General features: G+C 46.4%; 1 protein-coding gene and 1 long non-coding RNA gene across 2 annotated transcripts; both read left to right on the top strand.

The window, feature by feature from the left end:
• Window positions 1–454: 454 nt before the first annotated feature.
• LOC142465833 (uncharacterized) lies at window positions 455–15,628 on the top strand. Its single transcript, XR_012787990.1, has 3 exons — window positions 455–798; window positions 11,260–11,416; window positions 14,781–15,628. It is a non-coding gene; the product is annotated as an uncharacterized LOC142465833 (long non-coding RNA).
• Window positions 15,629–36,453: 20,825 nt separating this feature from the next.
• Window positions 36,454–70,258, top strand: RBP1 (retinol binding protein 1). The gene is made up of 4 exons (XM_075570161.1): window positions 36,454–36,641; window positions 39,811–39,989; window positions 65,964–66,065; window positions 69,998–70,258. The coding sequence occupies exons 1-4, from the start codon at window positions 36,569–36,571 to the stop codon at window positions 70,052–70,054; spliced, it is 411 nt and encodes a 136-aa protein (XP_075426276.1). The 5' UTR covers window positions 36,454–36,568; the 3' UTR covers window positions 70,055–70,258.
• Window positions 70,259–70,981: the final 723 nt, after the last annotated feature.

The following is a 70,981-nucleotide window of genomic DNA, read 5'->3' as shown; positions in this document are numbered from 1 at the left end:
TCTCCCCCCCCCCCCATGCCCCATCATCCTCTCCCCCCCCCCCCATGCCCCATCATCCTCTCCCCCCCCCCATGCCCCATCATCCTCTCGGCCTCTCCCCCCCCCCTTGTCCTTACCTTATTCCAGGCAGGAGGCAGTCTCACAGACATCTTTTGCAGCTATCTCAGCTGTTGGCTCCGCCCCTGCTGTCCTCCCACACAAGGCATGTGTGCAGGATGACTGCCGTCCGACTGCAGTCCCAGCAGGCCAGACACACACACACACACACACACACACACACACACACACACACACACACACACACACACACACACACACACACACACACACACACACACACACACACACACACACACACACACACACACACACACACACACACACACACACACACACACACACACACACACACACACACACACACACTCATTCATCCCCCCCCCCCATTCAAGGAGAATGCAGTCTCTCCGCCGGGGTTTTGACTCCGCCCCCGTGTCCTCCCACACACGGCACGTGTGCAGATTGACTGCACCCGGCCACCGTACGCCTCCAGCCCCTGCAGGACAGATTTTACTTCCGCCCGTGCTGCTCGCTTCCCCCACACCCGCGCTCGCTTCTCCCACAGCCAAAACTTTTAACCGCCGCCCACGCGCTCGCCGACACACACGACCACCGCGCTGGTTGTGAGCGGGCCGCAAAAATATCCGTTGAGGGCCGCGTGCGGCCCGCGGGCCCCATGTTTGACATGCCTGCTGTAGAAGGTAGGCTCCTGGGAGTGACAATTGGAGGAGCCTCACGGTAATGTAAATAAGTTACTGTGTATAGTTAATTTATAGTGGTAATGTCCTGTCCCTGTTTCTTGTTTTGTAGTTACATAGTTACATAGCAGATGAGGTTGAAAAAGACACACAGTACGTCCATCAAGTTCAACCTATGCTAAATTTAGACGACAGATACATATCATATATTTTGTATTAAGGTCTATTGATCCAGAGGAAGGCAAACAGAAAACCCAACTGAAATATCATCTAATGACATCTGATAAGGGGAAAAATTCCTTCCTGACTCCAAATATTGGCAATTGGATTACTCCCTGAATCAACATTCTTCTCATGTTTACTTATTTGGTATATCACTGTATACTTTTCCTTTCTAAAAAGATGCCCAACATTGTAGCTAGGGAAAGTGTCCTAACCAGTTAACGTCCGTAGCCATGGAAGTGCAGAAGCTTACAGGTTCCTACAGAGGAAGCCTATGTCCTATTGGGGTTATGAAAGTAGTAGAATTGGGACCTTATCGGAGTGGCCGGCTGAAAGGCCCCCTGTTGTCTCTGAAACAGAGTGCTTAAGATAGGCATGAGGTACTTGGCACTGGGACTGTGATCCCACAGTTCATGATTGTATTGTATGTTATTATTTATATTGCGCCAAAAGTGTACTCAGCGCTTCACAAAGAATACAGTACAGGGAATTATAATAATACAATAAGCGCAGCAAAATCAGACAATAGGAAAGGAAGTCCCTGCCCCGAAGAGCTTACAATCTAAGTGGTATGATGGGAGAGTTACAGAGACAGCAGGTGGGGGAATAAGTGCTGTAGATGGCAGTGCTTGGCCACAATGGGTGGTAGGAGTGACTGAGTGTGGAACAGTAGCCATGAGTGCAAGCTATTGGGATGCTTGATTTGTTGGGCACGTTTTAAAGTTAATCAGTATTAAATCAGAATGTTAACACCATTTACAGTGGAAGAGATGGTAGGGAGTCATGGGTGACATCAGGTGTGTATCTCTGGGTTCAGGATTAGGCTGCGTCCCCCGTGGTGCTGACCGTGCTCATGCTTGAGAGCGGTGACGTCACCAACTCTCCAAGCATGAGTGCCGGTTGTCCTGCCTATTTTGCAAGCAAGAGCGGGGGGGGGGGGGGGGGCATTGCGTGCTTCAAATTCAGTTTTTGAAGTTGAGCGTGCTTCAAATTCAGTTTTTGAAGTTGAGCGTGCTTCAAATTTAGTTTTTTTTGTCTGCTCAAGCACCAAGCTTGGGTGAGTGTGAGCAGGGACTTCCACATAAAGACTGCAATAAGTAAAAGCGCCGAGCGCACAGCACGCTCAGCGCCAGCGGGGGACGCAGCCTTTGGGGAGATCCCCAGCAGCAGGAAGGAGTGAGGGTAACCTAAGATGGTGCCCAATTGATATGAAGAGTTTTGGACGCCACACAGAAGATGGCCACTTAAGATGACAGTAACAGATACAAGCCTAAGCTCCTCCCTAGAATGAGACCGTAAGAATTACCTAGGGAACAATTAAAGAGTACAAACATGGTTGTTAACCAGTTAAAGTGTATATAGTAATGAATGTCTTGATGTGAAGAGCATTATCAGCGGCTGTTAATAAAGCTTCTGTTTTGTAATATAAAAGTTCCTAGCGCCCTTCCTTATCCCGTCAGTATATCTATGCCCAGCCTGCACCCTGATAAGGTATGAGAGAAGGATACAAGCCACGTACAGTCAACTCCTTAAGAGCCGGGAAAGGAGGGTTATACATTTTAATACATCACTTAACTATTCCAGCATAAATCCTTTAGTTTCTGCTCTTACTTCTAATGGGATACCATCTGTAGACTTTAATGTAGCTCATACATATGCAATATTCTGAATTGATATATTATTTCTTTAGCATGCTGGTGTACGCTTGACTTGCATCTTCATCACAATCCATTCCTACCAGAGGTTTTTATTGCTTGGTTTTGACTCGTTAGTTGCTGCCTTATTACAGAGACTTAATAGGTAGGGTGATCATATCTGTCCCAGCAAAAAATCGGGCCAAATGTTGCGCATGCGCAGTCGCGAGTGCCAAATGCGCATGCGCGAATGGCGAGCGCCGACTGTGATGCGCGAATGGCTAGCGCTGACTGCAGTTGCCGACCACGCATGCGCGATTGACGTTTGACGGATGCTTGTGTGTATGTGCAATCGGCACTTGCCGAACGGGCATGCACGATCGGAACTTGCCGGTCACGCATGCGCAGCTGGCAAGCGCCGTTCGCGCATGCACACGAGTGGTTGGCAAGTGGCGATCGTGCATGTCACTTTTGGCAAGTGCCGATTGCACATGCACACAAGCATCCGGCAAACGCTGATTGCGCTTGCGTGGTCAGCAAGCGTTCATGGCATATGCGCAGTCAGTGCTAGCCGTTCGCGCATCACAGTCGGCGCTCACCATGCATGCGCTGTTGGTGCTCGTGACTGTGCATGCGCAACATTTGGCAAGTGCCGATCACGCATACGCACAAGCGCCTGCAAGCGCCAATCACGCATGCACGCCAAGTGCGGAGAAAAACCGGGACAGTGAGCAGAAAAGTCAGGACCCAGGACAAACGGCAAAAAAACGGGACTGCCCTGTCTAAACCGGGATGTGTGGACACGGGAAGTCATGACAAGTGGGGCCTCAATACACCCGTACCCTAATAACCACAACAAACATCAAATCGGGGTAAAATGGCCACAGTTTTATTCACAAACGTTTTGAGGAGGTCCCCACATTTGCAGCAGAACGATCCCACCCATTGAGCCCATTGTCCTTCTCACCATGGATCCAAAGATAGCGGGCGCACTCCACTCCTTTGGTGGTTGGTGCTCTAGCAGGAAAGCGGGTATCCCTGCAAAAATTGCTCCATAAACTTCAGTAAAGAACAGTTGGGTCAGCGCTTTCCCCCCCTGATGGCGGCCCTTAGCTTAACCCCCACACCGCCAGAGGGCTAATATTTCCCCTGCCAAAGACCCTCCCTCTCAAAATATATTTTAAACATTGCTGCTGTATATGGCAACACCCCATCCCCACATCCCCCATGGACGTCACACTGGCTCCCAACCAGAATGTAAAATATAATAACAATTTACATCAAAGTGGATGCTGGTCGCTGGTAAGGACTGGGTTTCTGGCAGTGGAAGGGTGAAAAATAACGTTGGAATGATTCATTTCATTGACTGATTCCTCCCTGACACATCATTTGGTGATGAATTCCTATTCTGCTGTTTATTTCTGATACGTGATATTATTCTCTCCCTGGCTGTAGGATAGCAGAGGGTATGAGGCAGCTGAACAGTTTCTGAATATTTTCCACATCATCATCCTTCATTTAACTTACATTAGACACACATTCACCCACAGGACATCCCCGGTTATTGAGCTACCTCTCACAGATGTGGTATAATGCTGAATTTCCATCTCACGATATAACACACATCTATCATGTTTTATACACATTCACCAAAGCCTTGGTCGGAGAGAGAGAGAATATATATTTTTCTTTTTCCTTCTGATTCTTTTCTTTTTAACAGTACAGCAAAAAGATACCCAGGCGCTATCTCAATGCGCAGTGTGGAAGTAAATAAATAAATAGAGAGTATATTACAACCTTTGTGGGGTATAGTACCCCTTAACCTGGTAGTGCCCTCCTGTGACATTGACCCCAACAGGATCTATCCAGGACCCTTGATAGTAATGGAACACAGAGAAGAATGGGGGGGCGCAGGGTGAGGGATAATGCAGTACAGATGGCGGATGGTGATAAATCCTGACAGGGGTCCGGTGGGGTAAATTGCACCCAAATGGATCTCCTGTCTGGAGGGTGGTGGGAAACTATTGGTATTAAAGTCAATTAGAATAATAGAATATCACTCACACGGCAGTGTGCAAGTGCTGGTGCATCAAGATTTCTTTTTCTTCTATTTCTTCATTCCGACGTACATTTCTTCCTGCTTCTCTTGCGGCCGTCCCTCCTCGGGCTGGGGGAAACCTCCTAGTTCTTGCCTCGGTCCCTTGAGTGATATTCTATTATTCTAATTGACTTTAATACCAATAGCTTCCCACCACCCTCCAGACAGGAGATCCATTTGGGTGCAATTTACCCCACCGGACCCCTGTCAGGATTTATCACCATCCGCCATCTGTACTGCATTATCCCTCACCCTGTGCTCCCCCATTCTTCTCTGTGTTCTTTTCTTTTTAAACCTACAGAATATATCACAAGCAATATCACAACGGGTTTCTTTCTTCGTGTGCAATCTAAGGCCGCGCTTATAGTGCGCGCGACAGCGACGGATGACGTAACCGTCACCGCTAGCGAAAGTTGTATTTCGCTTTCCGGCGACGTCGCAGGCGACCAGGTCTTTGATTGGTCCAGAGGCTGTCATATGTGGCGACAGCCTCTAAAAATTTGACCGGCTTCAAGAATTTGCGCAGCCAGCGTCGTTCCCTAAACCCCCCCCCCCCCCCCCCCGCAGGTCGAAATCCCTGCCTCACCGCCGAGTACATGAGCCAGCACCCACTCGGGCCGCGCTGTGCCGCCTCGCCTTCTCCTGCAGCTTTCGCATCCATGCATCTCCGCCACCGTTCTCGATCGCCATCACCCTCGCTGGGCCATCAGACCTTGTCCTTCTTCCTCTGCGCTGCGCAGCCATTTCTCCGGATACCAGGAAGCAGGATACTCAAACGACTTTGCTCCAGTAGATCCTAGAAGAAAGACGAAGATAGGATCCCTCCCCCCTCAAGGTACCCCTTCCCCTGGCCTTACCTCACGGCTCCTTAGGGGAGGGGCCGCTCGGCCCTGTTATACCGCCCTTCTAGGGCTTTCTTTATTACACACAAAAGGCCATGCCATTACTGTACATTAGCTGCTCACACTCCCCACAGACGTGTCATAGACACTGCGCTTGTACCATTGCCCCCATATCACCCTGCCATCGCAAACGCTCCCCGCACCCCCCCCCCCCCCCATGTTCCCATTTTACTGTGTTCCCATCTTTCCGTGTTCTGGGACATAATATAATTACTGCAACATCAGATGGCCACAGCAGATGTTAAAATTGCTTTGTTTTGATTGCAAATTACACATTAGGACTCAGATCCACTACCAGCAGATATAGATTTACCGAAATGACTGTTTCCGGCATAAAATCTAGCATAGGAAAACGAGCCTGTGGTCAACATCTGAGGATACACTTTGTTCTCACCCCGATTTGAGACCTCTTAATAAAATGTCTATTACCCACCCCTAAAATGCTCCATTGAAATACTCTGAAGAAATGTGATTGTGACATAATGATGCTAATTACTGATCTCATATTAGATACTTTTTTTTATTTCAGGAGGCATTAATTTAAACTGCTATTGAACAGGATTTGACGATGATAATTTTTTGCCATGCCAATATATTCTCTGTACTGTACGCCAGCTTATGTCGGGAGTGACTCAGACCAAGTACAGTAGGATTCAGGAGGATTGATATCAGTCATTATACATCACCCCGAGCCACTCACCATACAACCAATTATTTTTAGCTGTATGCTCATCATATGAAAACCATCTTTAGCACAGTCGGTTTTATTACTGAACTGGAAATTCTGACTTGCTGATTTTATGAAACATACACAGTAGGTGTTGTTATGTCTTGTTTGCAATCAGAATATAGATGTGAAGCTGATGTAGCTACTAATCTACTAATTAATGATGGAATTGTGTTCTGCATTAAGCAATGCTTAGTATCCACAGTGTCACAGCCGGATATCTGTCTAAATACATGAAATTCAATGTGTTCAGAGAAAATAGTGTAGAATTAGATATGAATAATATTACCAGTGAGTGTGTGAGCTCTACATAGATAAAATGTGCAATCCACTGAAGTCAGTAAAGAATTGAGCAATCTAATTGTTTTCCTTAAATTAATCTAGCCACACTAAAAGAAAACATTTAGCTGATTTTGCTTTATTTTAAATTTATCACACATTGCATTTCTTCTGGGGCCCTTTAATTAAGTGTTATATATATATATATAATCATTGCATTTTAAGTTATGGTGGGTGAAAAAGGCAACAAAAAACCTCCACCGTTAGCATATAGCCAATAAACAATATCACTTGTGAGCACATTCACATGTCTTAGACAGGTGTTCACCCCTGCTTTTCAACCATTATCACCCAGCATACAGTGCTCCCACTGCAGCAAGGGATTCTGGGAAATGACATGCAAATGAGCACACAATGTGTCACCTTTTCCTGGAATATCCATACACATGGAGCCCATTTAAGCAGATGCATTGCTGTTCACACAGCTTTTAAGCACAGCATGGGACTAGCAAAGCAAGTCAAACCACTCACAGACATGTTTCATGAGTCCAATTTGCTTTATTTTGTACACTAACCTCTTGTGTGAAACCGTATCAAAAGCCTTTGCAAAATCTAAGTAGACCACATCAACTGCATTACCCTGGTCTACATTCCTACTTGCCTCCTCAAAGAAACTAATAAGGTTAGTTTGGCATGACCTATCCTTCATAAATCCATGCTGACTATTACTAATAATTTTGTTTTCCATTAGGTATTCCTGAATATTATCCTGTACTAAACCTTCAAGTAGCTTCCCCCTTATTGATGTCAGGCTTACAGCTGTAATTCCCCGGTTGTGATCTAGCACCCATTTTAAATATAGGCACCACATCTGCTTTTTGCCAATCTTGTGGTACTGAGCCTGTGGAAATGGAGTCCTTGAATATTAAATGTAATGGTTTGGCTATTACTGAGCTTAACTCCTTGAGAACTCTTGGATGTATGCCATCGGGGCCAGGTGCCTTATTTACTTAAATTTTATCAAGCCGCCTATGAACTTCTTCCTCAGTTAACAAATTGTTTGTTAATATAGAGGTTGTGGCTTCCTCCTGCGGCACTACTATTGCCATTGATTCTTCCCTGGTAAATACAGAGGCAAAGAATTTGTTTAATACCTCAGCTTTTCCTTATCACCAATAATCTACCTGCCCATATCACACGGAAAGGGTCGTATATTTTCTTTTCTAATTGTTTGTTATTAAGTTACCTAAATAACTTTTTAGGGTTAACCTTACTTTCTATTGCAATCCTTTTTTCATTATCCATGTTTGCTAATGTGATTTGCCCTTTTGCAACTTTTGTTACATTCCTTATAATTCTGATACGATGCCTCCGTCCCTTTTGACTTTAAGAATCTAAACGCCTGCCTCTTCTTGTCCATTTCCTCCCCTATCTGTTTATTTATCCACATTGGTTTAGACTTATTTCTTTTATACTTATTACCCATGGGTATACACTGATAAGTGAGCTTTTCTAACAATGTTTTAAAGACTGCCCATTTATCTGCAACATTTTTCCCAGCAAAAACATCATAGTTACATAGTAGATGAGATTGAAAAAAGACATACGTCCATCAAGTTCAACCTATGCTAAATTTAGATGACAGATATCATCCTATATCCCTACTTACAGTATATTGATCCAGAGGAAGGCAAACAAAAAAAACCAGTAAAATATCATCCAATGATATCTCATAAGGGGAAAAATAAATTCCTTCCTGACTCCAATAATAATCAGATTACTCTCTGGATCAACATCCTTCCCATGTTTACTTATTTGGTATATCCCTGTATACCTTTCCTTTCTAAATGAATACTTTGTAGATCAGTCCTCATTTTATTAAAATCTGCCTGTTTAAAGTCTTTGTTGAACCCAAGTAATCTGAGTGGCTGGGGCTGTGCGGTGTTTGTTTTTTGGTTTGTTTTTTTTGGTTGAGCACCATTGGCCTTATCTGGTTGGTGGAGCACCCTGGCAAGGCTTTTGCTACTTACTGTTGTTAATGGTATTTTAATAAAAGCTGTTGCCGTTTAACCTCCAGATTTTTCTTGTGTGCAAGTTTTATTTACGGGTATGTTTCAAGTGCTGGAGGGGAGCAGCGACTGCATCAAAGGTTATAAGGTCAAGTCCATATTATCCTTGATGATGAAAAATGAATTTAAAAGAGAGCCTGGAACAAAAATAGAACGAGGCAGTCGTTATCTCTGAGGATCTGCCACTAAAGGATTTTTATGATTTGCTGCCTCTGGCCACTTCAATCAGAGAATGTCCTTTAGTTTTCCTTGCATTGTGTAAAATGGGCTTTGTTCCTCAACGTATACTTTTACAGAATTACAGAACACCCTGACATGTATCTCATGTGGCAGGGGAAAAAAATCAATCCTTTTGTTTCTTTAGCCGTGGACTCACATAAACATGAAATCTTGTCTTTCTGTTCGATAGCATCTCAGATTGAAGACTTCTTACATTTGTCTTCATCAGTTGGGCGCTGTACAGTAACTTGTCTTTGGTCCGGCATCATTGGTATTTCATCTTAAAAGCAGGTTTGCTAAAAAAAAATTGTTATAAAAAAAGCAGGTTTGCTGGAACTGGAACATTTTGTTGGAGAAAGATTATCCCCCCTCTTGAATGTAATATCATCCGGAAGACCTGATGCGTCTTAGTTTTTAACCCGTTCTATTCGGAACCAGATATTTACTGGCAGAGTAGAGCAGCGCACACACGATACAGTGGGCCAGTGTATTACTGTAGGCAGCATTACCAGGCTTGTTACATTCACCCAATCTGTGGCTTACAATTGTACTTCAACAACAGTACTTTAAATAAATTATCTCCAAATTAAAATAGAATTCGAGCAGCCCCCTATCACCAAATAGTCACTGGCTCACGTTAATCTGTTCTGGTTAAGTTTTACTGAAATGTGCGAACCTTGTTAATCTTTAGTCTTACAGTTTGCACTGATGTCTCAGGAACCAACGTTATAACAGCATGGCAACTGCTTCTATAATAACTACTTCCTATAACTCCTCCCCTAACTGCTCCTATAACTCCTCCCCTAACTGCTCCTATAACTGCTCCCAATAACTCCTCCCCTAACTGCTTTTATAACTGCTTCCTATGACTCATCCCATAACAACTCCCCTAATTGCTCCTATAACTGCTCCCTATAAATCCCTCTCTAACTCCTTTTTATAACCGCTTCCTATAACTGCTCCCCTAACTCCTCCTATAACTCCTCCCCTAACTGCTTTTATAACTGCTTCCTGTGTCTAATCACATAACACCTCACCTAACTGCTTTTATAACTGCTTCCTGTGCCTAATCACCTCACCTAAGTGCAGCTATAACTGCTCCCTGTAAATCCCTATCTAACTCCTTTTATAACCGCTTCCTATAACTCCTCCCCTAACTGCTCCTACAACCGCTCCCTGAACCTCCTTCCCTGACTGCTCCTATAATTGTTTCCCATAACCCCTCCCCTAACCGTTCCTATAATATAACATTTCTGATCCGTTCTAGTCTCACCGTTAAAAATATCCGTAGCATGAAATCTATGTGTATGAGGTTTATTCCATTGCTGATAAGGCTCTGGAGTTTTCACACTGCTCACTTTGCCTCTCGTCTCGATTCGTGCTATACCCGTCATAAACGGTCCCTGATTTTCCCCCATAAAAGAGAGGGTGAGGGGGGGTGAAATCCGTTATGCTGCTCCAGTGCCTCCGATCATCTCACCGTGTCTGTGATCTGTATAAGCCGCGCTCTTTCCCAGATTAAAAGAACAAAGATATTAAGCGAAGCTTTTAGCACTTCAATTAATGGGATCCCTCTGGTTTCCGTCTCCCTTATCTGCCTTTGAGGATTTATGATTTCACTTTTATTAATCTAATCTCGGAGCTTTGCTACATAATAAACGCATTGCCAGTGGGGGATTTCCACACAGTGCTCGGATACGTTAAAATGTTTCTATTACTGAAGAATCTTCCTGCTTTTTCATGAATTTGCTAGTGATGTTTTTTCCGGATATGTTTGTATGTACTGTATGTATGTATTTATGTATGTATGTATGTGTTTATATATATGTATGTTTGATGGGTCTTGAATGTGCAGTTAACCCCAGAGGGGCCTGAAATAATAAAATGGGATGTAAGGTTCACGTTAAAAAAAATAAAGACTGTTAAATGAATAGCGCTAATTGCTGCCAGTCTGCCTGCATTTGTTCATGTAATCCCTCTTATTTGCCTCAGGTGGGGGACGGAGTCGTCCTCCTATACGTTATTCCACCGTGGTCCTAGGTCAGACAAAAGGGAGGCAGACAACAGCAATGTAGATATTACAATGGTATTTATAAAGTAATTAGAAATCGATGCTCAGGTACCATATGATCCTCAACAAAAGGATCATTAAATGCATTCACATTACATAGAGACATAACACTCCCCAACATACCCTGCGTATGTGTGTCAGTGTCTTTCCGTATGGCCACCCAATCCTGGGTGTCAAACACTGTGTAATGGTGCTGACACACCGTTGGAACTTTTATCTACTGTAGCAGGCCTGTACTTCGCAAACTGTTTCAATACCCCTTTATTTGGCTTCTGTTGAGGATCCCCTCTGATGGTGTCTGTGCCTCCGACTACTCTCTGTCTGTAATGCCGGCATCCCCAGCGTTCTACAGACTCACGAGGAAGAAGTGTGGGACCTAAAAGGAAAGGACTGGACCAGGACCTGCCGAGAGGAAACCCCCAAAGACCCCTAAGAACGTAAGAATATTACAAAATGTGAGGGAAAAACCTGCATACATTTTGTATAAATCTCTATATTTCTCCACTGCAAGCCGGAATCCATGCTCTCTTCATTGCCCTGAGGACTTCTGAAACAGACTACAGGCAGTCCTTGGTTATCCAACGGAATCCGTTCTGGAAGAAGCGTTGAATAGTGAAACCGTTGTAAAGTGAGTCCCATGTTAATCAGTGGCGGTGAGCATTGGATAACGCACTCAGGCGTTGGTTAACGCATTCCGGCGTCGAAAAACAGCCCATGGGGTTGCATTGTAAAGCGTTGGATATGCCATTTGTTGTAAAGTGAAACGTTGGATAACGAGGACTACCTGTACTGTGGGACGCTTAAGAAGAAGAGATCCTTACATATAACCCCTGAGTATATGTTTTACTTTACACATATATTGCACTAAGTATTAAACCTCTCTAGCAGAGGTCACATTTGTACACATTTGCACATGCTTTTTGCACACATAGTATTGTATCACTTTTGTTGAGCACTATACCAACACTTGTATATGCATTTCACTTTTAATTATAATCAGCACTGTAAACATATATTGCACCAGTAATGTGATTGTATATATATATATATATATATATATATATAAAATTGCACTTGGAAACATGCACTAGCACTTTAATAGAGTTTATATTAAAGTAGATAGCGCTCCCCTATTGTTCTACATTACTCTCTAATGTGCTTGCCGCTGAGACCCTTTCTGTGATCAACTGCACTCCCTCCCTCCAACCAGCAGCTGCTAATTTGGGCGGATCGTTGACTGGCTCTCGGTCACCAATGGTCAGTCTTGAGATCCATCAGCCAGTAACAGCTCTGCCCTCGTGTGTCCGCTCAGCCTCTCTCCCTAAGTCTCTCCTTCTCTAGGGTCCATTGTCATTGGCCATTTCCATGTACCTCATGAGTCACATGCTGTGTGCACTTGGAGAGGAGTCGGGCAGGGGGCAAGGTGTGTGAGTGCTGCGTGCATCTTAGAGGGGTTCCAATAATTAGTAGAACATTTTGTTAGACACAGGATAGGATGAGTACGTGGCCTTAGTCTGCTTTTCATATTCTGTCACGCTTTGTCTAACATAGTTACATAGTTACATAGTAGATGAGGTTGAAAAAAGACAAACATCCATCAAGTTCAGCCTATGCTATATTTAAACGACAGATACTTTATCCTATATTTGTACTTATAGTATATTGATCCAGAGGAAGGCAAACAAAAAACCCCAGTGAAATATCATGGGATTATATCTCATAAGGGGAAAATAAATTCCTTCCTGACTCCAAGAATTGGCAATCAGATTACTCCCTGGATTAAGATCCTTTCCATGTTTACTTATTTGGTATATCGCTGTATACCTTTCCTTTCTAAAGATGTCCACCCTTTTTTTGAACAGATCTATTGTATCTGCCATCACAGTCTCCATGGGTAATGAATTCCACATTTTAACGGCCCTTACTGTAAGCAACCCTTTCCTTTATTGCTGGTGAAATCTGATTCCGTCCAACCTTAAGGTATGACCAGTGTCATTTGTTCTGCACTTGGGATCAATAGTTATTTTGAAAGCTCCTTGTATTGTCCCCGAATATATTTGTATATAGTTATCATATCCCCTCTTAAACGCCTCTTTTCTAATGTAAACAAATCTAATTTCGCTAGCCTCTCCTAATCAGATTATCCACCCTCTTTATTAATTTAGTGGCTCTTCTCTGCACTTTTTCTAGTTCCATAATGTATTTTTTATGAAACTGTACTCCATATTCAAGGTGTGATCTTACTAATGCTTTATAGAGGGGCATAATTATGTTTACTTCCCTTCCATCCATCACCCATGTACAGTAATGCAAGATAAGATCTTGTTTGCCTTTGCAGCTACTGCATGATTTTGGGCACTATTGCTAAGCCTGCTGTCTACAAGCACTCCTAAATCCTTCTCCATCAAGGATTCACCTAACTTATCCCCATTTAATTAGTAAATTGCCTGTTTATTCTTGTTTCCCAAATACATAACCTCACATTTATCTGTATTAAACCTCATCTGCCATTTACCTGCCAACGTTTCCAGTCTCTTCAAGTCCTTCTGGAGAGAAATTACATCCTGCTCTGATTCTACTACCTTACACAATTTAGTGTCATCAGCAAAAATGGAGACTTTGCTCTCGATGCCAACTTCAAAGTCATTAAAAAGTAGCGGTCCTAATACTGATCCTTGAAGTACTCTCAACTTTAGCCAAACCTGAAAAAGTTCAATTTATGACAACTCTCTGTTGTTTATCCTTCAACCAGTTTTTAACCCAGGTCCAATTTCCTTTATTTTGTACACTAACATATAACATGTATGTCACGTACCTGTCACAGAAATGGAGTTGGAGAGGAAGTAACAAATTATTGAGGTGACATTCAGATTTCCATTAAATATATACCACAGCTCTCGAATGCCCTTCCCTTCAATATTTGATAACACCCTCTCTCTCCACCTTCAAGCCCTCTTTTAAAACACACCTCTTTCATGAAGTATTTCAGTTGTTCCCTTGGCTAGTAGTGTACATCTCATATGCATTTACTATAACATCCTCCTACAGCCTCTGTAAATTCTCCCTACATGCCATTTAGATTGTAAGCTCTTCGGGGAAAGGACTCATTATCCTAATGTTACTTTTATCTCTGAAACGCTTATTGCCATTATGTTTCGTTATTTTGCGATGTGTATTACAGCTGTAAAGCGCTACGTACATGGATGGCGCTATAGAAATAAAGATTTACATAGCTATATTATATAAAAATAATAGTGCTGTAATATGAATAATCTTGGTATTCTCAACTAATATCATTTTAAGAATGATAATTAATTTATTATACAGCAGCAAACAAAGAAGCCGCAATGCACATCCAGTATGACAATATTAAGTTAATTACTCTATGTTTTTTCTGTATTTTTTCTTCTCATGGATATGGGTCATTTAATTGAATCCTTTGACCAAAACATTTCAAGCCTGACTCTTTCTTGTTACCGGGCGCAGTTAGAGAGGTCACAGTAATATTCACGTATTTAAAATGCCGCTGTAAGCATCTGGCTGACCACAATAAGGCCCTATCTGAACTTTTATACATGGGGGGTCATTCTGTAACGCGTGTTAGTTGCTGATCAGGAACTAGGACATTGACACTCCTATATATGTCAGTGGGACATTCCGTGGCCTAGTCATTACTTTACACCACACTTTAGATAATAATCCCTACGCTACACTATGTAAAAACTAGCAGCGCTATACAAGAACATGCTATAATCCCATCCAGTTTTCAGGAATATGATCAGACCTCTCCTGTGTCAGCAGCGCCGCAAGATCCTGCCCAAGATGTCACTTCCAAGGATGGGAAGATGGTCAGACAGACTCCATTCAATTCTTTGCCATCTATTTCCTGGACTTTCCCGGCTGCAAAACTGGAGCTAACAGTGCAACTTGATTTATGATTTGTGTTTATTTTAAATCTGGCACAAAGTTTTTTGATAGATTGATACTAAGAAACTCAGAATGAAAATGCATCATTCAAATCCTATTTACTACACCAGGGTTCTTCAACTAATTCTTGAAAGGGCCTGATCAAGAAACATTTAGGAATAAAAGGGCCACAAGTTTATTGCTATGCCATTTTATATAATGTTCATTTGCAAGCATATAGGACACCTGTACCATATATATTTATATTCGTGTAACTTAAAAGTATGTTCGCTATGAAAAACTGCACTTAGCTGACTAAATAACTAGTTTGAAATTAGCAGGATCAGAGAGTCCAAGAGTCACATGAGGTCCCCTCGCGGGCGCCAGAGGAAGAACTCTGCAGCCTGCACTATGTGCTGCGTTGGTCACACATAATTGCACACGTACTGAGATACACACAGACCCACACATGCTTGTACACAGCTGACCCCACAAGACAGACACCGAGGGAAGTCAAACACACGCATATAATTCCGCTGCGGTCTACCGTCATCTCTTTACACCCCAAGGAGTCCTTGCCTAATCTGTGAGATTAAATGCATATGGTTATGAGATTCGTACTGAGAATAACATTTCACATATTTGGATGCTTACATACATACATCATCTTAACCTTCAGAGTCGTGTTTTATTAATGGCAGTTGTACCATTGATGCGAAATATATTACCTTAATAAATGAATTACTCAGTGTCATACTTTATTTATTGCTATTCTGGTATTTATGGCAGAGCAGTAAATATTTCTGATATCAGAAAAGGGAAAACGTCTGAATAATTAAGATGCTGGAATTTTATACTTGTAACCCCTCTTTATTTTACCTCAGATTATATGGCCTATCACTGAAGTGGGAGCCTGAGACCTATGGGTTACTGTTTAATTCTATTAGTGTGTGGTACAAGTTGTGGGAGACTGTAGTGACTAGACACAACATAGTGTTAATGAATTATAGCAAGCTTTATATACTCATATAGCTATAATTAGTGGTGTTACATATCTCATATGAATCAGTACGGTGACTCTTAATCTCAGAATCATTCCATACACATATATACTTAAACAAAACTATACCAACAGTGTGAACGCTGCGCAAACAATTAATAACTTTAATCTCTGTCTGGCCTCCCAATCATGGGGTACTGGCCTGTAGATCCTGGTGTGCTAGCACAATCGTTGGAGCTCATAAACTTTGTTTGTGTTGCAGGCCTGGTGCTTCACAAAGATCAAACTGTGATGGCAATATAACTGCAGTTTATATCCTTTGTGGGTTAGCTAACACACTCCAACCTGGGGTAATTCCTGCACAGCTGGGCTCCCTAATCTCTCTCTGTAGTAGCCTCTGTCTGCCTGCTTCCCTCTGCACTGTCAGGTCCTGGTCCCTGCTGGGTCCTGCTGCATGCACTGGTACAGTGGGGCAACTCTCTCTCTGCATTTCCCTCTCTCTTAGGGGTCCTGCATGGACGCTCTGTGCAGGATGAGCCTACACACCCTCACTCCCTCAGCACCCTTCTCCAAATGTCACCAACTGGATAAGCACAGTGACATGGTCCAGTGGAATGTAATTCTTAAAGGGACCATATCCCATGCTGATAGCAGACACATGGGGTTATATACTGAATAGGACAAAAATGAATGCACCTCTCGTGGATCCCGTAACTCACCAGGCCCAGGACGGGAGTACCAGCAGTCCCCACCCCCCCGGTCGATGGCCCTGGGTGTATGGTTCCTTATTCTTTGCGTAGCGTGTGTTATGTTCAAACATATGAAGCATTAAGAATTGTTTCTGTCTACTTGTATTTGTCTTTTAAGGCAAGAAAAACTTGATGGGCAATTTTGACACATTTATGGCGCGCACAAGTGGTGTATACTCGTATATTAATATTACGTATTATTTACATATGTGCACCGCAGACAGTATCTAAACTCCGCCTCCAACTCCACCCCTGGCGACATTTTATTCTTAGTCAAAAGAAGTTAATGCACAACACATCAAATCTGATTTTATACATTGGTTCACGGAAACGCACAAACTTATTCTTCTTCAATGCGTCTATTTTACGACAAAATCACTTCCATCAATGCTGTAGACCGCGTCCATGCTTCCTGCACGCAAGCGCGAGATGGAGCACCGTGACGCTTGTTTGCAGCAGAGGCGATTCCTGGACTGTAGCTAGGCTTGATTCGGAGCGTTTCGGGGGGGGTGGCCGTGACGTCACAGAGCTGGAACCGCTCACGTGACCTGGCCATCGCTCGGCAAAGACAAAAAGTTTGTCTCCGCACGCCGTGCTCTTGCTGACATTCCTATTGGCACAATGGAAGTGCAGCATGCGCGTGCGTGCGAGCACTCCGTGAGCATGGACGCGGCCTTATACATGACACCATGATGTAGCTGTCATGATATATACAGTAGCACTGAGGTTACTACTTGCAGAGTTATTTTATCTGTGTCACTACCAATGAATGTTATCTTCACATTGCATGACACTGCTGCTAGCTGTTTGATCAGAAAATCAATCTGTAATTTGGATGGAAAGAAATACATCTGTTTGTGTGTACAGAGCTTTCCAAACCTCACAGGTCTCTTTTTCATGTGTACAGAGCTTTCCAAACCTTGCAGGTCTCTTCTTCATATGTACAGAGCTTTCCAAACCTCGCAGGTCTCTTCTTCATTTGTACAGTGCTTTCAAACCTCACAGGTTTCTTCTTCATGTGTACAGAGCTTCCAAAATCTTGCAGGTCTCTTCTTTACATGTACACTCCAAACCTCACAGGTCTCTTCTTCATGTGTACAGAGTGTCAGAACCGCACCAGGGGAATCTCGGTCTTGCCGCTCACCTGTGCCCATGTCCCGCCGCAACGGCCTACGCGACCGTGGCTTCTGCCCCCTGCTGTCTCGCGCTCCGTCGGCACGTCGCCCCTGCCTTCCCGAGACCGTGCGGCAGGCCCCATCTGCGTGCGCATCTCAGTGCGTCGCACGCCAACCCTCGGACGCGCGCATGGTCACATCAAGCCTCGGCCAATCACCGTTCCACATACATCTGAAAACTCCTCCTCTCTTCTCCCTCATTGGCCCTCTCCTATATTTAGGTTCACTCTGTTGTTGCTGAGCATAGACCTTTCTATGCACCGTGCTCATTTGCAGCCTGAGTACCTGTCTCTGTCGGTATCTGTATCCCTGTTGTGACCCTGCTTGTGTCTGACCTGTCTCCTCTTCTTCCCCTGGACCATGGCTTGTTTAACGGACTTCTACTCTCTCTACTCCACGACCATGGCTTACGGACCTCGACCCTTCTACACTCTCTACTCCAGACCACGGCTTACGGGCCTCGACCATTCTACACTCTCCAACCCCGGACCATGGGCAAGTACCTCTACCTTCTCCACTCTCCTACCCTGACCCGGCTACACGTCCATGACTGTGCAATCCAGACCCATCCCCGTGGCTTAGGGCGGTGGTTATATATATCTTCCCAACCTCAGCCCCGTGGTTCAGTCTAGGTTGTAGTGAGCATCCGTGACACAGAGCTTTCCAAGCCTCACAGGTTTCTTCTTCACATGTACAGAGCTTTCCAAGCCTCACAGGTTTCTTCTTCACATGTACAGAGCTTTCCAAGCCTCACAGGTTTCTTCTTCACATGTACAGAGCTTTCCAAGCCTCACAGGTTTCTTCTTCACATGTACAGAGCTTTCCAAGCCTCACAGGTTTCTTCTTCACATGTACAGAGCTTTCCAAGCCTCACAGGTTTCTTCTTCACATGTACAGAGCTTTCCAAGCCTCACAGGTTTCTTCTTCACATGTACAGAGCTTTCCAAGCCTCACAGGTTTCTTCTTCACATGTACAGAGCTTTTCAAACCTCACAGGTCTCTCTCTTTTTTTACATGTACAGGGTTTCCAAGCCTCATAGCACACATCATTACACTGAGAGAGAGATGGATTTCTGCCTTTTAGTCACATTATAAAGAAGCGAAGGACAGAGCTGAATGTATCTGAGAGTAATGTATTATTCCCTATATGGTGAGATAATGTATCCATGTAAAATATTAAATAGCAGCAGCTGTGATATCAGGTAGAGCTTCCCCTGTTACCCGGTGTTTGGTGCATGCTACCTGTAGGCTGACAGAATTGCTGAGTTGTCCGCCGATGTTTATGGGGACCCAGGACAGGCTTCTGGGGTACATACCCGACATTGGATTTCTAGTGGTACAGCGCCTCCATCTGCCGCAGGCTCCAGATGTATGGAGGCAATCTCCTGTGGTAGAACACCATTCCCTCTCCTTCCCCGGAGAGATTACACACCAGGCAGGAGATATAATAACTGGAACGGGTTTATTCTGTTCAGCCACACAGTCATGGCAGCTTCTGCCCAATACAGTCTCTGGCTTATTATCCAGCTTTAGGGTGGTCCCTGGACCTACACTACGGGTCAAGGGCCCCTGCAGCAGTCCTTGCTCTTCCCTGACCCTCTACCAGGATCAGGGGAAAGGTGCACACTCACTCTCCCCCAAAAGCAAGAGGAACAGGAAGGCCAATATGCAGACAACCTGTGTGTGACCTACCTCTCTCAAGTGGGGAGAGGCATTAACTAAATTTGGATTGCAACTCCCATAACTACAGTAGGAGGAGGGCACCATGTCTGACCCAGGATTGGGTTAACCCCAGGCCTAGTTCCACCTCCTCCCCTGTCACTCTGCTGTGAGTGTGGAAAACCCATGATGGGTCCTAGCAGGCCTGTTCTTACCAGGACTTACTGTTAGGGAGGGCAGACTGGTAGCCAGAAAACAGTCCTGGCTACGCACATTTTATATATATATATATATATATATATATATATATATACACATATATACACACACACACATAGAACTATTACTTGTCTCAGACTTTAACCTGAATTTATGTGACTTCCGCGTGCCAGGAACTGATTAAAATCACAGCATGTTCCTATTATCCCATTCAGCACCTGAAATCTGCATCATTCAATGGAAGAGCGACGTTGTGTCACTGTCACTTCAGCAGTCCTGTGAGGTTTAGACAGCTGTGTACATGCGTATAAGAGACCTCTGTCCACATGAAGAAGAAACATGTGAGGTTTGGAGCTCTGGATACAGGTTGAATGTCATTCAACCTGTAAACCTCCCCCCTTTTTGGAAAGCTCTGTCCACATGAAGAAGAGACCTGTGCAGTTTGGAAAGCTATGTACACGTGAAGAAGAGACCTCTTAGTTTTGTAAAGCTTTGTACATGTGAAGAAGAGACTGTAGAGGGAGAAAGGGGGTGGCCCGGTATTAAAGGGGTTGCACCCCATTTGGCCATCCCATGACCTCACCAGGGAGACAAGGGGTTAACTGGGCTGAGGTCCAGAAATGTGATTTAACCCTTGTTATGACATGAAAATGTATATTCCCCTGTTCCCATGCTTTATTGTAATATCTGGTTTACTCAGTGTCTGCATCACACACACACTAGGATCCATCCGGGAGTACAAGGGTTAATAGTTCTTTAGTGATTATAGCCCTTTGTGTAATTTTCCCGCCTTTTCAGGCACCATTTTGCAGGGTCCCATAGGCCGCCATTGGAGCTCCATGCGTTTCAATGGCGAATCTTGCTGTTTTGGTCCTGTTTCCTGTGAAGACCAGCAGGTGGCGTCCGAGAGGAGGAGCAGCGTTTTCCCATTGTAAGTCAATGGGCCCATTGACTTCAATGGAGATTCCTCGACGGCGCTTTCCAGGAACGAGTTGGCTGCCGTCCAAACCGCAAAACCGCAAAGCGTATACTATTTCTATAAGAGAGCTTGATCACTTAGCAGTCAAGTTCAACGACAAGTGGCGTGGGAATAAACAGTTCTCGAGCACCTAGAAATAAAATTTCGGCAGAAACCGCTCAGGAAAATGACTAAGTGAAAAAAGCTGAAAACGATGAATCCATATCTCCGGTTCCGGAGGGTCCAGAGGGCCAGGGTTTGGGGTACCTGTAGTCACTGCTCCGGCATCGCTGCAGAACCATCCTTGACCCTCTTGGACCAACCCGCCGGAGTATGGACCCCCTTGAAAGTTCGGGACTTTTCCCATAGACTTCAATGGCGGCCAATCTCCATTGACCGGCTATGGCGGAAAAACCCCATTGACTTCAACGGCAGCGTTGCCCTGTTGAAAGTCTATGGCGGCGGATTCCCATAGCCGCCAGCGGCGGCGGTTTGCCATTGAGAGTCTATGGCGGCAGAACCTGTTGTTTTCAATGGGGATTTAGTGAAAAACGTGATTTAATTTACAGCGGAGTTTTTTTGTATTAAAATAGGAAACGGTTTAAGGTGTATTTGTGTAACTCCGGTTCCGAGGGTCGTAGCAAGTCTCAAATTGGACCCTAGGGTGTCCCAGTTCCGGCATTGAGAACTGGGAAGTTTGGACCCGCTGGACCCAACGGAACCATATATATTAATATGTTTGTGTTTTATCTTTAATACTGTGTCCCAAGGTATGGACAGGAACCAGAGGAAATTCCTTTGGCCATAAGGCAGCAGCTAGCCTGGGAAGCGCCCTAATGTCTAGAATTTAAGTGCTGTTCAAAGGGGTTTATCACCTACACTGTTTACAGGAGGGCGGAGATGACTCAAACCAGAGCAGTCTGTAAGTGTCCCATTTCACACCTTACAACAAAGAGTATCCTGCCAGAAATTCCATTTAGTAGACTGGCTGGCATCCCTGATGCAAATGTGGGGCTACAGAAATGAGACCCCAGAGTTCTAATGCGCATGTGCCAACTAGCAGGGGGGCATGTATCAAAATGTGTTCCCACGTTAGAGAGTGGCTACAGGTAATTGAAGTCCAATCACCTGTACTTAATGTTAAGGATAGGGTTACAAATTATATATAAACTGTGGTAATCCCTATCCCCATGGTCTTCTGATATCATCTTGATTGTACCTGATTGCGAGAGAATTGCTATGCAACATACTTCTCATCCCCCATCCCCAAAGTAAGTGTACTTCTTGTCTGTACTTCTTGTGTGTTCACCTATCCAAAGGAATAAATATACTTTATTATATCTAAGCCTCGTTCAGTTCAAACCCAGTTATTTGGTGTAAATTACAACCTGTCATAAGCTATCGTGAGAGACCTCTGAGGTTTGATGAGCTCTGTATACAAGAAGAAAAGACGTGAGATTTGGAAAGCTGTGTACTCGTGAAGAAGAGACCTCTGAGGTTTGATAAGCTCGGTACACAAGAAGAAGAGAGATGTGAGATTTGGAAAGCTGTGTACACGTGAAGAAGAGGTTTGGAAAACATGGTACATGGAAAGAAGAGACCTGTGTGGTTTAGAAAAGTTGTGTACCTAGGTTTTTGATTATTATACGTACCGGTACTCTTGCTGTAGCTACGCAATATGTAATAAAAGTCTTCTGTTAGGCTGTTACCCTAAAGTCTTACAGTGGGTTTTTATTTCTTCCACAATGTGAAGAAGAGACCTGTGAGTTTTGGAAGGCTCTGTACATGTAAAGAGAAGACTTTTGAGGTACAGAAAGCTATAAAGATCTCTCGTGCTGGGCAATTAACTTGTATCACAACCTACAACAAATCTACACGTCTCCAAGATCATTACGACTCCTAGAAATGTAATGTAGACAAAATAACAGTAAGAACATCACAATGAGTGGGGACACAGATAAAAAAAATGTATGTCCCCGGGAGTATTATTTGGAATAACTTGCCCTCATTTTCCAAGAAGCGCCCAGCTGTTTGTCAATGTCTCTTACCTGTCTGCACAGTGGAGAATCCCATTCTGTCTTCTGCAGAAATGCACGGGATTCTATGCATTGTTCCCGGGCTCCTGTTATCAATCACCGCACACAGCCTGTCTGCCGGAGAATTTACAGGATCCTGCCCCAAATTACTGGAGATAAATATTTCTTACATTCACTGGATGTTAATCCTTGCCTGTGTGCCCGAGCGTATGGCATTTAATTGCATTGCAGAGTAAAACTGTTCTATTTTCAGCTTCCCTCATTCCCAAGAAACTCACCAATGATATTTCCAGGTTTTTAAATGGCCGTTCGATAGGAAGAGATACACAGTAGATAAATACTCAGTTCATAATGCAATTCTCCATTTAATGTGACAGACAAGAACAGTGGAAAGACAACGTTTCAGGTGCCTTATGACCTTTGTTTGTCTCTGTTGTGTTGGCTGCACAAGCAGGATTCTCCTCGCCTGAAACTGTTTCCCAGAACTTTGGAATCGTCAATGCCATCAATGACCTTGTGGCTTGCTATTGGCTTGAGATTTGGCTGACATTTTGTTTCCCCTGGAGGGAGATTTAAACCCGGTAACTTCACCGCTAAGTATCTCGGGAACCATGGGGGTCCTGAAAGCTGAAAATAGCACAGTTAATCTACAAGTAACACACCCACCCCCACTTCCAATCCTGTAAAAACATTGAGGGGAAAAAAACAAAACAATGGGGGGGGTTCCTGATCTAAGGCTGCGCAACGTCGTGTCAAAACAAATGTGTTAATGCCATCGCGTGCGCATATAGTAGGCGCGGCGCGATGGCTTGGTTGCGATCGCTGGAAGTCACTTCAATTTGATTTTTCCAGTGACATCAGCGTGACATCAGTGTCGTCGTCGCTGTTGATGTCGCCGTCACTATAAGCGCAGCCTTAGTAAGAATTACAACTTACAACCCGTATGTGTTTGTGTGTGTGTGTGTGTGTGTGTGTGTGTATATATGTATATGTATACACATATATACATATACATACTGTAGTGCCCACGGTTATTCTAACACAAACCAGTGGCAATCGCCAAAAAGACCCAGGTACATGCTGGGTACATGCCTTAAACTAGACCCAGCATTTCTGCATTGATTAATGGCTCATCAGATTAACAGCGGGGGTCCCTGGCAGTCCCATTCAAACTGAATGGGACTGCCAGGGACCCCTGCTGTGTTAATCCTATGGGTCATTAGTCAATGCAGAAATGCCTTAAACTTGCCTTAAAACTAGCCAGGTTACACCCAGCACATACCCAGAATGTAACCAGGCTAGTTTAAGCCAAGCTTTAGAATACTTGTGGTCTCATCTGTATATATAGTGATACCATCAGGTATCTCTAGCTGCTGGAACAGTGCAGTAAAAAAAATTCCAGCTCACAGAGTTAATCCTCCATGGAATGGCTGTTTCAGGTGCTGACTAATTAATCAGGGTGGACTCCCTCAGTGAATAAGGAAGTGTTTAAGGCAAACACAGAGTGATGCCATGTGAGAGAGCCATGCTGAGAGTCACAGAGTGAGAGACTGTTTTTCCCAGAGAAGGGGGTGATAGAAGTGCTCCCAAGCTGTGGAAGCTGGTTACAGAGGACCTACAGAGGAGAGTTTCTCTGGGCTCAGGTGGGGCCGAGTTCCCCTAAGAAGGAAAGGACGCAAGATCGTGCTGAAGCAGGGACGTCTTTTCAATAAGGACTAAGATAAGCAAAACCCTTACTATTGTATGCAGAGACTGTGTTACATTGTTGCATATGCCAGGGCATGTTTTGGCTTGGGAACCAGCTTAACTGGCCATGCAGTTAGTGAGGGCGAAAGCTACGGTGTAGTTAGATTTCCCTAAAGGGAATAAGAGTTTATTTTATTATTTGGTTTTCTTAAAGGGAGGGTGGGCCTGTTGGTATATGATTTAATCCCTGTAAATAAACCCCTGCATAGAAAATACAGTGTTTCCGGCCTTAAATTGGGATAAGAGACTTGATGTGGGCATCACAATATATATATATACCATACTTTATATAAGTTATGGTGGGTGGAAAAGGCGACAAAAAACCTCCACCATATAGAATTTAGCAAATAAAAAGATCACTTGCGAGCACATTCAGATGTCTTAGGCAGTCCCATGCTGTTCCTAAAAGCTGTGTGAACAGCAGAGCATTTTCTTATAAGGGTTCCATGTAAAAATTAATTTCAGAGATAACACATTGTGTGCTCATTTGCATGTCATTTCCCAGAATCCCTTGCTGCAGTGGAAGCACTGCATGATAATGGTGAAAGGCAGGGTTGCAGACCTGTCCAAGACGCTCATACTTTTCTGCTTCCGTTGGTTGTAACTCTGAACATTCAGCTAAGTGAAGCAGCAGGGTTATGATATCATCTGTGTATACATTGTGTGATATAGTATGATTCACACCCAGAGCCAGTCTGCTACATGTTGTAATCAGAATGAATTTATTGTAGCACTATACACAGATATAAATATTCCCTTTTTGTTTCTTCCTCTGACACTTGTTACTAACACATCAGAATATGTGAGGATAACACGCATGACTCAGGAGACACAGACATTTTTCTGCTACATCGGCCAAACCAGCCCTTCTGTACATTCACTTCGACATTTCCAGAGCACCCGGATTCCTGGGAGATTTTATTTTTTGTTGCATTTTTTGATGGAAAAAGTTGAAATGCTGTACTCTCTAATTATCTGTACTCTCCTATCCATCTGTCCGGCAAACCGGGGAGATCTCTGCTAAATCGACTTGTTTTTAGCACATGTATCTATCGCATCATGTTTTCCCCCCAGATAATATTCTGTAAATATCATTTTGAAGAAATCACTGTGTTTGTTTCAGGGTCCTAGAAGCACAAGGAGCCACAAAACAAAAACATCACTTATTCTCTGGCTCCATCAAGTTGTTTTACATAACATTTATTTTCTGTAGCAGATTTTTCCCGAGTAACAGACAAAGCCAAAGGCTCATTTCCACAGCACAGGTCAAAAGAAATCATTGTATACAAGCAATTTCTCCCTCAAGGGAATCTGTCGTTCATGTAACTGTTTTACTGATTTGTGTCTCGTGAAAAGACAAATGTTTTGCTTTCCCCCGGGAACACTCAGCTGAAACACAGCTACTTCTGTCTGTCTGGTTAACTGATGACGAGTTTCAGAATAATTTTACAGACAAAGATGAGAGAAAAAAAAACTATTTAACTGTTGATGACTTACAAACAGTCTGTTTGCCAAAATACATTATTGTTGGGGGGAAAAAAAACCTTTTGTTTAGTGTGGAAATGTAGAATGATATTTTAAAATATTTAATGTCGTGATTGTTTATGAAGTGTTTAATATTGGATATTGTGAGTAAAATCAATTTGTAAACTCTTTGAAAAATGCTGTGTTTCCTGTATGTTTATGAATGTGAAACTTTCCCTTGAAACAAAGGTAATTACATCATTTTTGCCGCTGCTTGCAGATTAGAAGTAGAAAATTATATAATTTAGACAGATATATATATATATACTGTAGCATATTCTCAGTGTTTATAAATACAAAGGAAGCGAAGGAAGGAGAAACAGGTGCGCAAATCACATCAGGACATGGAAAAGAAAGTAGAAACACAAAATAGTGCAATAATGTCTACTCCAACAAAATAGCTTCAATGCTGGAAATTCTATAGAATTTGCACTCGCGTATTTAACGTAAAATGAGAGCGTTGTGGTTGTTCAAAGTTACCAACTTATGTCTCCAGACAGGTACTCCAGATCCACATAGAGGGGGGGGGGGGGGAAATTCCATATACAAAAAAAGGGAAAGCAAAATAGTATAGTACTGTTTTTAATATTAAAAACACAAAGTATTCCACTTACATAAGTGCCTTTGTTTATGAGCATTCAGACCACCCTGGGTCATAGGGTCAGACAAGGTATTCACAGCAACAGCATCCGCTCCACGGCCGTCACAGCAGGTACTGGGCTGATTAAAGTTGTCCTCCACTCTAGATGTCATCAGACAAGGGCTCCTCAGTAGTCACTGATATCACCCAACACGTGTTTCCACTGCAAAGTCTTCATCAGGGGCTTATCTGACTTCCCTCTCTGTATCCCTCCCTTAAATAGTCTCTCCGCAATAATATTCACAATTATAAATACAAAGAGAAGACGGTCCATATAGAATTATCTACTGATTATTACACTGAAAGATAAGTGTTCTATACATTCTAGCTCTGATCTCTAAATCTCCACAGAATCTCAATATAGTTATTAAATCTCTGCATGTACCTGTACATGTTACATCAATAGTAACTACAGGTTTTTTTTTTTAACTTGGGAGGTCTTTTCACTTTGCTGCAAAGAACAGGATCTACTATGGTTCTTTCCCCTCATACAGAGGTAAAAGGAAGGGTTCACAGTGTAGTGTAGGATCTGCATTAATTTTGGTTATACCTTGACGTTTGGTATGCAGGCTTATGACGCTTTGGCCAAAGGGTTTAACTAAATAACCAAGTAAATATTATTATTATTATTGAAGTATTTAAACTTTATACTTATTACCATGTATGTTTTGTCAATTGGAAATAGCATTGGGCACACCTGTCTTTTGTTGTATCAATAGTAACCCTGCAGTATTTTATAATGTCATTATTTTGTTTTAAATGGCAGGGGTATTTATTTGTGATACCCAAGGCTAGTTCTTCTGGTTTAATGATTCAGTCCAGGCGTATACAAACAGGAAGACAGGCTGTTATTAGGGAAAATGTTTGGACACACAAACTCTGCAACCCGATTTATCAATAAGACAGTTTTTCCTTAATAAATCTGGGGGCAGGTTTGTTGGCCCCATTGTTGCTTCTGGCAGTGTAGGGGTTAATGTAAGTGGACCGCACATCTATGTGCCATGGTCATGCAAGACTGTCTCCGCACATATTGTTATCTTTAGTTGCACTAGTTGCCAGACACTCTATATAATGGACTCATTGGGTACTGTGTAGTCCCTGTATAATTATAAATGCTGTTTTTTTTTTAGCCAAGTCCACCACCCAGTGGACAAAGAAAGTACCTCACCCACCAAAATAAGTTCTCTGAAATGTAAGGCCTCGGACATGGTCAAAAAGACCGTGCTGAGGCCCACTAAGCTGCGCTGAGGGGAAACATTATTCCTATCAGCGCGGCTTTAGACGGCGCTTCCGCACGCTTCCCGAGGCGTGTGGAAATGCAGGAGACAGGCCAGTTTAAATTTTGCCGTTCATGCAAGCGCAGGGCCGGTCACGTGACTGTCAGAAGCCAATGGCAGTCCATGACGTCGGCACCGTGACATGGCGCGCTAGCCCCGCCTCCCACCCGGCACACAAGCGCGCTCGCTGACGCTCATGCGGGGACAGAAAAAATCTCCTGCTTGAGCAGGAGAGCATGAGCGTCAGCGCTGCCCAGCGCCGCTCCCTGCACCATGTCCCAGGCCTAAGGCTGAGGACCCGCTGTGGGTGGCCGCGTGTGTGCGGGCCACCAGCCCCTTACCACATGCCTGGCTGTCCCCGCTGCCTCATTCCGGCGAGGCTCACTACGCGCTGTGACGTGTCAGCCGCCAGGGGATGCAAGAAGATTGAGATCCCGAGCGGTGACGCGTCACGTGGTGCGCTGGTGAGCCTATCAGCGCCGGGGGCTGGAGTGTCAGAGCTTCCTCCACCTCCAAAAGGTAGGGGGGGGGGGAAGTGTGTGTATGTATGTGTGTATATGTGTGTGTGTGTGTTGTGTGTGGGGGGGGGGACCGGGAGGGGGGACCGACCGGGGGGGGAGACGGACGGACGGACCAACCGAATGGGGGGGGGTGAGGCAGCACGGAGATCGAGCAGCAGAGGGCATGTGTCGGGGCTCGCTGCACCCTCTTGCAGCCCGGGGACACCCGCTGCAGCCCTCCGCTCAAACCACGCTCCCCCTCCTCAAAGCACGCCCCGGCCCGCTCCAGCTCCCGCTCCCTATGGACCGCAGGTAGCGGTCAATTGCCTCTCAACGCGCCGCCTGCATGCAGTGCAGGCGCGCTGACTGACGCAACGGGGCCTCGGCCTAAGTTATTTTTCCTTGCACTCCTCCTATTCCTCCATAAAACTGTTCCCTATAACTCCTCCTATTGCTCCATACACCCTCCCCCTTCCCCCCCCCCCCTCTAAAACTCCTATTGTTTTTTACATTTATAAAATTCATTTCATGTAAAAGATATTTGTCGCTGTGTTAGAAAGAGCCTGTAGGTTGGTTCAATAAGTCAAACATTACTATGAAACAATTTAGCTTTAAAATAATATTTTTGAAGCATGTGTTTTCTTACCAAATTCCCTCGCAGTGCTTCACTTCAAAACATGACCCTATCGCTCTGAGTTTGATTAATGTCTCCGATAAATCTGGTGCGGTTTTTTTTGCAGTCAGAAAAGTTTAAAAACTAACTTAAACGTGTGTTTCACCTCCCCCCAAAATGAACACCTTGTAGAAATGGAAACTCAGTTAATTACATTTGTATTCATATTATTACAGGGAAGCAGAAAAATCAGTGAAATAGCAGCGAGATGTTGGAATCAGCTGTCTTGGGTGCTCGTCGTGAAACAAGACCATTTATCACCATGTGTATTAGAGAATCAATTAAACACAAGTCTTTCTGTGGTCACATAGTTTTCAGATCCTATTCTGCGACTTACACAATAAAACATGGTTATATGATATATATATATATGTAACGGATTTTCTGGCCTGGCCTGACCCACCCAATCTCACATTGGCCCCTGTGGTCTAACTAGTCCCCATTACATGGTAGTGTCTGGTGGTGCACCTGTTGGCAACAGGACTCCTGAGTCTCCTGCATGATGTTGTGTGGGGATTTCCAACCCAGACAGGCAGCTGAGGTAGTGGGTATGAGTCCTACCTATATCCAGTGCAGCGCCTCCACCTCATCAGGATCCCTGCGTCCGCGTGGGGATGGTTCTGATGAGGAACTCCTCTGTGGTGGTGCCTTCCCCTGCTGAGTAATTCCAGACTCACACAGTGAAGTGTCATTATTCAAGGTCATTCTTTATTGTTGCTTGGTATGGGCTAGCTGCCCCCTGCAGCGATTTACTCAGCCGCACATCTCGCCGTGTGCTCCTTTCAAAGGTACGCCCTCCCAATAGAGTGGGATCCCCTCTCCCCTCGGGGAGATCACCCCTGTGCCAGGTCCCTGGACACAGTGTGGCGTTGACAGCTTGATGCTGATTAATACAGAATGGGGCCACTAGTTACAGCACTAGTGGGCCTCGTTCCCCCAGGTCTCAACGCAGACCTGCTCCTTACTCCAAGAGATTCACCAGCTTCTCTGCTCAGAGCTGCACAGACTCACATCTCTTGCATCAGACCACTGCAACACTGTTGCAGACCTCCACGTGCCTCTTACTGAACAGAGGCAGCACACCAACTGAACTGAACTAACTTTAGGAAGTGCTGTGCAATATATCAGCTTCCAGAAAGACCCACCTCTTCTCTGTGTCACTAACAGGGGACACAGACAGGCTGTCACTTCCTTGGCTACTATCTTACACATAACCAGGGGTTGAGGGCAAACCTCCATGATGACTACTGGCAATCCTGCATACTTACCAGGTTTACTGCCAGCATGAGAGAGAGATATGCACACCAATTTTACACAGGGCTACATTCTCCCCCTGGTGGAACCCAACGCCCGGCTGGGATCTAAATTTGCGGAACCTTTCTTCAGGTAGCACTGCAAAACACAACAACACATTATTACAGTACATATCTTTTTCATCATAAACATAATAACAGATACATCCTAACTTTAGATGATGTATAACAACCAGGATTACTCCCTGATGGAGTATCCATTACTGGTACTACCATACCCTCTTAAGGTGGCCTACGCACAGCATGGTCCACTGGGTTTAGAGCAGCAATGCTATAACCCTCTGGGTGACATACTGGACACCCACAATCAGCCCATACGTCTGACATGGATGCTAGTGGACTGAGAGGATCATGCCCATACAATTCCCCAAGGCATCTCCTGGAGATGTAAGCCATCTTTTCTTGATTACACCACTTCTTGTCTGACACTTTAGGATCCCAATCCTCTAGAGAACTATCAGCATCCCAATCTTCTACGGAACTATCAGAATCCCAATTTACTTCTCCTGATCCTTCCTCCTCACCAGAACTATATCCCCTATCCTCATCAGTGGAACCCATTTCGAACTCAATTTCTCCCTCCCATGGATGGTGAAAATAAAGTAACAGCTTTTGGCGATCCCTGGCAACTCTTGCCGAAACTGGAGGTACACAGGGGGTTCCCTGGGCAATAGGCACAATATGAGCAACTTTACCCAAATCCCCAGACATCCCACTGGAATGAGTGTGCATACCATAACGATTGACTTTCCCTTTAGCCACATGCTTAAACACAGTAGGATTCACCCCAGGAGACTTCACATAGGTTAACACTTCCCTACCCGATCTCTCCTCGGAGGTAAAGCAATCACCCCAGTCCAGGTTCTCCCCAGTCCGTTCATCAGCGCTGCCCCGTGACTCCCCAGACAACCCTTGGCTAGACTGGGACCCATAGGAAAAAGTGACAGGGGCAGGGGCTTTAACTATGGCTGGGGGTGGGGCATAGGGAAATACTGCCGGCATACGCGAGGCTACGACCCGCAACTTCTCGCTACCTTGCCCGGTACCATCGGACTGGCACTCCGGTTCACTCGTGTCCTTGTTCCATCCGGTTCCGCTGTGCCCAACGGAAATTATATCATGGATCTCGCGGGACTCGCCGCCGCCATCTTGCGTTGTGCTCCCAACCGGGAACCTCTTCCTCCAGAACAACATCCGCCGCCGGAAGTGATGGTTCTGCTCTCCGCTCCGCTCGGGCCCGGACTAGGCCTTTCTCCGCCGTTGCCACCACCGGCGCCTGGGGAGGGCAAGGATGTCGCTTACCGCTCCGTCGGCTCGGGATGGTTCTTCCTCCGCCATCGACACAGGTAAGTGCCGATTCTTTTCCAGCACCGCTGTAGTGGTCCGCCGGCAGGCGCATCACCACCGTCATTGGGGTCGCTTGCTCCTTGTCCGAGGTGTCGAACTCCGACTCGGGGAGTGGCACTTCCGTTGGGGACCGACGGTGAGGTTCCGGGTTCTCACCGCAGTTGTAGACCCCTCTCTCTTTAGGCTCCGTCGCAATCATTAGGAGTGATCCCCATTCTCCGGGATCAACTGGTTCTTGCTTGACCAAGGGCGAGGCTTCAGCCGTCAGCTTGGCTGTGTCCGCTCCCGCCTCCATGGTCTGCCCTGGTACGAAGGGCTGCACGGCCCTAGGTAGAGGATGCCACATTGGGGGCACCTAGCCGTTGTGCTGGCTTCTCCACCGGGCAACCTGCACTGCATGCACAGGCACCGCAATGTCTCTTTGTCCCCAGCCGTGACTACCAGGAAGCCTCCTGGCAATGAATAGGGATATACCCCAATGTCCATCTCGCTCTTTGTAGTGCTGGTTACGGGAGACACTTTGCACAGTGGTCTCTCCTGTTCACTAGCTCCTCGTGATTGAAATGCAGGGGCTGGTTTGGTAACTCCACCTACATCTAGCTCCACCCGCATCTGACAGAGCTGGAAACCACTCCCCCTGGTTGAGATTAGGGGAGGATCCCACAAGTTAATTGATCCAGTATATTTGCCCTCAACCCCCACGTCTGTCTTATCGCCCTACCCCTGCGGCGCCAGAATTGGATCGTCCAGTCACAGTGCACATTAACCTTTCCTCGCTATTTTCAGCTCCAGAGACCCCCTGGTTCCCCAGATAGTTACTGGTATTAGTGCCTGGCTTTTAAAAAGGGGATTTAAATGGCCGACCAATAGGAAGCCACAACCGATGGTGATAGGCCACTTCCTATTGGCTTCAGATTTGGCAGCCATTTTATTTCCCCTGTAGATGTCAACCAGGTAACTACACTGGTGTCTCAAACTGGGGGGTCCCCAGAGCAAAAAATAGTGCGGATCAAGAACTGGCTGGGTTCCCCTGGTTTCCATCCTATAAAAAAATAGGGGCGCAAAATAGGAATTGCTGCTTTAATTTCCTTTTAAATAGTAGGAGATGTTACACCCTTCCCCCTTCCTCTGTGTAATATGGGCCACTGGTTTTTGTAACCCTTTGCTGCCAGAGGGGTCCGTAATTGCCTTCCAGTACAAAATGCCTTTTCTCCTTTTTTACCCCAATGACCTGTCCCATTATATATCAATTGGCTCTCATTGTGTAGCTAACATGTTCAACTCTTGGCAGGGACACACATCAAAGACCAGCGCTCTCACAGTGCTGCACACACTGCTACTCTCTCCACTCCCCTCCTTATTACACAGGAACAAAAGGAGTCTGCCCTGTGTTTGTGCTCAATTTAAGGACAAAGACTCGCCCCAGCAGGAGGGACCAGGACCAGCATTAGAATCAGTAGCCACAGTTACCATAGATTAAATCCCCTCCCACAGGGGAGCATAAAAAAGCGATGGGAGGGGGGAAGAGGGGTGCAGGATAATGGCGGTCATAAAAATAACACCAGGGATATTCTAGCTCTCTCTGACACACACTCTCACGTTATTTAAGTTATGGTGGGTGAAAAGGCGACTAAAAACCATCCACCGTTAGCATGTAGCCAATAAAGAATATCACTTGTGAGCACATTCACGTGTCTTAGACAGGTCTGCAACCTGCCTTTCACCATTATCACCTAGCATACAGTGCTCCCACTGCAGCAAGGGATTCTGGGACAAGACATGCAAATGAGCACACAATGCCTTCCCGCCCCCCGCCTTCCCATCCCCCTGCCTTTCCGCCCCCCGTCCTTCCCGCCCCTGCCTTACCACCCCGTACACCCGCTCACACCCTAGCGGGACACACACCTCACATTTTGACATCACTTATGTAACCAAAATATACATTGTACTGTGGTGTGTTTACAATAATTGTGTGCACATTTGCATGTCATTTCCCAGAATCCCTTGCTGCAGTGGAAGTGCTGTGTGCTGGGTGATAATGGTGAAAGACGGGGTTGCACACCTGTCTAAGACATGCAAATGAGCATACAGTAATATTTCCATTTGCTATATGCTTTGCTGTGGAGGGTTTTTGTCACTTTTTTTACCCACCATAACTTTACTAAGTGTGGTAAAACCCATCCTCATTGCTTCATTTTTGCATAGCCAGTTAACCAACCCCACACTGATGAGACCCGTTAAGGTTGAAACAGCTGTCTGTGGGTGGGTTTTCTGGCTATGCATCTTAACCCTGGCTGTGACCATGCAGCAAGCTTAAGCCTATAGGGAACCATGTTAAAAATGGTTTTGAAGCAATAGGTGACACTGTGTGCACATTTGCATGTCATTTCCCAGCATCCCTTGCTGCAGTGGAAGTGCTGTGTGCTAGGTGATAATGGTGAAAGGCTGCAGACCTGTCTAAGACATGCAAATGAGCATACAGTAATATTTCCATTTGAGATATATATATATATATATATATATATATATATATATATATATATATATATATATATATATTAACCCCTGCAGTGCCAGTAAGGGTTTAACGCCCAGGTGTTGTTTTGGGGAGTAGAGTTTTTGTATTTGCAGCAATGAAACCAGAATCAATGTTAAGAGACAATCTGTAGTCTTAAGAGACGATTCATTACATGTATATATATTTATTTATATAGAGCCAACAGTGTACACAGCGCTTTAGAGAAGAGACCAATACAGGGAATTGTAATACAGTAAGTGCAACAAACAGTCAATTAGAAAGAAAATTCCTGCCCCAGAGAGCTTACGATTGAAGTGGGATAGAAGTTATTTTTAATGAGTTACTTATTTCTTTGAGAGAAATCAGAGTTCCTGTATTTCTTGTTAAATAGTGTGGTAGCGTTATCTGGTACAATAACATCGGCTACATCTGTAATACACATTGTAACACACACACTGGTCTAGTAGAAGGTATCACTATATGTAACATTCACATACAGTGTAACACACAATGATTTTGTAGAACGGGTGCACAAACTTTTTCCTCTGCACCTGCCTGCTCGCTCCCCCCCCCCTGCTCGCTCCCCCCCCCTGCTCGCTCCCCCCCCCGCTCGCTCCCCCCCCCCCGCTCGCTCGCTCGCTCCCCCCCCCCCCGCTCTCCCCCCCGCTCGCTCCCCCCCCCCCCCGCTCCCCCCCCCCCGCTCGCTCCCCCCCCCCCGCTCCCCCCCCCCCGCTCGCTCCCCCCCCCCGCTCCCCCCCCCCCCGCTCGCTCCCCCCCCCCCGCTCCCCCCCCCCCCGCTCGCTCCCCCCCCCCCCGCTCCCCCCCCCCCCGCTCGCTCCCCCCCCCCCCCGCTCGCTCCCCCCCCCCCCGCTCGCTCCCCCCCCCCCCGCTCGCTCCCCCCCCCGCTCCCCCCCCCCCCGCTCGCTCCCCCCCCCCCCGCTCGCTCCCCCCCCCCCCGCTCGCTCCCCCCCCCCCCGCTCGCTCCCCCCCCCCCGCTCGCTCCCCCCCCCCCCCGCTCGCTCCCCCCCCCCCGCTCGCTCCCCCCCCCCCCCGCTCGCTCCCCCCCCCCCCCGCTCGCCCCCCCCCGCTCGCTCCCCCCCCCCCCCGCTCGCCCCCCCCCTGCTCGCTCCCCCCCCCTGCTCGCTCCCCCCCCCTGCTCGCTCCCCCTCCTCTGCTCGCTCCCCCTCCTCTGCTCGCTCCCCCTCCTCTGCTCACTCCCCCCTTACCTTGTTTCTGGTGTCAAATGACGCCGCGTGGTCATTTGACATGCGTCACGTGACCCAGCAGCCTAAGGCTGCGTCCCAGTGTGTTCTGTGCGCACAAGCACCGCCCCCCAATCAGACCGGGACCAGTACCTGCCTCGGCGCGCATTTGGCAGCCGCGCTCCATGCCGAGTTTTCTCAAATACCAACAAATTGTATTTGGAACTCGCGACGGAGGCGTGGCCACGCCCCCCGCCGGCGGTTCAGCCAATGAGGGCGAACCAGCCACGTGAGGTCATGGCCACGCCCCCCGAAAAAGCTCCACCACACCCCCTCCGGTCGCAATCTCTCCCTCTCTCCCAAGACCGCAGACCGCGGTGAAGCGCTGTGCACACACCACCCCACCCTCGCCGGGCGCGCGTGCTACAGTGCTGACTGGGACCGCAGCCTAATTTGACACCACGTTGCCAGAAGCTATCGGAGACAATGTTAGGGAACTTATAGAGGCCTTGCACGGCCCCCATCATTTAATTTAAATCCTTTGGGGAAGAGCGCGGGGCCTGTGTAAGCGCCACGTACCCCTGCTGTAGAAGCTACTACTGTGTGTAACATTTACATACTAATAATAATACTACTATATATCTCATATGCACTGACCTTGACCCCTTGCACACCAGAGCCCCCTCTAAATAGTTTCTGTAAGTTCTACCTACTTTCCACTTAGATTGTAAGCTCTACGGGGCAGGGTCTCCTTTCCCTAACGTTACTTTTATGTCTGGAAGCGCTTATTCCCCCTATGTGTTATATTATTATGTCACATGTGTTACTGCTGTGTAGCGCGATGTACATGGATGGCGCGATATAAATAAAGATACACATACAACACACACTGGTCCAGTAGAAGGTATCACTTCCTGCAACATATAGATAGTGTGTCAAGCTGCCTGTCCTGTGTGACCTGCAGACACCAAGCAGCTGAGATGTGAGGCCCGGGTGGGAGGTAACTTTTTTTTTTCGCATTGTGATGGAATTAGGAGGGGCTCGGATCACAGTAAGGGTCTGAGTAAGATAAAGGGCTCTCAGCCAGCAGCGCACACACAAATCACAAACTCCCGCAGCCCAAGCCTGTCCCCAGCAACCCGCAGACATGACCAGCGACTTCAACGGATACTGGAAGATGTCCAGCAACGAGAATTTCGAGGAGTATCTGAAAGCACTGGGTGAGTGTGAGTATAAAGGACGGGCATTGTCAGCCAGAGCCGACATGTCTGCTGTTTACGCTCAGAACTGTGTGTTTTGTGTGGATCATTGCAAAGTTAACCTTTTAAGTACGAGAGAACCCGTAATACATCCAGTCTGTCACCCGCAACGTCTAGGAGGTGACATTACAAAGACACCGATGACAGATGTAGACAATTGTGGCCCACGTTATCTCCAGTTTTTAATTCCGTTTCCCAACTCGTTCCCCTAATCCGTCCATGAAATGTCTGTGAATTGACTGTTTAACCCTGTTTTTTTAATGTAACCATGTATTGTTATAACTCTGTGCCCAGGACATACTTGAAAAAGAGAGGTAACTCTAAATCCATTACTTCCTGGGAAAAGTGTGTGTGTGTGTGTGTGTGTGTGTGTGTGTGTGTGTGTGTGTGTGTGTGTGTGTGTGTGTGTGTGTGTGTGTGTGTGTGTGTGTGTGTGTGTGTGTGTGTGTGTGTGTGTGTGTGTGTGTGTGTGTGTGTAAAATTCCGGATTTTTTGGTTTCCTAAACGTTTAATCTTGACTGATAACATTTGGGGAATCGGGATGTAAGCTGCTCAAACGTCATCTGGTTTTATTTACTTTGTATATCTTCAACATACTCCATAGCGCGGTACAACAAGCAGGGTATTTGTTTTCTTAAATACACAGATTATTACTAGTAGGCTTGAGGAATCCTAGTTCAAAGAGCTTGCAATCTACTGAGTAAACCAGTAGGATTCCCAAGTGCTTGGGATTTAGGGGGGGGGGGGGATTTTGAATATCTGTATTTAGGATGCTAGTAACTTCTTCAGTGCTGGAGAGCAGCAAAAATAAAATGCAACGGTTCTCTCTGCTTTTCTGTAATGCACATGTGAGGTACAGATGTTTTGCAGCGGATCTTCAAACAAAGACAAGTAACGCCGCCCTCCTGCAACTAGGACTCTGATTCTAACCCTTTTGCAACAATTCAGGTTCCTGCAGGTCTCTCAGGCAGTGGAACGGTTAATTGTAACGATTACACCATTTCATTAAGAACTAACCTCCCCCTCCTCTGTTTATGAAATTTAAAACACAACAGGTGGGGTTTTTATTATATATAATGGGGGGGGGGGGGTCGTATTCAGGATTGTGCATTGTAATGTGGGAAAGGGTTTTTTAAAGAGGTGTTTTTATAAAAAAGGAAAAAAGTGATGAGGACAAGGATGGACCTATGATGTTTCTTTTTATTACTTGGAAAATGTTAAAGGCCAAGAAGTAAAACCTTGCCCCTTCTCTGGCCCCAAACCCTCCTTCGCAGAGAGAGAACAAAGTGTAACCTTATCACTTTAACACTCTGAATAATTTCTCAGTCTGAAGGGATATTTTGGGTTTAATATCCCGGAAAGATTACCGTTTAACTTGAATCAGACTCTTATCTGGCCGTACAAAGATGTCATTGTTTGCGATGTGTGCAGTGATCCTTGCCTTGCCTGCTCCCCAGTAGCACGGTGTTTAATTCAGACTCTGGCTGCCTGATGATTCCATGAAGAACGGAGGATTGCATTGCAGGAGCGTCTGGCAGAGACAAGGTTAAAGCTCCAAGCCTGTAGCAAAGGAGGAGTTAATTCTGAGTGCTTTGCTGTCCCTGAAGTGGGAGCCGAATGCTGAACTCTGAGCTCGCATTATTTTTATACAAAGTGTTTTTTTCCACATTACCCAAAGACGATGATTGACAGCTGGGATGCAGGCTGTCTGATGCCCCCAGCCCTGCCCAAGTGAAGACTGTTGGGTTATTTATAGGAATCCCAGTCATTTTATTTCCCCTGTAAACCTCCCAAGTTTACAAATGTTCAATTTACCATTAAAAAGTCAGTTACAGGTAGGACCAAAGTGACTTGCGAAGACTGACTATCTCAATAAAACACGTTATGGTCATTGGATCACTTTCTCCTACAGTATGTGAGACTGACCCTTTAATCCAGGCCTGCACAACTCCAGTCCTCGAGGGCCGCAAACAGGCCAGGTTTTCAGGATATCCCTACTTAAGCACAGCTGGCTTAATTAGTGGCTCAGTATGACTGAGCCACTAATTAAGCCAGCTGTGCTTAAGTAGGGATATCCTGAAAACCTGGCCTGTTTGCGGCCCTCGAGGACTGGAGTTGTGCAGGCCTGCTTTAATCCATTAAACCTGTCAATGTAATTAGGTCACTTTGCATGTACTAAGACTGACCCTTTAACCCATTAAACACATAACTGTCATTGGGGCATTTTACTCCTATGTGAGATGAACCCATTAAACACGTCACTATCATTGGGGCACTTTGCTCCTACGTGAGACTGACCATTTAACCTCATGATTGCCAGGAGACTCGCAATGCATTGTGTCTGAACCCCAGCACCCACCCATCCTCTAGCTGACTTGTCACAAAGGGGTTAATGTTTGCTTCATAGTTTCAAATAGGTTAAAAAGCCAGGCCCACAAACACTTTTGATGGAATTATTCGGCACTTCTACAAATGAATCACTGTGACAGACATATTTCATGCTCCTGTAAAAATTGTTTTAAAAATTAACATTCCTGTGAAATTAAAAACCACTTCGGGGTTTGGAAGAAACAGGCGATCAAGGTAAAAAGTGCAGAATATTTCTAAAAGGTAAAAAATATTTGTAACCTTCTGCAGTGTTTAACAATTCGTTGTGCAGCTTCTGAGCCATGAATGGGTTAAAAATCAACAGGATTTGCACCGTAACTGTATATAAAAATAATAATAAAAAAAAATGTATGTATGTCATGGTGGGTAAGGAAAGTGACACGTATAGGGTTCCATGATTCAATGGATCAGAAGTGAAGAGTGACACACTGTGCTCATTTGAATGTCATTACCCAGAATCCCTGCCTGCAGTGGCACCACTGTTTGCTAAGCGATAATGGGGAAAGACAGGGTTGCAGATCTGCCTGAGACATGCAAATGCAGCGCAAGTGGTATTTTTATTTACTCTATAAATATATTACAAATATTTATGATTTAATATATTAATATAAATCCTAACCACATAAGTATCTTATTATTATCTGCATCCCTCCAAATCCCGTCTAGAAAGGACCCAGTAGGATTGTGTATTTCGGCGGTGGGGGGAGGCGATTAAAATTCTTCTCCCCTTCTCATCCCGCAGACGTCAACGTGGCTATCCGAAAAATCGCCACCTTGCTGAAGCCAGACAAAGATATCATTCAGGACGGGGACCGCATGGTGATTAAAACCCTCAGCACTTTTCGGAATTACATCATGGAGTTTGACGTGGGAACGGAGTTCGAGGAGGATTTATCCGGGGTGGATGATCGGAAATGCATGGTGAGAATTAAGGCCGGATTATCCCGTTCCCTTACAAAGAAACCCTTATTGAGCATGGGGGGGTGAAAATCAGGCTTCATTGTTAGACAACAACACGTGTGCCGCTGTTGGCGACACACGTGTGATCTGAATAAATGCAAGCGGAATCATTCTTTTCGAGGTGCAATCCCTGCTAGTGTGCAGAAAATCCTTGTGTAATTAATGTACCAATGGAATTGGGTCCCACATGAAGACGGACGGAAAGCAAACGTTGTTTTGGTGTCTTTAAGAATAATTTTCTTTTTATCAGGGGGCTCTGAACTTGTCAATCAAATGTTTACTCTAGCCAAGGGGTGCGCAAAGTGAGGGCGGGGGGGCGAGACTTTCTAGGGGGGGGGGCGCGGCGGTTAAAGAGGCCCCGCGCTTCCTCGAAGGCATTTAAGTTAAATGCCAGGGATCGCGTGAGGCCTCTGTAACTTCACTTGCCTTGCCTTCCAGCGACACGTCGTCATGGCAACCCGGCATCAAATGGCGTCATGTGACATCGTGTTGCCATTGCAACGTGCAGTCACATGACCCCGCTGCATCATTTGACAACGGAGCCAAACAGGGGGGAGTGCAGGCAGGGGGGCGCAGGAAGAAAACTTTGCACTCTCCTGCTCTAGTCAAGCGGTGATTCTTCTGCGGGGGGAGGGGCGCGGGCGGTTGCAGAGGTCCCGCGCTTTTCCCCAAGGCATTTCATTTAATGCAGGGGGATCCCTTACCTTGTTTCAGGTGTCGCCATGGCAACGTGACAAGCGTCAAATGACGCTGCGGGTCACGTGACGTCGGATGTAAGGTAGAGGGGGCGCCTTACCAGGGCAAGCTAGACAGGGGGGGCGCAGCAGGAAAAGTTTGCGCTCCCCTGCTTTAGCCCATCCTGTCTGAGCCATAAAGATAAAGAGGGAGGAGAGAGGGGGCTTTGCCTGCGCAAACTCCTCTTCAGCACACAGTGATATCAGACAGAAGGAAGCAGCCAGAGGACATCAAACCCCTCCCAAGTCTCGGGTCACCAGGTTTAATTACTAACTTAAAGCAGCAGTTACCACCGTGAACCCCATTTTTATTTTATATAGGTGGGAGGCAGGGGGTCCAAGGAACTGAACCCTGTTAATTTCAGCTCCCTGCTTCCAGAGATACTTACCAGAGAATCGGCTGCCGGTACTTCCTGGTTGTTTCAAGTCCTGCGTCACCGCTTCCTATTCACGTAACGCGGAAGATTTAAACCTGCAGTTTGTTCCCACTGGAGGGGGACGCTACCGGCGCACTTTCCCCGGCAAGTATCTGGGGAAACAGGGGGTCCCCAGATGTGGGATGAACACGGTTTAGTTCCGGGAACCCCCTGCTCTCTACGCAGGTAAAAAAAACAAAACAATAAAACGAGCAGGCGGTTTTGGGGACAACCGCTGGTGTTGAGGCTGCAGCTTGAGTATATCACAATATTTGTTGCGCTTTATTATAGTTTTTTTCACTGGATTGAAAAACTAAATGATTCAACAAAACTTCCAGGTGTGAAAGTGGGTCTGAAAGAAAACGTTTTTTTTTAAATCAATATATTGAAGCGCTATATTCTCCGTTAAATTGTTAAGGGACAATTTCTCCCGCGCCAAAGTCACGCCACTTCCTTAACTGTGAACCGAATCTAACTTTTTCTGGAGCCGTTCCAGCCCTTTTAACCTATTTGTCGCCATAGCAGAGCAACTATGCAGTGCTAAATTAACTCTTCCGCTGCCAGTTGTGATGCATTTGCTGGCCCATCTGGCAGGGGAAGGGTTAAGCTATGCTTTGAACAACCTGATTGGTATTCAAAGCGTTCTATTCGTCCAGCGGTAACGCAGCAACAGAACCAGTAACGGTTTCAATTTTATAACTGCAGGGATCGGCCTCAGCGTAGCTCTCCTGCATGCCCTGGAAGAAGGCGAGATCCAATTAGCCCTACGGGGAAAGCCTCGGAATTCAGGTCTCCCACCCTCTGTTCTTGTTTTCAACGGGTCAGACCAGGGGCTCGAGCAACCCTACACGCATTAATCCCTTCACTGTCGGCAACGCGTTGATGTGTCATTAGGATCCCACGAGGTTCTGTAACTCCAGCTTCAGAACATCTGGATGCAGTTTACAAAGCACTCTGGTAGCTGCCGCTGGCCCTCGTCCTTTATAAACACCCACTTCCTTTGCGCTGGAGTTCTTTGACATAAAGACTATCTGCTCGCCCTCCCCAAACTGTTTGGCTAATGAGGCCATGCCAGTAGCATATAAGGGGTTAAATCTCCCCTTTGCCTGGAAGCTACAACCGCCTGATACACTTTCTACCCTCCAACTCGACTCTTTGCCATCTGGTTTCTGAGACAGCACTAAGAAAAGTGGCCAATGACATACCCATAGTTAAGTCTAAGGGTCACTTCTATTAATTCTCTTGGATCTCTCCAACGTCTTCAATACTGTTGATCACCCCCTTCTCCTGAACACTCTCCACTAGGCTCTGTGAGACAGCTTTCTGGTTCACGTCCTAGCTTTCCAACCACTCCTTCAGTGTTTTCTTCTCTGGTGACTCCTCATCTTCACTACTTGTGGGGCACCAACAGAAAGAGGGCCCTCTCCTCTTCTCACTCACTCTACTCCTCTGCTCTTGGTGAACTAATACAATCTTTGGATTGCAGTATCATCTATATGCTGATGACATACAATTTTCTCTCCTGCCCTGACCTCTCCCCTTCTCTCCTGTCCCGTGTCTCTCTGCAATCTCCTACTGGATGTCCCACCATTACCTCAAGCTTAACATGTCCAAAACAGAACGAATACTCTCTTCCCACTTCTACTGCCACCACTATACCCACACTCTTCCTCACTGTCAATAAGACCACAATCTCATCAACACCTCAAGCTGGCTGTCTAGAGGTAATCTTTGACTCCGATCTGTCCTTTTATTCCTCAAACTCAGTCCCTCACAAAGTCCTGCCATCTCTACCTTCGAAATATCGCCAAGATATGCCCTTTTCTCACTCGTGATGAGAAATCCTAATTCACTCGTTCATTTTGTTCCACCTTGACTACTGCAACATGCTCTTAGTTGTTATTACCCTTGTGCCCTACACTGGCTTCCCATATCCTCTAGAATCAAATTTAAAACCCTAGTTCTGACTTACAAAGATCTCAACAATGCTGCCCCCCCCCCTCTTACATCTCAGCCCTCATCCCTAAATACATACCTAAACCACCCCTACGTTCTGCCCACGACATCCACATTTCCTCCTCCCTTGCTGCCTCCTCTCTCTCTGGAATTCCCTGCTATGTACCATCAGACTCTCCCCCAGCTTTCAGACATTTAAAAACTTTTTATGTAATATACATAACTCTGGACCCCCATTGTACCATGCTGCAGAATATGTTGGCACTTGACAAATAAACAATAATAATAAGTCCAGGTGATTGACACAGTATAGGAATTTTCTATGGTTGTCGATACAGGGCCAGTTTGTTCCTCGACTGCCAACTATTCTCCACTGCCATGGAGAACTGACTCTCTTAGTAACAGGTCCCCTTCATCCTATGATGGTTATAGATGGAACTGACCTTGTAGGTTTAGAAACCCTCCCACTTGGAAAATGCTTGCTGCATATCTTGGTATAGATCTTCTACTGAGTAACATAGTTACATAGTGGATGATGTTGAAAAAATACATACGTCCATCAAGTTCAACCTATACTAAATTTAGACGACAGATACTTATCCTATACCGTTAGTCCTCGGTATCCGACGATCCGTTATCCGTCGCCTCATCATGCAGTCCCCTTTAAGCATTATCCGACATCGGAACCACTTATCCGACATTTATCCCCATGGATTTACATGGGCCGATGATCCATTATCCGAGGGCGGTTTGTGGGACGCATTCCGGCGGATAAGCGAGAACCTCCTCTATTTATATTGGAAGGCAAACAAAAAAAACGAGTTTTCTAACGATATCTCATAAGGGGAAAAATAAATTCCTTCCTGACTCCAAATATTTTGGGAAACAGATTACTCCCTGGATCAACATTGTTCCTGTTTTTACTTATTTGGTATATCTCTGTATATCGTTCCTTTCTAAAAAGATGTAAAACTTTTTTTTTTTTAAGATATTTATTGTATCTGCTATCACAGTTTCCAAGGGTAATGAATTCCACATTGTAACTGTCCTTACTGTAAAGAACCCTTTCCTTTGTTGCTGGTGAAATCTTCTTTACTCCAATCTTAAGGTATGTATAACCCCGTGTCATTTGTACTGCCTCTGGGATGAATAGTTATTTTGAAAGAGTTGTATTGTCCCTGAATATATTTATATATATAGTTATCATATCCCTTCTAAGACGCCACTTTTCTAATGTAAACAAATCTAATTTAGCCATCCTCTCCTCATAAATCAGATTATCCATCCCTTTTATTAATTGTGTGGCTCTTCTCTGCACTCTATAGTTCCATAATGTCTTTTCTAAGGAGTGGTGCCCCAAATTATACTCCATATTCAAGGTGTAGTCTTACTAATGCTTTGTAAAGGGGCATAATTATGTTTACTTCCCTTCCATTCATGCTTGAAGGCCTGGGACCCGCTGCGCCCGGCGGCGCGGGCGGCTGCACGGGCTTTCCCCACCAGCAGGGGAATCCTCCCGAGCCGGTCCTGGTCCCCCCTGGCTGCACAGCTCACTACACGCTGTGGCGCGTCAGCCGCTACGGGATACAAGAGAATGGTGATCCCTAGCGTCGACGCGTCACGTGGTGTGGCTGTGAGCCAATGAGGAGGTTAGGCTTCGGGAGGAGAGGCTGTAGGGAGCGGGGAGGAGTGTGGAGGGACAGCAGCGTGAGTGTGTGTGTGTATGTGTGTGTCTGAGTGCCTATCTGTGTTTGTGTATGTGTGTGTCTGAGTGCGTGAGTGCCTGCCTCTGTGTATGTGTGTGTCTGAGTGCGTGAGTGCCTGTCTCTGTCAGTGTATGTGTGTATGTGTATGAGTGCCTGCCTGCCTGCGTGTGTGTGTGTGTGTGTGTGTGTGTGTGTGTGTGAGTGAGAGCATGTCTGCGTGTGTGAGAGAGTGCCTGCGTGTGTGTATGAGTGTGTGTGTGTGTTGCTTCCATCAGCAGCTCCAGCCCGAGCCCGTGGAGGGAGGGAGGGGGGAGAGTAGCGGGTCCCTCCGCTAAAGCCACGCCCCCCCTCCCACTCCCGCCCACCTCCCGCTCCCTACAGACCGCATATCGCGGTCTGTGTATGTCAGCGCCCCACCTGTCTGCAGTGCGGGAGCGCTGATGGAGGGAGCGGGGCCTTAGCCTAAGGCCTTGCCCCCGCTGCCTGCTACAGCGTCCGCTGTGGCGGACGCTGCGCTCACGAGAGCCCTCCCCGCAATGGCGCCGGGCCCGCTGCGAGGGGGGGCCGCAGCGCTCGCGCGAGAGCTACTCCTGCTCTCAATAGAATTGAGAGCAGGAACTCGCGTCGAGCGGCTAGGCACGCCCCCCGGCGGTTCAGCCAATGAGGGCGAACCTGCCGGGTGACGTCATGGCCGCGCCCCCGTCACTCCTCCGCCACGCCCCCCCCGGTCTCTGCTCCTGCAGTGAGCTGCAGACCGGGGAATCGCCGGAACGCGCAGCCAAAAGCGCGGCCGCGCATTACAGTGCCGTGACCGGGGCCTTCGCCTTATGCAAGATAAGATCTTGTTTGCTTTTGCAGCTACAGCATGACTTTGGGCACTATTGCAAAGCCTGCTATCTACAAGCACTCCTTAAGTCTCTGCCTCAAGGATTCTCCTAATTTATCCCTATTTAATTTGTACGTCACCTGTTTATTCTTGTTTTCCAAATGCATAACCTTATATGTATCTGTATTAAACCTCATCTGCCATTTACCTGCCCAAGTTTCCAGTCTAGCCAAGTTCTTATGGAGAGAAATTACATCCTGCTCTGATTCTACTACCTTACACAATTTAGTGTCTTCAGCAAAGATGGAGACTTTGCTCTCTATGCCAACCTCAATGTCATTAACAAACAAGTTTAAAAAGTAGGGGTCCCAGTACCGACCCTTGAGACACTCCACTGACAACTTTAGGCCAACTTGAAAATGTTCCATTTATGACAACTCTGTTGTCTATCCCTCAACCAGTTTTCAATCCAGGTGCAAATATTTTTATGGAGTTCAATTTGCTTTATTTTGTACACTAACCTTGAGTGGAACTGTATCAAAAGCCTTTGCAAAATCTTAGTAGACCACATCAACTGCATTACCCTGGTCTAAATTCCTACTTACCTCCTCAAAGAAACTAATAAGGTTAGTCTGGCACAACCTATCCTTCATAAATCAATGCTGACTATTATTAATAATTTTGTTTTCTATTATGTATTCCTGAATATTATCTCGTACTAAACCTTTAAGTAGCTTCCCCACTATTGAAATACGCTTACAGGTCTGTACTTCCCCGGTTGTGATGTAGCGCCCTTTTTAAATATACAGTGGCATTACGGAAATTCGGAAACAGAAAAGCAGTTATTGATGTTCATGAGTCTAGAAAGGGTTCCAAAACCATTTCTAAGGATTTAGGGCTCGACTAAACCACTGTTAGACAGTCTACAAATGGAGAAAGATCAAGACCACAGTCACACTACCCAGGAGTGGTCATCCTACCCAAATCTCTCCAAGAACCAACTTGCAAATTATTCTGAAGCCAGGGCACGTTGGTATGAATGGCTCCCGATAGCATTAACACAGTTCCCTTTTAAATCACTCCAAGTCCTGTAATATTTCCTCCACTTTATTGGGAAAAGGTAGTAGGGTACAGATACTTGTGGATGGTGTGTAGTGGTGATTATTAGTTAGAAACCGGTAAAAAAGAGATGGCCTCACCAAGGGTTATAAACAGAGAAAGGTTCTTTACTCACTGTCTCCAGGGTTGAAAAGGAAGTGAGGTGCGGTGTGGGCAAAGGAAAAGTCTAGGGGCAGACCATGTCTGAACAAACAGGAGGGGGGGCAGACTAGCCCATTCTGGTGAGGATCTCAGAGACTGCTGTAGCAGCTCACTGATGTCATGCTCGCAGGCAAGGAGTGCAACATTGTTGCAAGCCACGCAGGCACAGTATGTGTCTGCAGACTCCATGCAGCTGGGAATAAACTCTGACAGGCAGAAACTGCAAAGGAGAGAGGGGGGTGAGTCAGAAATGTGGCTCTTGTTCCATAACACTCCCCGTCTGGTATCTGTAGATACCACTATATGGCAAGCTATGTGGAACATATGTGCAATACATACAACATAACAATATACTGCAAAGGTCCATATTTCCATAGCAATGTGATACCGGCTGGTACCACTGGCATCAAAGTCCTTTGGCCAGGCTTTCCAGTAAGGGAATCCAGGTGGTTGCGCAGCTCTTGGTTAGCTTGACGCACCACAATGTCTCTTAAAAGTCCACGGCACTGGTAACCAGTTTTTCCCCATCACAGTCCGATTTGGGCATTAGAAGGATAGTCTCTGTAATGGGTCTTAAGAAAGTTTTAACGATCCCATTCTGGGCCACTCGTACTTCCACTTTGCGAACCTTTTCGTCTTCGCTTGGGATAGTTCTGATTATAAGTCCCATGGGCCATTCATTTCTTGCCACCTGTTTATCTTTCAACAAGACCACATCCCCCACTTGGATATCTGGTTTCACTGTTTGCCATTTGTGGCGTTCTTGGAGTGTCACCAGATACTCACGTCTCCAGCGATCCCAAAATGTGTTGGCCAAGTACTGCACCTGTCTCCACTGTCGTTTGTGCATATCCTTAGAGTGGAAGCCTTCGACTGGGGTGGGGACGTTCCCTACTTTCTGGGTCAGCAGCATTGCTGGTGTCAAAACGCTTGGCGATTCTGGATCTGTTGACACTGGGATTAAGGGCCTAGCATTGACTATTGCTGATATTTCGGCCATGAATGTGGTTAGCACTTCGTGAGTGAGTCGAGTCAGGTCGGTTTTTAGCATTATAGAATCCAAGATACGCCTAACCACTCCGATCATGCGCTCCCATGCTCCGCCCATGTGAGAGGAGTGAGGAGGGTTGAATGTCCACGTGCACTCTTGGTCGCGCAGGTATCTTTGGATACTATTGTCTCTATTGTCCTTAGTGTTTATTTGTAATTCCTTGCATGCTCCAACGAAATTGGTACCACAATCGGAGCGTATTTGTTTAACTGGTCCTCTGACTGCAAAGAACCTTCTGAGGGCATTTATGAAGCTTGAAGCATCCATAGATTCTATAACCTCGATGTGTATAGCTCGTGTACTCATGCAGGTGAAGAGTACCGCCCATCGTTTGCTGTTTGCTAGCCCGCCTCTAGTTCTACGTGAGATGACCATCCAGGGCCCAAATACATCGAGTCCTACATAGGTAAAGGGGGGTTCTGTGTTAAGTCTGTCGACAGGTAGATCCGCCATCCTTTGGTCTTGGCTTTTGCCTCTCAGCATTCGGCACCTAACACATTTGTGGAGATTACTGGCCACGCACCTTTTCATGCCAACGACCCAAATGCCCGCCGCCCTAATGGCGCCTTCGGTGAAGTGTCGTCCCTGATGCATGACTTGTTCGTGGTAGTGGCGCACCAACAAAGTGGCGATGTGATGCCGGCCAGGGATGATAAGAGGGTTGCTTTCCTCCCTGCTCAGTTGGGACTTATTGAGGCGGCCTCCTACTCTCATGAGGCCGTCTTTGTCGATGAAGGGATTCAACTTCCAAAGTGGACTGTTTTCGTTAACACTCTTCTTTCCGCGAATGCATTTGATCTCTTCCGCATATGTTTCTCTTTGAACATGACTGAGAACAGTTTCCTTAGCCTTTGTAATTTCCTCTACGGTGCGCAGCTCTTTGCAGATGTGCCAGCCGTGGCAGCCGGTAGTTTTACCATCTGGTGTCTGGCGGAAGGAGGAGGCTATATGCCCGAGACGGGCTACTGTTCGCAGAAGGGCCGTCGACTTTGAGAAGCGTTGGAATCGATGTGATCCGAATGCGTTTTTGTGCGATACATTGGTGAGTACCACGGATACTTGTAGGGGCCTTATCTCCGTATCCTTTTCGGGATCCACGAGTTCAAAATCGTCAACTGGGGTTGGTAGCGTTTCCGCAGGCTGCGCAAGAAACATTGGTCCTGTGAGCCACGACGTATTCTGCAGTTGAGATGCGGGTACTGATCTGGTGGCGTGATCTGCGGGATTTTGCTCTGTGGGCACGTGGTGCCATTGTTCTGGTTGGGTTGACTTCCTGATTCTTTCTACACGGTTAGCTACGTATACGTAGAATCTCCTTTTCTTATTGTAGATGTATCCCAGTACCACCTTGCTATCTGTGTAGAGTTTGACGGCATCTGGTTTGCTGTCCATCTCATTCTCGATAAGCTCCTCCAGTTCTACTGCTAACACTGCACCACACAGCTCGAGTCTGGGTATAGTATGGTCAGGTTGTGGCGCCAGCTTAGCTTTGCCAAGGATGAACCTGATGTGGCAACTTCCATCCACGTCCGTGGTTTTTAGGTAGGCCACCGCTGCTATAGCTTTGGTGGAGGCATCTGAGAACACGCAAAGCTCTTTGCTGTGTGCGGCGGTGAGAGATATAGGTGAATAGGGGCGTGGGATTTGAAGTTGCTCGAGGGCCTTCAAGGAGTGTTTCCACGTTTCCCACTCTTTCCGTTTTTCTGGAGGTAGTGGGGTGTCCCATTCCTGTTTTTCGAAGGACATTTCTCTGAGGAGGGACTTCCCTTGTATAGTGACAGGAGCCACGAATCCTAGCGGGTCGTAGAGACTGTTAACGGTGGACAGGACTCCGCGACGTGTGAAGGGTTTTTCTTCGATGGCTACCTGGAACGTAAAGGTGTCTGTTTTAAGATTCCAGCTTATCCCCAGGCTCCGCTGTATGGGAGGCGTATCGGTCCCCAGATCCAAATTCTTTAGATTGTTTGCTTGATCATCTGCGTGGAACGCCTTCATCACTGTGGCACTGTTGGAAGCTATTTTGTGCAACCTTAGGTTGGCCTTCGCTAACATCTTTTGTGTCCTCTTGAGTAGATCTACGGCTTCTTCTTCGGTGGGAACTGATTTTAATCCGTCGTCCACATAGAAGTCTCTTTCGACGAAGCTCCTGGCGTCTTTTCCGAACTCTGCTTCTCCGTCTTGGGCCGTTCTTCTGAGGCCGTAGGCTGCCACTGCAGGTGATGGGCTGTTCCCGAAGACATGTACTTTCATGCGGTACTCCGTGATTTCTTTTTCTATGTCGTCATCTTGGTACCACAGGAATCTTAGGTAGTTACGGTTGTCTTCTCGCACAAGGAAGCAGTGGAACATCTGTTGAATGTCTGCGGTTACGGCGATAGGTTCCTTGCGGAAGCGGATCAGCACTCCCAGAAGACTGTTCGTCAGATCCGGCCCGGTGAGGAGAACATCGTTTAGGGAGACTCCCTGATGCTGAGCGCTGGAGTCGAATACCACTCGGATTTGGCCAGGTTTCTGGGGGTGGTAGACGCCAAATGACGGGAGGTACCAGCATTCTTTGCCTTCTTTCAGTGGGGGCGCCAACTCTGCATGGCCACTGTGGAAGATTTTTTGCATGAAGGCCACAAAGTGTTCCTTGGTCTCCGTTTTCCTTTGTAGGTTGCGGCGGAGCGAAGCGAGCCTAGACATGGCATGGTCTCTGTTGTTTGGGAGGCGTCTTCTTGGCGAGCGGAAAGGTAGTGGGGCCACCCAACTGCCCAATTCGTCCTTGAAGAGCTCCTTATCCATTAACCTCAAGAATTCTTTGTCTTCCATTGATGGCGCCTGTTTGTCGTCGTCCTTTGTTGTCTGGAACACTGTACTCCCTAGGTCATTGGGGTATTTTCTTGCCACAGGCGCATCTCCGTAGTTCCTTTTGGTCTCGAGCTTCTCGTGGACCTGAAAGTGGTTCGGACAAGGTTTGAAGTGGGATATACGACCGTTCTCCAACAAGTTCGTCTGTAGGGCGCCTACGTTGTCGGGTCCTCGTATCCTGTCTATGCATACTTCTCCAACTACCACCCATCCTAGATCGAGCCTTTGGGCGCTTGGGCCGTTGTGGTCCCCATTTCGCTGTTCGCGGATCTTGTGTGCTCTCATGATGTCTCTGCCAAGTAGCAGCAGGATCTGGGCATCTTCGTCTAGTGGTGGGATATGATCGGCAATGGTTTTTAGATGGGGATGGTGTCGCGCCACGTCTGGCGTGGGGATCTCAGTCCTATCTTCCGCCATGTGATTGCACTCGATGAGTGTGGGAAGGGGCATGCTCACTTTGCCGTCTATTGAGCATATGGTGTAGCCATTCACTCTTCTCCCTGTAGTCTCCATTCGCCCTGCGCACGTTCTGAGAGTGTAAGGAGAAGTACTGTCTTGTATGCCGAACATATCGAAGAATTCTGACCTGACCAGCGATCGGTTGCTCTGGTCGTCGATGATTGCATACATCCGTTTGGCTCTTTGGGGTTGTCCCTCTGGGTGCACTGCTACCAGACATATTTTAGAGCAAGATCTACCGTCGTCTCCTTCTCCGCATACTTCTGTGCATTTGGATGCTACTGACGTCGGGGGGGGTGTGTCTCCCACTTCTTCCTCCCCGCCCTGCTTTGTCGGAGGGTTAGGGGCTTTGCTTGCTTTGGGCTTCATAGCTTCCGGGTGTAGAGCGGCTATGTGCCTGTCGCTATCGCACTCTGTGCATTTCATAGCTTCTTTGCAGTCCTTGAATAAATGAGTTGTGGAAGCACAACATTTGAAACAGGCTCCCCATTCCCTGAGTAGGTTCTTTCGCTCCTCTATGGGTTTCATCCTGAATCCGAAGCACTTGTTAAGTGGATGCGGCTTTTTGTGGATAGGGCATTCTTTGTTAAGGTCCCTTGGTTTTTTGTCCCTGTCGGCCGTCTGGCTGGGACTCGCGTGGGTCGTAGGGGGCACGTCCGTCCTGTGGACCGAGATGGGTGTTCTGGAGTCCTTGCACCTTGCTGTTGACCTTTCGTTCTTCGGGTGGCTGGCGCTGGATGTGGTTTGCGCCCCTAAGACGAAGCTGGGGTCGTTTCTTGTCTTTGTCGCTTCGCAGATGAAGCTCACGAAGAATGAGAATGGGGGGAAGACAACCTGCTTCTCCCTTTTGTATTTGGAACCTTGTGAAAGCCACCTTTCTTGGAGGTTGAAGGGTAGCTTCTCCAGGATGGGTCTCACTCCACGAGCTGAATCTAGGGCGTTGAGACCTATTAAGGAATGGTCTTTCCTTGCGAACTCCAGTTCTTGCAGCAGGTCTCCAAGATCTCGTAACTTCGAGTAGTCTTTACTCGTGATCTTGGGGAAGCTCTCGATTCTTTTGAAGAGTGAATCCTCGACTGCTTCAGGGCTGCCATAGGTCTCTTCTAGCCTTTCCCACACTAGGTCCAGACCTACTTGGGGTTGATGTGCGTTTGCCGTCCGAAGTCTCTGCGCTTGCTCCCTGGATACGTTCCCCAAGAACTTAACTAACAGGTTGAGCTCTTCCCTTGCTGAGAAGTCCAAGCTGTCGATTGCGTCTTTGAACGTGAACTTCCACGTCCGGTAGTTCTCAGGGCGGTCGTCGAAGCTGATGAGTCCTGCGTGCACCAAGTCGCGCCGGATCATGTACTTGGCTATGTCTGTCAGACCTGAGACGTCGGCGCGTTTGCCCCGTTCTGAGGTAGTTGCTGGGACGGTCTGTGCGGTCGCCTCTTCCTTGGCGTGGACGCGTGATGGCTGCTGGCCAGTGTGAGGGGCTGTTTTCTCCCGCGTGGGTGTACCTGGATTACGAGCCTGTTGTGGTGCATCCGTGTGCGCTCTGGCGTGTGGATCACTGTTGCGGCTGTGGCTATCCCAGGCAGCGTGTGCCATTGACGGAGCAGCGTCTTCTCCTCGTGGACCTAGCGAGTCTTCGGTGTCTGTGGTGTCACTCCCTCCGTGTTGAGATGGTGCGCTGGTGTTTACACTGAAGAGGCTCCTTACGTAGTCTTCAGTGCGTTGGGCTGGATCCTCTGAGGCTATCCGTCTGTACGGTAGCTCCCCGCCGTCCTGTCTCGCAGCTGCTTCTAGGACTTCGGCTTGGGCTATGGCGGCAGCGGCGTCCTCTTCTTTGCTTAGAGCCTCTAGATCCGCGTCTAATTCGGCCTTTCTACGCGCATTGGCAGCGGCGGTGGTAGTAGCAGCGGCGGCGGCGGCGGCATTGGCGGCGGCGGCAGTAGCAGCGGCGGCGGCATTGGCAGCGGAGGCGGCCTGCTCCTCCTCTTCTATGCGCGCCTTTTCTGCCCTTACGGCTGCCTCTCTCCGACCATATTCGGCCCTGGCACGTGCGGCCTCTGCTGTCGCTCGCGCCTTGGTAGCACTCGCGCTTGCGCTAGACGCGTGAGATTGCACTGATCTTGCTGACCTTGATGAGTGTCTGGATGTGCTTGAGCGCTGCGATGCAGTTTCCAGCAAAAGGTCTTTTCTCTGGTCTTCGGCCTCAGTAATAGTGGTCTGCACGAAGCCGTCACGCTCCAGGTCAGTTGCCTCCTGCTGGTCGCGTTCGCTGAGGCTTTCCTCTGTGTTAATTCTTTTTAGGTAGGCGAGATATGTTTGTGACAGCATTTGGTAACGTTTGTGACTTGACCTCAATTGGGCTATAGCTTGCCTAATTTGTTTCTCCTGATCACTAGTGCTTGCAACGTTACATATTTCACGACCAGTGTCCTCCCAGGCCTTCTCTAACCTTTCGCGGTGTGCTTCAATGTCATTCTCATATTTTTCGCGGGCCTTTTGTGTCAGTGTGACTGTCCGTTTAGGCCTTGCGCCTGCCTGCGCCTGTTGCAGATGCGCAGCGGTCTCTGTGTCTGAGAGATCGCTTTCCTGCGTGATGTCTGGTGAGGCTCTGAGTTCTGCCATGCTGTAGGTGTGTGTAGGCCTTTGCCAGTGCGTGTGGCGTGCGGTCTTTTACCTTGTCAGCGATGGGCGTCTGTCTCAGATGATGCCGAGCGGTGTCCTGCAGCGTGCAGCGTTGGGGTAGCTGTGCTTACAGATGTCCGTTGGCTCCTCACTGTGGGGCTGAGCAGCGGGTGGACTCAGACAGAGAAAAAGGCAATTAGGTATTGTGAGAGAAGCACTGTTAGTTGCAAGGCTGTGTGCAGTTTGCTGTATAAAGCTTGCTGCCCTGTCTGGCAGAGTGAAGCTGCTGCTTGTCCTGGGGTGCAGAGACTATTCTGTATAGCATAAAGTCTTTGAGTAGTAGCTGCTGTGTGATTCCTTTGTGTAGTATTAGCAAAGTAAGGCTGCTCACTGTCTTTGCATAAAGCTGTGGTAGTTTGCTGTGTAGAGGCTTGTGGCTCTGTGTAGCAACGTGCTTGTGCAATGTGGTGAGAGACTGCTGTTTATTTATTTGCTACGTAAGCTGCTCGCTTGTATCTTTAGCATAAAGGCTGTGGGTAGCAGCTCCTCTGTGTGTATTTCCCAAGGCACACGGTCCTCTTTTTACTATTCTGAAGCCAGGGCACGTTGGTATGAATGGCTCCCGATAGCATTAACACAGTTCCCTTTTAAATCACTCCAAGTCCTGTAATATTTCCTCCACTTTATTGGGAAAAGGTAGTAGGGTACAGATACTTGTGGATGGTGTGTAGTGGTGATTATTAGTTAGAAACCGGTAAAAAGAGATGGCCTCACCAAGGGTTATAAACAGAGAAAGGTTCTTTACTCACTGTCTCCAGGGTTGAAAAGGAAGTGAGGTGCGGTGTGGGCAAAGGAAAAGTCTAGGGGCAGACCATGTCTGAACAAACAGGAGGGGGGGCAGACTAGCCCATTCTGGTGAGGATCTCAGAGACTGCTGTAGCAGCTCACTGATGTCATGCTCGCAGGCAAGGAGTGCAACATTGTTGCAAGCCACGCAGGCACAGTATGTGTCTGCAGACTCCATGCAGCTGGGAATAAACTCTGACAGGCAGAAACTGCAAAGGAGAGAGGGGGGTGAGTCAGAAATGTGGCTCTTGTTCCATAACACAAATCATCCAGGAAGTCACAAAGAACCCAAAAGTAACATCCAAGGATCTGCAGGCAACTCTTACCTTGGATAATGTGAATGTTCATGACTCAACTATCAGAAAAAGACTGAACGAGAATGGTGATCATGGAAGGACAGGCAGTAGGAAATCACTGCTCTCTAAAAAGAACATTGCTGCCCATCTGAATTTGACAAAAAGCACATAGATGATCCACGAGACTTCTGGAACAATGTTCTCTGGACAGACGAAATAAAGGTTGAACATTTTGGTCTGTCTTCCATGCCCCGGCTCTCGCGCTCTCCCCCCCCCCCCCCCCCCCACCTTGTATCCGCGTCAAATGATGCTGCGGGGCCATGTGACATCACATGACCCATGGTGTCATTTGACACATGTGACATCATGTCACCTAGGCCCGCAGCGTAATTTGACGCCGCGTTGCCAATGGCGACGCATCACACAGCCGGCTGAATCCCGGTAAATTGAGTGTTGCAGAGGCCTCACGCGATCCCCTGGCATTTAATTTAAATGCTTTGGGGAAGAGCCTGTGCCCACCCCCCATGTCTTAGGCTGTGTATACCTAAGAAAATCAACAACTTGCATTAGATTCCGAAACCTTATGGCTGAAAATCTGTATGTATCGTGCCACCAAACAACTGAGGAGTGTGACCTTAAATACTGAAAATAAAAATATGGATGAATACGTGTGGAAGCACAAAACATCACGTGAATCACTGTCGACCTAATAGGCCCTAATGTACCTGATCTACCCTGTATATAAGAGGATATGGCTTTTGTTAGATAAACTACAGAGTACTTACCCATACACTGAGGATAATTATGCTGTATATTTGACCTGAAAGAAAAAGGAAAACACTTCAGACAAATATGTCTCATTATATGGAATCTAAAAGAGCAATTTACAATAATGTTGCTCAACATTAGCTATGTCCTATTGACCTAGTCTGATCCCTATACAGAAGTTGCAACAATTGTTGCACCACAGAAAAATCAATAATAGAATGAAATGACAGAATACATTCTATGGACACTTGTTAAAACTTGAGCAGCAAAATAGCAATACAGCTCACTACAAATCATGCGCTACGTTTATCTGTGTATATTGGTTCTAATATTCAGTTAAGTTTTGGGGAAACTAAATGTAACGGTTTCACGGGCCCCCACACAATCTCACATTGGCCCCTGTGATCTACTGGCCCCATTACATGTCTGTGTGATGTGTGGTGCACCTGCTGGCAACAGAATTCCTGAGTCTCCCGCTTGGTTGGTATGGGGAATATCACCATGACAGGCGTCTGAGGTAGTGTGCTTAGAGTCCGACTCACATTCGATTACAGCCGGGATGGTGTCTTCTCCGCCTGCGGCGCTGGAAGTCACCACGGCCGTGGGACTCGTCCGCTCCGGTTGTCTCCGTACAGGTGATCTCGAGACTCAGCTCCGCTGCTTCGCAGGTAAGGCGTGGTTCTTTTACAGCACCGCTGTAGTGGTCCGCCGGTAGGTGCATCACCACGGACGTCGCGCTGGCCTGTCCTTCGTCCCAAGATGCAGACTCCGACTCAGGTAGTGGCACTCCCGCAGGGGACCGCCAGCGAGGCTCCAGGTTCTCGCTGCGGTTGCAGGCCCCAGTGTCCTTCTGCTCCGTAGCTATCATCAATAGTGATCCCCATTCTCTGGGATCAGGTTGCTCTGTTTTGACTTGTTGAGAGGTGTCAACCGTCAGCTTGGCTGTCTCCGCCTTCCTCCACGGTCTGCCCTGGCACAAAGGGCTGTACGGCCCACAGATAGTAGATGCCACATTGGGGACACCTCGCCGGGGTACTGGCTTCTCCACCCGGCAATCGGCACTGCATGCACAGGCATCGTATGGTCTCAGTATCACTGGCCTTTATCACCAGGAAGCCTCCTGGCAACGAGTAGGGTTGGGCTGAAATGTCCATTTCTTTCTCACTGGTAGTACTGGTTACAGGGGACACTTTGCACAGTGGTCTTGCCTGTTCACCAGCTCCTCGCAACTGAAGGGCAGGGGTCGTTCCTTTAACTCCTCCCTCAGCTAGCTCCATTCTCATTTGACAAGGGTAGAGACCCCTCCCCCTGGTGGATATTAGGGGAGGGTCCCATAGATTCACTGGGTGACCCAGCACTGGCTCTGAGCCTGTTACAGTCCAGGAGGGCGCGGCCACAGCTTTCGCGCCACTACCCCTAGCAGGGTGGGGTTCTTTACTTGGCGCCAATCCCGGCCAACTTCTTGCAATCTTTGCATTTGCAGAATTCTCTGCACTCGGCCCACGAGGGAAGCGGGAACCGCCATCTTGGTTTACACGGCCATTCACTATAGCAACTGAGGTAGATTTTTGTCTTGGGATCACCGTCTGGCAATTAGGCTCTCCATCTACACCGCACATAACCACAATGTCCTCAACACTGTCCTCCAGAGTAGCACCCCGGGATCCTAGGCAGGACAAAACGGCGCGGCCACAGCCTTGGCGCCGCTCCATAACATACTTGCAAAAGTCCCTTCTGCAACTCGCTCCTCAGTGGTATACACACCACGTGCGCTCTCTCCGTCTGGCACTGGCCGCCATCTTTGATTCTCCGCACCGCGCGGAACTTCACCTCTTGCGGTCGCCATCTTTACTTTGAAATTTCTATTATCACACATGGTGCTCCTCTCTGCGGGGCAGCTGCCATTTCGATGCAATAAAGAATGCCAGTGCACCACCTACATGTATCTAATATACGTCTGACTCCTGTTGCACTACCTCAGGCTAGGCTCACTCAGTGTATGCTGTGTCCACCTTCCTCCAGTGTGTGCTCTGCGGTAAGTGTCCTGGTTACTGACTAGAGTACTCTGGCTTCTCCCATGCAGTACTAGCGCGTCAACCCCTGTTGACTACCTCTAGTGCAGATCCTCTCCAGAATTCCTGACCCGAGTTATCCAGGCTATCCCTTCAGGCATCCTACAACTAGCCGCCTCATGGTGACTAGGACAGCTGTAGCCCTGTCTCCAGATCCACTTACTCCTCTCAGGATCCTAGGTCGTCCTAGACAAGTATATTACCATACTCTGATTACCCCTAGGCTCCGTCCCCATACACAGCACTGACTGGCAGCATACACTCTCCCTGTTTCCTAGTGTGTCCAGCAAAAGCCTGTCCTGTTGATACAGCATCTCAGCAGCGCCTCCAAAAATGTAACGGTTTTGCGGGCCCCCACCCAATCTCACATTGGCCCCTGTGATCTACTGGCCCCATTACATGTCTGTGTGATGTGTGGTGCACCTGCGGGCAACAGAATTCCTGAGTTTCCCGCTTGGTTGGTATGGGGAATATCACCATGACAGGCGTCTGAGGTAGTGTGCTTAGAGTCCTACTCACATACGGTTACAGCGCCTCCACCCCATCAGGATCTCTGCGGCGGCAGGGGAAGTATCTGATGGGGAACTCCTCTCAGGTGCATCCTTCTTTGGAATAACTTCACTCTCACACAGAAGGGATTTTTGGAACCAGGGCATCTTTAATGACATCTTCAGGGACAGACTGCCCCTCATAGCGGTCGGGCTTAGCCGCTCATCTTGTTGAGGTGCCCCCCTTCAGAAGGTTCCTCCGCTCTTAATAGAGTTGGTCCACCTCTCCCCTAAGGGAGATCACCATCTGTGCCAGGTCCCTGGTCACAGTGTGTAGTTAGCTTGCACTTGACTCTGGCAGCTTTGAACTGCTGCAGACACTCCTTGTACTAGACTAGACTTAACTGAACAGACAGACTAACTTTAGGCAGTGCTATGTGTTATATAGACTCCAGAAACAGACTCACCTCTCTGTCACTAACAGTGGACACAATGCATGTTGTCACTTCCTTTGTTACATATGACACCTCACCAGGGTGTGAGGGCAAACCTCCATGATTGTTGCTGGCAACCCTGCATACTTACCAGGCTTACTGCCAGCATGAGAAAGAGATGTACACCATTTTTACACATGGCTACATAAACATAAGGGCATAAGATGGTATATTATTACTATGAGATTACTGTGTCTAACAGCTAAGTTCAGAATAAATATTTGAATCCTCTATATGAACTACGCCCTCGGACACAGTCTGAGTTTTACATTACCTACAGAGATGAATTGCCATCAAGCAATCTCTTCAATATCTAACTTAATATACTGTGACAAATCAGTATAGTACAGAATCGTTTGTAAGAACAGTGACAAACACTCAGTATAGGTACCAGCATACATAGGGTTAATCAATAAGTCAATAGACTACACATTATAGCGATATATCAAAGATCGCAATAGAAATCTCACTTATTTAATAGACTTTTTAAACATACAGAAGGGTTATTCCCTTATTTTTAAAGGGTTGTCCCCGTACAGTTGCTCTGCTGCACAACTATTACAGAACATAGTAGGGATTAGATATCCTACCTACGTAACGTAATAAAGCGGCCGTCAGGTTGCTATAACAACCAAAATGCATAAATACGCGGAGATCACGGGGACCCGCCTTCCCCCGTAGTTCTAATTGAACGAAACGCACCGGGTACTGATGTTGCAACAGATACGTCACTGAGCGCGACTGAGACGCAGATCTCAGTCTTGTTACTATACACGCAGTGTTTTCTCACTTCAGTATTGGGAGAGTTCAGTAAGCTAACAGATGTGGACCCGCAGAGGTGACCACTAGTTACAGAAAGAACAAATCACTATTTTGTGTGAGTTACATCTTCACACTATTAATTTTAGGAGGTCTTGGTAGCATTATTTAACTCCATATGAGTGGTTTGTTTCACTTTTATACCTATCGTTGTTGTATCACGCACAGCTATTCCGGACAGCGCACTATGACGTGGTACCCCCGATGGTAGCCACAAGCCTCAGATCATCATGGGATCCAGTCTGTTGCAATAGCAATTTATCACACTCCACTTCATTTAGGAATTATAATCAGCATGATTATTTATGCTTATAGCACATTCACCCCAGCACTATGTCTATTTCATTTTTTTTTTCTATTCTGATGTGGACCCTTGGAGGTTTACACCTGCCTTCAATACACAAGCTCACTTAACTAGACAGCCAGATCTCCCTGTTATATGAACAAGAATGTATACAACACGTGGTGCTATCTTGTTCTATCAAGTGTTGTGCTTATGATCTGTATACACACACACACAGACATTTACTGATGTCATTGGCATAACAGCGTTTCATGCTGTTCTCCCCTAAACTACATCAGCTTTACTGCCATTTTTCTACGCTTAAGAGGTTTTACCAATATGTTTTCTTTTTGATACCAATTAAAGTTGATTTATTTTACTCTCAGTGGAGGTTGAGTGCATCCTATAGGGATTCCTTTCGTCTTTCGTGCCCAATTCAATGTGTCCCTGATAGCACCCCTCTAGTACGCAAATTATATAGAGCTGAGCAGGGACCCATTTTTCTGTTTGCAAAATCCTAAGAGGTTCACAAACTTTTTCTCGCCACCGTATGTACCAAGTCTGCTTGACGCCAATCTTGTGGTACTGAGCCTGTGGAAATAGTCCTTGAATATTAAATGTAATGGTTTGGATATTACTGAGCTTAACTCCTTAAGAATTCTTGGATATATGCATCGGGGCCAGGTGCCTTTATTTACTTTAATTTTATCAAGCTGCCTGTGAACTTATTCTTCATTTAACCAATCGATTAACTGGCAGTCCGCCACTGCCACGCTACCTTCCATAGACTACCAGGGAAGAGTCCCTCACGTGTGCGGGCACGTCTCGATGCCGGCACCCTGAGCACGACCTAAGAGTGAGACGCAGGGGAGAGATATACATGCGAGAGGGGTGAGTGAGGAAGAGGGAGTGAGACAGAGGGGAGAGAAATACATGGGAAGAGGGTGGGAAATAGAGGGGCTCGTGAGGTGTTATATGAGGGGGGCAGGGGCGCGGGGGGGGGGCGGACGTAACTCTAGTTCTGGGCCCAGGGAAATCTGTCTGCGGCCCTGACCCTGGCAATATCCATGGCCATTCAGTCCTTTTTGTGTCCTATATCTGAGCTCCATCCCATGAGACTGATCCACACTCGCTGAATTTGGATATGCACTAATAGGTGACTGAGTGCTTCCCATTGGGGCCTTTCTCCACAATTGTGGAGATTACTCTATGGCTCCCATGTTTTCCTAGTCTTTATCTTCACCTACTGCACCTACTTATTAAACCTACTGAGATTGAGCGAATATCACCTTCTGTTGTTTATTGACTGACACCGTATTCACAGTATTTCTAAAGCAGTCATTACAGTTATTGGGTAAACTGGTTATGCACAGACTAGGGAGGGGTTTCCTTTTCTCTCGCTGCTTCTGTTTGTGTGTTGAACAAGTTTGTGCAGGAAAAGACCTCTCTCCTCACCTTTTATTGGCTCCAACAGGAACAGGGTGGGCTAGATGTTGTAGATGCTGGGTAACTCCCTCCCCATTCAGAGGCACTGATTAAAAATACATTTCTTAAATTGATAAAAGCAGAAATTGCCCCCAACTAACACTCCAGTCCCCAAGATACATACCTAAACCTCCTACTTTTTAAAAGGGATTTAAATGACCGTCCAAACGACAGCATCAAATGATGATGTTGCGGATTTCTATTGGCCCGATATGTAGTGGCCATTTTGTTTCCCCGGGAGGGAGATATAAAGCCGGTAGCTTCACCGTCAAGTATCTCGGTAACCAGAAGATCCCCACCCCCCAGTTCCCATAGAAAATGTAGGGGGGATTGCTGCTTTAATTTATATAATTTGGACAATTACATGAAGTACTTCTCAAATTGTTGCCTCTTTCTATAAACAGGAAGACATTTTTGTTCAGAAGGTGAATTCTCTTCCAGGGATGCGTCCTAGAACAGAACAGATTTTCGGGTGAAATTTGGATTTATTGTCTTGTTGCAAAACATGACCATTATTTCCACTTTTTATTGTGGGGTCTCCCAGCACGTTTGTGGTTTCGACAAATACATTAAATATTTAAATAATTTCTTGCGCATCACTATTGTGATTTTCTACACATTGGTCCTGAGCATCGCTCCCTCTGTTTCAGGAGGAGTGTGTGTAGATTGAACCCCGGGTAATACTCGGGCACGGGAGATTAGCAGTGTCAGTCCTTCCAGCTGAAGCAGCTGAGGTTACAGAGTAAATGGAGTATAAACAGTACATTTGCCAAACTCGGAGGAGGTCAGAGCAGACTTTGTATCCGTCAGCAAATCCACATTGTGCAACTTCCTCTTCAAACTGGCGGCGGTGTTAACCCCTCTCCTGCCAGAGGGAATTGCAATGTGTAGTATAGGTATATATTTATCTGTATGTTCAATATATATTATATTGCTCTGCATGTTATAGATATACCTTGCCCTGCGTTGTTGTTGTTGTTGTTGTTGTTGTTGTTGTGTGTGTGTGGTTGGGTCCACCTTGCAGCGCCGGCCAGCCCGGCCCCCTGCCGCCACGGGCCCGTGTCACCTGTCCAGCTCTCCTCCCCCCCCCCCCCCCTGTCGGCAGGCGGCAGCCCTGTCCGAGATTCTTTGTGGAAATTAAGAAATGTAAAACATACAGGACACCTACAAGCTCATATTGAACACCCAAAATACCCACAACATATATATGTGTATAAGTGTCACAGAGGAGTGCTACTGAGCATGGCAATATATATTTAACAACAGAGACAGAACATGAAACACAGACAGAGCTCAGTGCACATCCAATGACACCTATACACGGTACAGTGCCTATATATATATATCTATATCTATATAATATATATATATATATATATATATATATATATATATCTCTTTTGAATAAAATAGTCTTTTAGTTTAACTCTTTGGCCAAAGTGTTGTAAGCCCCTGAGCCACTGCACGGCAGACCACATCTCAAGGGTACCTAACACTAATATAAATTCTTAATAACCTGTACATTACCAGGAAGAATGATTTATAATAAATCTGTCAAAATTAGTTGCATAGTTCTAAGTCTGATTGAAGCTCATATTAACCTGTACATTACCAGGAAAAGCACTCTGTATTAGAGTTGTCGCAATCAACCTGTAAGCAAGTTCCCCTGAGAGTGGGAAATTGAATGGACTGAGCTTTTAACCATTTAAAAATGGGAGGGGTGAGCTTAAAACTGGCCAAAGAGTTAAACTAAAAGACCATTTTATTCAAAAGATATATATATATATATATGCATTCCCAGTAAAATCAACCCCACACTGATGAGACCCATCAAGGTCGAAACAGCTGTCTGTGGGTGGTTTTCTGGGTATGCACCTTAACCCTGGCTGTGCTCAAAGCTGTGACCATGCAGCAAGCTTAAGCCTATAGGGAACCATGTTAAAAATGGTTATTGAGGCAAAAAGTGACACTGTGTGCTCATTTGCATGTCATTTCCCAGAATCCCTTGCTGCAGTGGAAGTGCTGTATGCTGGGTGATAATGGGGAAAGGCGGGGTTGCAGACCTGCCTAAGACATGCAGATGAGCATACAGCTATATTTGCATATATATATATATATATATATATATATATATATATATATATATTTATTTAGGCACTGTACCGTGTATAGTTGTCATTGGATGTGCACTGAGCTCTGTCTGTGTTTCATGTTCTGTCTCTGGTTTTAAATGGAAATTAAGAAAGCATCATGGCAACACACAGTACCTCAATCAGACAAGCAGGGGGAAGGGGCTGGAGTGTCTCTTATCCTCATGCTGTTAACCCCTTCTACGCTGGCTTGGTGGACAGGGGCAGTGAAGGCATATTGGGGCGCCTCTCTTCTTCGGGAGACTCCTTTAGGGCAACTCGGGTGTTACCGTATGTCTCAGAGATTCTTTGTGGAAATGAAAAAAGCAGCATAGAAGGTGAAAGGGTGAAAAAAAATGGCGTGGTTCAGATAAAAACGTATTGGTGAACTCCATAAAATCCGAGGGAGCTGAAACCTGCTCGCACCGCGTGAGCTCCTTGGGGAAGGGACGCTGCTGTCTTAACATTTATATGTGCGCTTTTGTCAGACAATATTATTATTCTCCCTCCCACATTGTACTGCGATGCGGAATATGCTGGCGCCATACAAATAAAAGATCATATTAATTATAATAATACCACTGCACCCCCCCCCCCCCCCCTCAGAATATAAATATTACAGGTGCAGTAATAAAGTGGTCACATGTTTAAGGGGTTAACTCCAGGAGGTTTAATAAAATCTGACACATGACATGGTTACATTGTTACTTAGTAGATGAGGTTGAAAGAAGTTCAACCTATGCTAAATTTAGACAACAGATACTTTATCCTATATCTATACTTACAGTATATTGATCCAGAGGAAGGCAAACAAAAAACCCCAGTGAAATATCATCTAAAGGTATCTCATAAGGGGAAAAATAAATTCCTTCCTGACTCCAAATAATGGCAATCAGATTACTTCCTGATCAACATCCTTCCCATGTTTACTTATTTGGTATATCCCTGTATACCTTTCCTTTTGTAAAAAAAAGTCCAATCTTTTTTTGAACAAATCTATTGTATCTGCCATCACAGTCTCCATTGGTAATGAATTCCACATTCTAACTGCCCTTACGGTAAGGAACCTTAGTTGCTGGTGAAATCTCCTTTCCTCCAACCTTAAGGGATGACCCCGTGTCCTTTGTACTGACCTTCGGATGAATAGTTCTTTTGAAAGCTCCTTGTACTCTCCCCGAATATATTTGTATATAGTTATTATATCCCCTCTTAGACGCCTCTTTTCTAATGGAAACAAATCTAAATTAGCTAGCCTCTCCTCATAAATCAGGTTATCTATCTCCTTTATTAATTTAGTAGTTTTGCACCTTTTCTAGTTCCATAATGTATTTTTTTATGAAGTGGTGCCCAAAACTGTACTCCCATATTCAAGGTGTGGTCTTACAAATGTTTTATAGAGGGACATAATTATGCTTCCTTCCCTTCCATCCATTCCCCATTTAATGCAAGATAAAATCTTATTATGAAATATTAGCTGATGCGGAGACTTGGAAGCGTTTGTTTTCCTCTGGTTGCTCCCTCCTGTGTGATATCACTATGTGCTGAACAGGCGTTTGTGCAGGCAAAGCCCCCTCCCCCTCCTTATTTTAATTGGCTCTAACAGGGCAGGATGGGCTAGAGCAGGGGAGCGCAATTTTATCTGCTGCGCTCCCCTTGCTCTCGCGCCCCCCTCACCTTGCTCGGCGGCGTCAAATGTCACTTGAATCCCGGTAAGTTAGTTGCAGAGGCCTCACGCGATCCCCCGGCATTAAATTTAAGTGCCTGGAGGAAGAGCGGGAGACCTCTGCAACCGCCCGTGCCCCCTCCCCCCCCCCAGAAAAATCTCCCGCCCCTAATAAACACTTCATTGACAAGCGTAACAAACCGCCCCCCCCCCCCACCCCCCTCCTTTTGGAGGCCCCGATGAATAGAAAATTATTACGTTCAAAAGAAACCTAAACAGTCAAATGTTTGCTTAAAGTCTGATCACATTAGTTCTAGGCATATTAATAATCTAAATTAAACCTTTCAGTGTCAAAGGGTTAACAGTTCAACTTTTATACAATTAATATTATGTTGCATATTCCTTATGTGTTTGGCATTTAAAAAAATATATATGTTTATACCATTCTTTATCATTTGATTTGTTTTTTACGTGTAAACATTTTTTTTTGGGGGGGGGGGGGGAAGATTGCTAGTTACCATGGATTGCACCTTGAAATACTGTTAGAACAAGGATACTGTTTAGGGGGAAAAATGGGAGTTGGGTCAACAGTCGCTAGTGACTTTTTGGATATCTATAGTGCATATAGAATCACACGGTTCTAATTTATAATACTGTACATGTTCATTTTTATGCAACAGAGATGCTGTGTAATAAGTACCTGTTCTTTACTCTGCAGACCACGGTCAGCTGGGAAGATGGCAAACTCGTGTGCGTACAGAAGGGGGAGAAGGAGGGCCGTGGCTGGACGCAGTGGGTGGAGGGAGATGAGTTGCACCTGGTACGACTCTACACCCCGTTATGTTGTCACCAAATTTCTTAACGCCTTGGGCACTGGAGGCGCGGTCAAACAGACAGTGAATTTGTTGCTAGCCCTTTTAGGACTGAATGGGTTAACCGAGGCTGTCGTGTTTCACAACCTGCGGGAGTTGTACAGTATAGTGGTGCAGAGTATATCAGGTTCTACTCCTTGCTAAAGAATGTGGAACTTAACCCTTTCACTGGGGCCCCATCAACCTGACATGCAGGGATTCACTTCCCACTGTATGTATGTATGTACTGTATATAGCGCCATCCATGTGCATAGCACTTCACAGCAGTGACATAATAATATTACATAATGGGAACAAGTGCTTTAAGACATTAAAAGTAACAGAAGGGTCCATCCCTACATTGTGGATTTCCCTAATCACTCGGGGGCACTAGGGGTAAAATCTGTAATTACCAGAAGGCTAAATTATTATTTTGGGGGTGTAGCCCTTTTTCTGAACCCTCCCAAAGGAACTACTGGTCACTGTACAACACCTGCGGCTCCAGGAGATCTGAGCCTCCGCTAGCTGGGAGCCTGAGGTAACACTTATCCACTTACTTAGCGTAGCGCCTCCACTCACCCAGGATCCCCGTGATGTGAGATTCCCCTGGGCACGAAACATACAACACCTTATGATTGTAACTGGTTTTACTATAAATAATGCACGGTAGCAATAACACAACATGTACACTTATACTCTAACGGTATAACCTTAACGTGTAACCTTAGTGGCTCGGCCACTCTCATCAGGAGCAACGCCTCCGTCCCCTCACCGCGTGCCCCACACACCGTGTCCATATATATATTAATGTGATGGTATAGGCTCAGTTCTTTAACCACTCGCTCAGTGTTCCTAAAGAGTTTAGCTTAGGGCGGGATCAGCGCCTGTTGACCGGTGTTGATGCACTTGTTGTTATAGTACCTGCCGGTCACGGCGGTGACCGGTACCTCTTCGCAAAGGGTCAGATGAATCAGCGGTCTGTCTCCTGGATCTCAATGTCCAGCCGTCTGGTCCCAGACGACTCGCCAGCAGACCTGCTCCGCACGCTTGTCCCTTTGTCCCTAGCTGTCTACACAGTAAGGGGTGATGCTCGCTACTACTATAGGCCGTCCCTGCAGCACAGCAACTTTTGGTGTCTTCAGGGAACACTCCTAGTGGTCTACAGGGTAGCCTGTCCTATGCAGATGGGTCACTGACCCCCTGCACCCACACTACCTCTTCCTTCACCTCCCGGATCCCCTCTGACTAACTCAACCTAACCTCTGCAGCAAACGCACTGCATTCACACTGAACCTGCAGCAACCCAGTGCACTCAACCTGGTACCTGCAGCTACACTGCACACACACACTGTGCCTACTTGTCAGCGCTCACAGCACTACCAGCCGTGACACTGACAAGACTGCACACTCACACAGGCAGGGTCCCTAACCTAGGGGCCGTCCCTCAGTACCTACCCACTACCCTGGTGGGGATTGGGGCCTGCCTGGGATCTGGGGAACCTTACCTGGTGCAGGAGCCACTTACTCCTTACACCCTTCCTTCCCCTTCCTGCTCCCAGCTCCAACTGCCAAATGTGGTCCCCGCAACATTGTAGCCTTCCTCCACAGGAGAAGCTGCAAAACCCTATTTGCTGGCTGGCTGCACGTGATGTGGTTGAAAGGGCAATCCCTAGAGGCTGCTGGGAATTGTAGTCCACTCAGGACCTCTTTAGCATTGGGACCGCATGCGCTACCTTTACTGCGCCTGCGCGACCAATGCGCACGCTCGCGCAACCTGTCATGGCGGCCCCCGCTAGCCGGGTACGCCGCAGAGACTCCGGGGACTCGGAGCACTCCCTGCTCCAGCCCCCACCTTTGCGTTGTATCGGCGGGTCCGTCGCTGCCTCCGGCGGCACCCGCGATCGCTCGGCACGCTACAGAGGGGGTCTCTGGAGGCAAAATAAGACCGGGGCTACAGGGGTATATGTCCTATTCAGCATCGTTTTATAGCGCAGCCTCTCACTATGCAACGCTGACCCTGTAAAAGCCGCTCCTGGTCTAGTATAGAAACTGGAATGCATTGTAAGGGTTAAAACGTTCATCATTAGGGCTTTTCATGGTAACCCTGCATCATGTCACTCGTCTTCCCAGCAATGAGCGTTCCCAGCGTTTCCTGTATCTTTGCTTCAAACACTTTGCCAAACACAGACTTTATTCTTTGTGCCCTGCCAGTAAAGGACACTTCTCCTCTCCCAGGCTCCCTAACCCCTCCCGTGTTTTGTGTCCTTTCTGTGATATTTGAAATTCTGCAGTTTGCAGGGAATTCGGAAAAAAAGAATAACAGAAGTGGGGGAAATAATGCATATTGTATTGTATTGTATTGTATGTCTTTATTTATATAGCGCCATTAATGTACATAGCACTTCACAGTATTAATACACGGGGTAATCAAATAAATAACAGATAATATAAATAACAGGTCATGGGAATAAGTGCTTCAGACATAAAAGTAACATTAAGGAAGAGGAGTCCCTGCTTCGAGGAGCTTACAGTCTAATTGGTAGGTAGGGAGAACGTACAGAGACAGTAGGAGGGCTTTCTAGTAAGTGCGTCTGCAGTTGGCCAAGCTTTATGTATCATGTGTCTAGTATTATCCACAGTGCTATGCATATGCTTCTTTAAGCAAGTGTGTCTTAAGGTGGGACTTAAAGGTGGATAGAGAGGGTGCTAGTCGGGTATTGAGGGGAAGGGCATTCCAGAGGTGTGGGGCAGTCAGCGAAAAAGGTTTAATGCGGGAGAGGGCTTTAGATACAAAGGGGGTAGAGAGAAGACATCCTTGAGCAGAACGCAATAATCGGGTTGGTGCATAGCGAGAAATTAGGGCTGAGATGTAAAGAGGGGCAGAAGAGTGTAAAGCATATGGGGTCTTCTGTCACCTCAACCAAAACACTGCTTCCTTATAAAGCCTGACCCTTCCTCTGACTAAACTGACATGTTTATTAATACATTAATTGTTGGTAGGGTGATCATATTTTTCCAGGGACAAATTTTGCGCTTGCACGAACAGAAAGCACCCCATTGCGCACTAGCGGCCAGCAAGTGCTCATCGCGCTTGCGCTAACGGCCACAAACCGTGACATTTAAAAGAAAAGTTGGGACCCAGGACAAAGACCAAAAAACGGGACTGTCCTGGTTAAACCGGGACATCTGGTCACCCTAAATGTGGGCAATTGACCCTACTTAAAAATATCAACTGTGTTAGTTTTTTTTTTTTTTTTTTAACATTTTTAAAATGTTCTTGCAGTTTGCAGGGTTCTTTCGCTCTTTTCCCAATCTCTTTTCAGATAAGACTGTTTGTCTCTCCCCCCTTGTCGTCAGCCCTGCCCAAGACACACACAGCTCCCCCAAAACACACACCTCCCCCAAAACACACACCTCGCCCCCTGCCCCCGCCCCATAGACACACAGCTCCCCCCCAAGAAAAAATACACACTTTACCTTTGAGGGGGGGGGGGGAGAGGGGGTCTGGGAAGCCTTCGAGTCCCGTGCTGCTCCCGCTGGTGGGCCCATGTCCAATGCTATCGGAGGTGGAGGTGGAAGCTGGGCTGCAGCGGACTAAAACGTCTCATCCTGTATGTTCCGGTTTTAAAATTGCGGACCGGCAATGTCAAAACCGGTACATATGAGATGTTTTACTCACCCCTTCGGTACACCGGGAAAAGCACTGAAAAACCGGTACTATCCCGGTCAAACCAGTACATATGGTCACCTTAACACTGATGGGTATTGTATCTTCTCTGCTCGGGGTAGGGTTTTTACTCTCCATAACCAGATTATGTCCAGATTAACATTTAATCCTCTTTGAACATTAATTCACTTGTGATTGTATCTGATTCCTCTCCTCTCTGCTTTCTCCCCCCAGGAGATGCGGGTAGGGGATGCTGTCTGTAAACAGGTTTTTAAGAAGGTCCGTCAGTGATGCGGAGTCTGCTGGTTCAGAACAAGCCGCCAACCCTCCCCCACCCCGGACGTTAGGAAATCCCATTAAATCCCGGTCTCCTTCATATTGCTGTATTAATGTTTATGTTATAGGGTCAAGTTGCGGTGTTTTTCTTTGTTGTTTTTTTTTTTTTTAATGTGACTGCTTAGGTACTTTAATAAAACACTAACCTGTCCCACAAGGCTCGTTGTGTCCTGAATTCTGTCTGACGCAGATAGGTAGGTGTTACAAATCCATAATAATGGAATCCCCTACCACCACAATCTTTTTTGATCTCTGAGTATCCCGAGTCCCCTCTGTGCTGGAGGAAATATTCCCCTGGCTGCTAGAGGAATATGTTTTTTACATTTTATTTTCAAAATGACTTTTGCTTCAATTTGAACTAATATTAATAGACACATAGCAAGCTACAATATGTCTGTTGAATGGCCCATCTTTGCATGTGTATGTGTATTAGTATAATAAATATATATATATATATATATATATGTGTATATATGTGTATATATATATATATATTTTTTTTTTTAATGTCATTGTTTTTAACACAAAGGGGCTATACTGGTGTGTGATAGGGTGTTGGAATGAGATCAGAGGTTGGGGAAGGGGGTGTTATACTGATAGGTATAAAGTCCTAACTGTCTGCTCTTTCTTTATCAGCAGCAGAACATTGCCAGACAGATTACTATACAGTATTACACACAGCACAGTGTGTTTTATTGGAGTGTGAAAGGTACAATGTCCTCATGAACAGAGTGACAGGTACTGCTGACACCTTAATGATATGTACAGTGGTAAAGTCCAACTGATCCTGCTGCAAGTCTCAGACAAGATCAGTAACATATACCCAAACACAGCTCTACCCGCACACACAGATCAGTTTCTTATAGCCCACACACAGATCAG

Source organism: Ascaphus truei, chromosome 14, assembly GCF_040206685.1.
Source record: "Ascaphus truei isolate aAscTru1 chromosome 14, aAscTru1.hap1, whole genome shotgun sequence".
Taxonomy (NCBI): domain Eukaryota; kingdom Metazoa; phylum Chordata; class Amphibia; order Anura; family Ascaphidae; genus Ascaphus; species Ascaphus truei.
This window is presented reverse-complemented; position numbering and strand designations above follow the sequence as displayed.

What these genes read in the sequence shown, in the direction of transcription:
- RBP1 (XM_075570161.1), top strand. Translation starts at nt 36,569, where the DNA reads ATGACCAGCGACTTCAACGGATACTGGAAGATGTCCAGCAACGAGAAT. An exon ending in GGAGTATCTGAAAGCACTGG is followed by an intron (nt 36,642 to 39,810) that starts GTGAGTGTGAGT and finishes CTCATCCCGCAG; the next exon opens with ACGTCAACGTGGCTATCCGA. An exon ending in TGGATGATCGGAAATGCATG is followed by an intron (nt 39,990 to 65,963) that starts GTGAGAATTAAG and finishes TTTACTCTGCAG; the next exon opens with ACCACGGTCAGCTGGGAAGA.